Consider the following 72,089-nt stretch of genomic DNA (forward strand, 5'->3'; position numbering starts at 1 on the left):
CTCCCGTTATATTATAGATCTGACTATGCTGGACTCCACCAAGGCTTCAGATGTTGGAACCTAAATGATAATTTGCTGAAAGACTCACTCTGTGTCTCAGACCTTCTTGAGACTATAGACTCCTTCAAATATATGAGCATGATGAAAATGCCTTACCATTTAAATGGGAAGCACTCACATGTGTCCTCAGAGGTGTAATAATAAAACATAGATAAAAGCTCAAAAAAGGAGAGAACAGCTAAAGTCTCATTTGCTTGAGCGGATTGATCTCCTTGACAAACAACATAAATGATCTGCTTCCCTCCAGGTATATGCAGACCGCCTTAACGCTAGAATGGAGCTAAAGTAGTTTCATGGATGGGGTACTCGCAAATGTTGTGTAATTTCAGGGCACCTACTTATCGAAGGAACCAAGTGGAAGCTTCCATTCTCGGTACTAGATATGGGGCCTCCTCGAGAAAATGACTTAAAATGTCGTACACTAAAGTTAATATATAAGGTGTGGGATAGGGGTAAAAATATTCTGGGGATTGAAAAGTACACAAACTATACTCCTTTATGGCACAACTATAACTTACCAGAGCTATAGAAGCTAAATAATATTAGTGAGTGGGAGGATCGGGGTACTAGAATAAACGTCCTACTGATGGACATCACCCAATAGATACCATTGCTAAAGCAGTGGATACAAAAGGTCTATTAACCCTTATTTATAGGCAGTTACTGGCCTTACATTTGGATAAATATCCTTTGATAGTTAAGAGAAAATGGGAGGAGGATGTGGGTCCGTTATCTGAGGAGCAATGGGGGAAATACTGGATTTGACACCGAATCTTTCATTGTCAGAGTCACAAAGATAGTCCCGAATTCTTCTCATTCATAGAGCATATAGATCCCAAAGTATTTTATTTAAAATTGAAATAGAAACGGATGACACATGTCCTAGATGTGGTCAAAATGATGCCCACCTGATGCATATGACATGGAAATGTGTAAATATTGGCGACTACTGGAAGGGGGTGATCACTCTTGTACTATCTGTATTTGGGATACAACTTCAGTTGCAACCTAAAATCTGTATCCTAGGACTCCTGAGAGAAGATGTAGATCCAGACTCCCATATGGCAATAGCTAGCTCAGGAATATTATTCCAAGCCAGAAAGTTGTTGGAAATACATTGGAAAGACAATTCTCCTCAAATGATAACAGAACTAAAAGCCAGGATAAATGACACTCTACGCTTAAAAAGGGGATCTTATATTAAAGGAACGCTCTCAAGAAATTCATACAAATATGGGAGCAATGGTTAAATACCCCAGATATTGCTTCAAAGAACCTTCACAGAAATACTATCCTGGATCGTTTGTCCATTTCCTTACAGTAAGCCAGGAATGTATATCCTTATACCCAAGGTGTCAGCAAATAATAATTGTCTCAGTCCACACAATTGCCCCTTTTTAGATATATTCTTTTTCTTTTGATGTCTCAATAGGAAAAAAAATAAGCCGTCAGGAAGTATTCAGATATTTATGTACAAATGTAAAATTAGTATTCCAAAACCTTGTACTATACAGCGATATTGGGATTTATATCATTGTAAACCGGTTCTTGTTTTGTTTACTGGTTTTTCTTTTTTTTTGTCACAAAGTTTATTTAAAAAAAGAAATGTTGGTAATTCTTAGTTTCGTTAAATAAAAATGATCTGATTGAAAAAAATAAATGAGGGAAGGTCTTTACTAGATCAAACATATACAAAATATCAAGATCGCATGTGAAGGTACTCGTACGAATTCACAGATAAATGTGGTTGCTCATTGGCAAGGAGGTTACATCCACACGTGTAAAGGACATACGGCTCCAACATAAAAGGGGCACCTGAGCCAGAAACTCATAACCCCATTGACATAGAGGAAGCATTTAGTTGCCTTTATAGTTCGCTATGTAATATTCATGGACAATACCACGACATGCCACCTAATATTCTTGAAACTAAAAATAACAAATATATTATGGACACTGCCGTTCCTTCCTTACAGACCCCTGAGCAGGAGATACTAGACAAAGCTTTCACTGAACAAGAGATAGGAGAGGACATTAAATCATTCCCTATTGGGAAGAGCCCTGGACCAGATGGATTCAATAATAGATTTTATAAGATGTTTACACCTCTGTCATTACCATTTTTAGCCAAAGTGTTCAATGATATCTCAGAAGACTCCCCCTTTTGCCCCCTAATCGCTTAAGGCTCATATAATGGTTTCATCAAAGCCTGGAAAAGGACCAAATACCTGCCCTAATATTCATCCAATATCATTAAATAATGTAGACGTCAAAATATTCTCTAAAGTGGTTACAACACGGCTCTCCCACTATCTACCCTCAATTGTCAGCAACGATCAGGTTGCCTTCATTAAGGGTAGAGAAGCTCGTGATAATAAAAATAAAACGTTGTTAATTTCACATGCAAAAAACAGGGGCTCCCAATGTGCCTTGTTTCTGCCTACGCCAAAAAAGCGTTCTACACAGTGCATTGGTCTTTCTTGAAGAGCCCCCTACCACAAATTAGGTTGGACTCTTTCTTGTTATCTAAAATTCTATCCTTCTACACTGATCCTAAAGCGATAGGGTAAACGGCCTTCTATATGACACATTTTCTATTAAAAAGGGGACGAGACAAGGGTGTCCCTTATCACCTCTCATATACACATTGGTGATGGAACATTTAGCGGTAGCATTACATACAAATCCAGATATTAGTGGAGTTACTATAGGCTCACATCACTATAAACTAGCTCTACATGCAGACGACTTGTTGCTCTATGTTTCAAACCCAATGATCTCATTTCCCTCTATAATAAAGGAATTTGAATAACTCGGCCATGAAAGCAATTTTAAAGTCAACTACTCTAAAACAGAAGCCATGAACATAACTTTTAACCCTGAACTGACACAATAGCTCATTTCTAACTTCCCCTTTAAGTGTCAGAAAGACACAATTAAGTACCTGGGTATACAAATTCTGGGGAACTTGGATGATCTGTATCTTTTATATTATATCCCCCATCCTTGAACAAATGGTTAAAAATCAAATGAATTATAACTTGAAACCCTTGTTCTGGTTTGGTCGTATTAGTGTGATCAAAATGGACATTTTGCCAGATCTTCTTTATATATTTCAGACCGTTCCGGTCTGCGTTTCTCAGACCTTTTCCTCCCGTCTCAACAATTCTAACAGCAAGTTTGTATGGGGAACATCGAGGCCTAGGATACGTGTTAAAATATTGTGAAGAAACAGGAGGGAGGGTTAGGGAGCTGCAACGCTGAATCCAAACAGGGTGAAGATAGTCCACTGAAGGGTGCCGGTCCGGCTGGTGAGCACAGACATATGAAGAAAACGAAAAGGAGAAAATCAGCACTCCAACAGGTAAAATATGAAAAAAATGTATTGGATCATTTAAAAAAAAAAAAAAAAATGTAAAATTCTTATGTGTTTCTGGCGCTAGGGTTGTGCCCATAGTTATAGCAGATGAGAAAAGGACAATGAAGTCATATATATACAAGCACAATGGAGACACATGACATGAAATGAGAAATCAATTAGACATGCAAAAGGTGTGAAGAAAATCCAAGCCACAGTTCACATTGAAGGCAACGGGATCAAATACAGACAAGATGATCATTACAAGCGTCACACAACAAGCCAGAAATGCAAAACACCATGATGGTGAAAAATAAGATAGAATTAGACCTCATACTCTTATTCATGCATATCCGTATCCCCCTCTGTATATAAACTGTTTATTGCAGGACATTTGTGTGAAGACCACCGGTGTTAGCTGCCAGTGGATTATCCCATATAGGAACACAACACCGGGATTAAGTGTACAGGTGTGAGATCACAGGGTCAGAACATCACAAATGCCATCAACTATAGCAACGGCAGGCGGGAGGATATACTGATTATAGAGGGACAGGAACATGTATACTGTACATGAGATGGATGATAGATTCAGTATAGAGCATCGCAATAACAATGTCCAATAAACAGATAAAACGCATCAATGTCTAAATTGTGAATAGAAATATTGTTCTTATCGATCTGACACGTAAAAATATAATATAAAATAATATGCACAATAACCAATATGGAGAAACTATAAACCTATAACAATGAACAAATAAAGGGGAAAAAAATTATGCCAATTAAAACTGATTACATAGTAGAAGATTTACAAGGAAATCCACCCGCATCTGATCTGGTGCAAAGTATAATATCCTGGCAAAGGATCATAGAGCCGCAGATATACTGAGCATTATCTGTCATATCAACGAGAGGCAAATAGATGCATCATTGTAAAACAGACGAGAACAAGTACAGAACACTGGTGAGATTACTGTGGAGCATTGTAATGGCGAATCAGATTACTGTGGAGCATTGTAATGGCGAATCAGATTACTGTGGAGCATTGTAATGGCGAATCAGATTACTGTGGAGCATTGTAATGGCGAATCTGATTAGATGGAGCATTGTAATGGCGAATCTGATTACTGTGGAGCATTGTAATGGCGAATCAGATTACTGTGGAGCATTGTAATGGCGAATCAGATTAGATGGAGCGTACAAATCCATGATATCCAGGAGCTGAATGTATAACAGATCAATGGCAATGGGAGACGTCTGCATAGAGTCTGATGGAAAACCTGATCATGAGGCTATAGATAGAAATGCTTGCTCTATCTGTATCAATGAAAAACAGGTAATTACATTATAATAAAACTGACAAAAACAAATATCTGATGCAGAACTGAATCGTGAAGCTGTGGATGTAGCGGGAATTTCTATCTGTATCAATAAAAAACAAATCATTGAATTATATTGCGAAAAAACGGACAAAAATAAATATATGAGAAATGGAAGATAAATAAGCCGCAGAACATTGCAATGGAAATACTCAGTCATTGCTGAAAAATCTTTAAGATATTTGCATCATTTATGTGCGTTCTGCGAAGATGAATCAGCGATGATAGCGCAATATACAGAAAGGGAAATAAGTACGCCGGCAAATAATAACCGGAAAAACACAAAATAAATTCAGAAAATCTGGAATGTCACCATATAGATGGTCTGCTGGGAATAAACCGGTATGAATTTCATCAATAGATGTAAAACCGGTCATTGCGGAAATTCATTACCCGAAGGGTATTTAGTATTTACACGTCAGATCCAGAAGGCTTCACGCATATTAAGGGGTTTCTGTCTGTTTCCACCCCTTACCGGATAATTAACTTTTTCAAGACCAAAGAAAGAAAACTGTGTGAGATCATTATTTTGTATGGACACAATGTTTTGATGCCCCGGAGTATGTGCTATTAGAACTGTTGATATATGAAATCTGCTCCGGTGGTCTCTATGAATTCTACCAATTTGTATAAAACAATGTTGTCCACTATTCTGGAGGAAGGCATTTATATGTCGGTGTTTAATAACAAAGCTCTGGCTGTTACCTGATTATCCCATTTTTCATGGGCTCCCCAAAACACACAAGGGTATTGTTATGATCTGCTACAGAGACTAAGGAAAGGCAGGAGATCTGTCCCTACAATAGAACTAAACTAGATCCCTATGATGTAACGGGGAACCTGATCCTGCGATCAGACCCGCTAAAGTCCTCGGCTAGTCTGAACGCAGACCTATAGATGTGGGGGAGGGATCCCTACAAGATCTAAGGACTGGGATAAGTTGGACACCTCCTAGCAGAAATAGTAGCAGTCAAAGACAAACACACAACAAAAAAGCAAAGAGGTCATAAGACCTAGCAAAACTAACAGAGTACGGCAATAGAGCAACAAGCTAGCTCAACAGTAGTAAATACAAATGAAGTCCAGCAAAGCCAGGAGGGCGGAGCCGGATTAAATAGGCAAAATGGTCATGTGACCAGCAAACTAAAAAAAAACTAACAGGAGAGTTGTAACAGTACCCCCTCTTCTAAGAGGATCCTCCGGATCCCCTAGGCCCAGGCTTACCAGGAAACCTCCTGTGAAACGCTCGGACAAGTCTGGGGGCAGAAACATCATCCGCCCTCACCCATGAGTTATCCTCAGGTCCGAAACCCTTCCAAGCGACGAGATACTGCAAACTCCCTCTATACCGTCTAGAATTTAGGATGCGGGAAATTTCATATTCCCCGTCCTCCACCACCGGAGGAACAGTGGCAGAGGCGTCACCATCCGACACATCAGCTTTTTTCAACAGAGAAACATGAAACACCGGATTAATCCTCCAGGACGTAGGAACCTCCAGCCTAACAGCAGATTGGTTAACTATCTGAAGTACCTTAAAGGGCCCTACGAACTTGGGACCCAATTTTTTAGAAGGAATCCTCAATCGCAGATTCTTAGAGGACAACCAAACCATGTCACCAACAGCAAACAAAACCTCTTGCCGTTTCCTATCAAAGTACCTCTTAGATTTTTTGTTAGCCTCCTGAAGATTACCACGCACATCCGTCCAAACTCTCTCCAAATCACCGGAAAAACTCTCCTCCTCAGGCACAGCCGAAACCAATTTGGAAAATGACCCAAAAGACGGATGTCTCCCAGAACAACAAAAAAAAAGGCGAACACCCAGCAGAAGAGGATGTATGGTTGTTAAGAGCAAATTCAGCAAGTGGCAGAAACTCAGACCACCCCTCTTGATTGTCTGCCACAAAACAACGCAAGAACTGCTCAACATCCTGGTTCTTCCTTTCTGTCTGGCCATTAGACTCAGGATGATATCCGGATGAAAACGACAAATGAACTCCCAATCGGTCACAAAAGGCACGCCGGAAACGAGCCACGAACTGAGGTCCCCTATCAGAAACAATGTCAGTAGGAACACCATGTAGTCTGACAATCTCCTTGACAAAGGCCTTAGTGAGTGTCTTAGCGCAAGGCAGTTTGATGAAGGGAACCAAGTGACACATCTTGCTAAAACGGTCCACGACCACCCAGATGACCGTGAAACCTTCAGAGGGAGGAAGGTCAGTAATAAAGTCCATAGCCAGATGTGTCCAAGGTGCACTAGGAACCTCCAGAGGGCAAAGCAACCCCGCAGCAGGAGCATGCGAAGACTTGGATCTTGCACACACAGTACATTGGCGCACCCACTTAATGACTTCCTTCTGCCATCCAGGCCACCAAAAACTGCGACCCACAAGTCTCTTGGTCTCAGAAATTCCTGGATGACCTGCCAACCGAGACTCATGACACTCAACAAACAAATCTCTCCTAAAGGTCCTAGGCACAAACAACCTCCCATGGGGAGTGTTAGATGGGGCATTCTCCTGTGCTTTAAGAATCTCATCCTCCAAAACGGAGTCCAAAGCAGCAATCACAACACCTTCTTGTAAAATGGTCTCCTCCTCCTCCTCAACACCGACCATGGGAGAAAAGCTGCGAGACAAAGCATCCGCTTTAACATTCTTGGTACCCGGGATGTAAGTAACGGAAAAATTAAACCGCGAGAAAAAAAGTGCCCACCTAGCCTGATGGGCATTCAAGCGCTTGGCAGCATCAAGATAGATCAGATTTTTATGATCAGTGAAAACCTGAACGGGAAATTCAGCACCTTCCAAGAGGTGACGCCAGTGTTCAAATGCGAGTTTAATCGCCAGCAATTCCCGATTACCAATATCGTAATTAAGTTCAGTCTCGGAAAAAATTTTTTGAAAAAAAGGCACAGGGATGTACTCCATCCTTGTTTTCCTGAGACAACACCGCACCAACCCCCACCGAAGAAGCATCAACCTCAACCAAAAACGGCTTAGTCACATCAGGCTGCATAAGGATGGGAGCAGAGGTGAACCTCTCCTTTAAAAACACAAAAGCTTCAATGGCCTCAGAAGTCCACTGAACCGCATTAGCACCTTTCCTGGTGAGATCGGTCAGCGGTTTGACAATAATAGAAAATTTTTTTATGAATTTTCTGTAATAATTGGCGAAACCCAAAAACCTCTGTATCGATTTCAAACCAATAGGCCTAGGCCATTCCTGCACAGCTTGAACTTTAACCGGGTCCATCTCAAAACCTTCACTGGAGATAATGTAGCCCAAAAAACTAATTCTCTGTACAGCGAACTCACATTTCTCCAGCTTAGCAAAAAGTGAATTGTCCATTAATAACTGTAATACCTCACGTACGCTCCGCCAATGAGACTCCAGATCCGGCGAATAAATCAAAATGTCATCCAAATACACAACCACATTTTTGCCGATTAAAGGTCTAAGGATATCATTAATAAGATTCTGAAAAAATGCTGGAGCATTGGTGAGACCAAAAGGCATAACCAGATTCTCAAAATGACCCACAGGAGTGTTAAAAGCAGTCTTCCATTCATCACCCTCCTTCATGCGCAACAAATTGTATGCCCCCCGGAGATCAATTTTAGAGAACCACTTGGCCCCCACTAACTGGTTAAATAGATCGGGAATCAATGGCAGTGGGTAAGGATTGCGTACAGTAATTTTATTAATCTCACGAAAGTCCAGACAAGGACGTAAACCGCCATCTTTTTTTTTTACAAAAAAAAAAACCAACAGCCACAGGAGACTTAGAAGGCCTAATGTGACCAGCGGCCAAGCTTGTCTGTATGTATTCCTCCAAAGCCTTTCTCTCAGGAATAGTATGATTAAATAAACGACTCTTAGGAAGAGTCGCTCCAGGGACAAATTCAATGGTACAATCATAGTCTCTATGGGGAGGCAAAACTTGCGACTCCTCCTCAGAAAAAACTCTCCAAAAATCCTGAATAGGTACAGGCAATTCCCCTCTATCCACAGCAGCAATGCGCCCGTTACAACACTTGTCATAACACTTAGGGCTCCAGGACTTAATTTCATTGGTAGACCAATCCAGCACAGGATTGTGCAATTTCAACCAGGGTAACCCCAATATTACTGGAGAAGGCAAATTATTCAATACCACCAAATCCAAATTCTCTTGATGAATACCATTAATAGTGAGGGGAAATTCACAGACCTTGTGAGTAACACTCTTCAAGGGAGAGCCATCGACAGAAACCACAGCAATAGGGGATGACAAAGTTTTAGGTTCTAATTTAAGTTTTTCCAAGAATCCCCCATCAATCACATTCAGAGTAGATCCACAATCCACAAATACCCGAAATTCAATTAATTCATCCTGAGCAGCAGTAGTGGCAGATAGGAATACTCCCTTAGAATTTAAACAGGCAATACGGGCATGACTGACCATTTTTTTTTTCTTTCTTCATACGAAGCACACAGCTTTTAATAAAATGACCAGAATTTCCGCAATAGAAACACCTTCAAGAAACAGCCTTCAGAAAGTCGGCGGTCTTTTTCCTGAGAGCGGGGTGCCATCGCCCCAATTTCCATCGGCTCTCCATTGTCAGCACAGAACCTCTCATGACTCGAAGCTGACATAGCAGAGGATTTGCTCTCATTAACCCTTTCACGCAGTCTCCTGTCCACCCGTATAGCTAATTGCATTGCCTCCTGCAAGTTTCCAGGTGTGGGATAAGCAATCAGTAAATCCTTTACCCTTTCACATAGCCCTGCAAGAAACAAGCTTTTCAAAGCAGAATCGTTCCACCCCACCTGGGCAGACCACCGACGGAAGTGAGAACAATATTTTTCCACATTACCTGATCCCTGCCTCAAACGTCTTAATTCAGACTCAGCAGATGAGACACGATCAGGATCATCGTACAACAAACCCAAAGCAGAAAAAAATTATCCACTGATCTAAAGCACGGATCACTAGGTTGGAGAGAGAAGGCCCATCCCTGAGGATCTTTGCGCAAAAGTGACATTATGAACCCTATGCGCTGTGATTCATCACCAGAGGATCCGGGTCTCAAACGAAAATATAATAGACAAGCATTTTTAAAGGAAAAAAAATCTTGTTGTTCGCCAAAAAATAGATCAGGCAGACGTACCTTAGGTTCAACAAAATGCGCTCCAGAACAGCTACTCACGTGTTGTTGGAGCTTGGTCACCTCCAGAGAGAGTCCCTGCAAGCGTTGAGCCAAATCTTGCACCGAGACCATGATGGAAAACTGGAGGTCTTTCCTTAGAGAAATTTTTTTTTTTTTTTTTTTTCTGGCTGGACTTACTGTTATGATCTGCTACAGAGACTAAGGAAAGGCAGGAGATCTGTCCCTACAATAGAACTAAACTAGATCCCTACGATGTAACGGGGAACCTGATCCTGCGATCAGACCCGCTAAACTCCTCGGCTAGTCTGAACGCAGACCTATAGATGTGGGGGAGGGATCCCTACAAGATCTAAGGACTGGGATTTAGTTGGACACCTCCTAGCAGAAATAGTAGCAGTCAAAGACAAACACACAACAAAAAAGCAAAGAGGTCATAAGACCTAGCAAAACTAACAGAGTACGGCAATAGAGCAACAAGCTAGCTCAACAGTAGTAAATACAAATGAAGTCCAGCAAAGCCAGGAGGGCGGAGCCGGATTAAATAGGCAAAATGGTCATGTGACCAGCAAACTAAAAAAAAACCTAACAGGAGAGTTGTAACAGGTATCTCCCCTCCCCCACCATTCACTCTATTATCTCGGGTATGGGTTCATTGAATGAGAATTTAAGCCAATGGCTGGTGAACATTACAAGACCGAGAAAATCGTCCCCCCCCCAACCGTTCTCCCCAGCTCAACAACTTATCCATCATAATCAACGACTGCACCCTCTCACCCGTCTCCCACGCCAAGTGCCTCGGGGTAATCCTCGACTCCTCCCTCTCCTTCAAGCCCCACATCAAAGCCCTCTCCACCGCCTGCCGACTCCAACTGAGGAACATTGCCCGAATCCGCTTGTTCCTTGACCAGGACTCGGCAAAAACGCTTATCCACGCCCTCATCATCTCCTGTCTCGACTACTGCAACCCCCTGCTCACTGGCCTCCCCGATTCCTCCCTCGCACCTCTCCACACCATCCTCAATTCACTGCCCGACTCATCCACCTATCTCCCCGTTTCACCCCCGCCTCCCCCCTCTGCCAAGCCCTTCACTGGCTCCCCATTGCCCTGAGATCACGGTTCAAAACCCTAACCCTAACATACAAGGCCATACATAACCTGTCCCCTCCCTACATCTCCGACCTGGTTTCCAGATATGTCCCCCCGCGCGATCTTCGCTCCTCTCAAGAACTTCTTCTCTTCTCCCCTCTCATTTCCTCCTCCCACAACCACCTACAAGACTTCTCTCGTGCATCCGCCATACTCTGGAACTCTCTCCCCCATCACATCCGACACTCCCCTACCCTGGGAACCTTCAAGAAAAACCTAAAGACCCACCTCTTCCTTCAGGCCTACAGCCCACACTGAGACCCATCCGCTACACCATCTCACCCTGTCCTCTCCCCTTCCTCCTGTCTCCCCACCACCCCCTATAGACTGTGAGCCCTCGTGGACAGGACCCCCTGCCCTACTGTACCAGTGCGCCTCGTTTGATGTTTCATGTTCGTGTCCCTGTCTGCCCCTACACTTGTAAAGCGCCATGGAACCTAATGGCGCTATGTAAATATTTAATAATAATAATAATCCTCTGGTTATTCAAACACCAGGCTATGTGAAAGATACTACGTCTGTCCTGAGGGTTTTTGACAGGTTTGTGTGGCAGGAAGAATATAGGTTTGTCACCAGCAATGTTGTCAACCTGTATTCTTCCATCCCTCACGCATTGGCCATCATTGCCGTTCAACATCATTTAAATAAATATAGTGGATATTCTGTGAATTTAAAAAGGTTCATTATAACATAAAATATTTGTTGTCCCACAACAATTTTATGTTTGATACTAAATATTATTTACAAGTACTTGGAGCCCCCATGGGCTCCAAATTCTCATCATCTTTGGCTATTCTGTACATGTGGTGGGAAGAAATTTAAATTTTTTCTGATAATCCATTTTTTGAGCACATTTTTTGGTTTGGTAGATATGTTGATGATGTACTTTTGGTATGGAGAGGTGACCCGGTGTCACAATTTGTTTTGTAATTGAATTCCTATTCCTTAAATTTAAAATTCACTGTCAGCGAACCTTTGATTTCCATTCCATTTCTGGATATTTTTCTGACCGGGATAGTAACATCTCATAAAGCGGACACCACACTCTATAGAAAACCTTTGTCAGGCAACACATTACTGTTGTCTTCCAATTCTCAACTTACTCTATACAGTTCGCAGGGACGACTCAGTATAGGTGGAGGGAAGCACTCCGATGCCCATTCAGAGAATGTGACCCGTGCTACACAAAATATGTAACTTCCAACATAAGTGCTGATCCATCCTCCGTGGATTCTTTTATGCCTAAGTGAGACCTGCCCACATACCCCCTGTGATGACATCACGGGGGCTGGTCTCCAGCCTTCATATTTTTATTAGATATCTGGTTTTTGCAATAACTTATCGTGGGTTGATCGTAGAGGCCTGAAAGTGATACCATATTTTCCGTTATGATTTTACCTTTCTCCAGAGACCACACACGGTATAGCTGCCATCTGCTATTTTTGCGCCACAGCTCCCCAGAGGGGCTTACAGCGACGGGAAAATATCCATATTGTTCCTTAGCTGACCCTGCCACCCAAAATATAGGCTCCATTATTATCGGATGTATGGAACTTTATTTATTCCCTATTCTGTATCGGCTTCGGGCTGTCTGCAGGCCTTTGTTACATTCCCTTTGAAGCACTGGAAATACAACCTTCGCAGTTAGCTGTAAATCTATCACAAGCCTGTGTTAATTGGGTTTGGTAGCACCTTTTGGGCCAGCATTAGCTTACAAGGCCCTTCTCATGTGTGTATTAACTTGCATAGAGGCCACTGGCCAAAGTGTCAGCTCTTCTCCCGTGGACAATTACTATAGGGGAGGAGGGAAGAGGGGTCTGGGAGAGAGACTTCTTAATATCTATGACAGGGGAGAAGAAAAGATTTTCAATACTTCCATGACAATCTGTTTTTCATTGATACAGATAGAAATGCTTGCTATACCTATAGCCTCACGATCAAGTTTTGCATCAGACTCTATGCAGACGTATGCCATTGCAATTTATCTGTTATACATCCAACTCCTGGATATCATGGATTTGTACGTTCCATCTAATCTGATTCACCATTGCAATGTTCTACAGTAATCTCACCAGTGTTTTGTACATACTTGTTTTCATCTGTTTTACAATGATGCATCTATTTGCCTACCGTTGATATGATTGATAATGCTCGGTATATCTGCGGCTCTATGATCCTTTGCCAGAATATTATGCTTTGCACCAGATCAGATGCGGGTGTATTTCCTAACATCGGTGGTTTTCACACAAATTTCCTGCAATAAACTGTTTATATACAGGGTGGGATACAAATATGCATGAACAAGAGTATGAGGTTTAATTCTATGTTCCTTGTATATAGTATTACTTGTATGTAGTAATATGTGGTCTGGTCATGGTGTGGTGGTATTTCTTCCTTGTATGTAGTATTATTCGGTCACTATGTGGTGATAATATGTGGTCTAGTCATGATGTGTCAGTATTCTTTGTATGTGGTATTATTTGGTCACTATGTGGTGGTAATATGTAGTCCGGCCATGGTGTGACGGTTTTTGTCCCTTTGTATGTGATATTATTTGAAAAAATGTATGTCACACATTCCCTTATAGAAAAATAAATAAAAATATACCTAGATAGAGTACTGGATATTTTAAGAAATGTTTAATAGGTTAGAGTAGAGTAGGGCCCTGCCAGAAGAGTCTACCTTGTCGTGGCGGTGGCTTACAAAATCTTTTGGCCAAAACAAAAGCTGCTGCTATGTATGTGATATGGTGTTCTATGGGAACTGTTAGGGTATGTACACCTCGTACACACGCGGCTCCGCTCCGTACACCTCGTACACACGCGGCTCCGCTCCGTACACCTCGTACACACGCGGCTCCGCTCCGTACACCTCGTACACACGCGGCTCCGCTCCGTACTCCTCGTACACACGCGGCTCCGCTCCGTACTCCTCGTACACACGCGGCTCCGCTCCGTACTCCTCGTACACACGCGGCTCTGCTCCGTACACCTCGTACACACGCGGCTCTGCTCCGTACACCTCGTACACACGCGGCTCCGCTCCGTACACCTCGTACACACGCGGCTCCGCTCCGTACACCTCGTACACACGCGGCTCTGCTCCGTACACCTCGTACACACACGGCTCTGCTCCGTACACCTCGTACACACGCGGCTCCGCTCCGTACACCTCGTACACACGCGGCTCCGCTCCGTACAGCTCGTACACACGCGGCTCCGCTCCGTACTCCTCGTACACACGCGGCTCCGCTCCGTACACCTCGTACACACACGGCTCTGCTCCGTACACCTCGTACACGCACGGCTCTGCTCCGTACACCTCGTACACGCGCGGCTCTGCTCCGTACACCTCGTACACGCGCGGCTCTGCTCCGTACACCTCGTACACACGCGGCTCTGCTCCGTACACCTCGTACACACGCGGCTCTGTACACCTCATAGAAAGGGCTAGGCTCCGTACACCTCGTACACACGCAGCTCCGCTCCGTAAACCTCGTACACGCGCGGCTCTGCTCCATACACCTACTACACACGCGGCTCCGCTCCGTACGCCTCGTACACGCACGGCTCCGCTCCGTACGCCTCGTACACGCGCGGCTCCGCTCCGTACACGCGCGGCTCCGCTCCGTACACCTCGTACACTCGCGGCTCCGCTCCGTACACCTCGTACACGCGCGGCTCCGTTCCGTACACCTCGTACACGCGCGGCTCCGCTCCGTACGCCTCGTACACGCGCGGCTCCGCTCCGTACACCTCGAACACGCGCGGCTCCGCTCCGTACGCCTCGTACACACGCGGCTCTGCTCCGTACGCCTCGTACACACGCGGCTCTGCTACATCCACACTGTAAACCCCTCCTGACCCCACACATAAACTTCAGCTCATCCAGCACCATGACAACCAGCACAGCAGAGTCCTGCATCCACTGAGGCCCCTGATCATGTGACCCCTGACTCCTCCCCTCCTGTGACCTCATCACAGGTCCTGTGCCACAGAGCAGCCATATATGTGGTGGCGGCTCTGCAGGTGGAGGTATGTGGAGACCCCATTACTGGGCGCATGGGGCATTAACCCCTTCAGCACCGAGACTCTTTTGGGTTCTTGTGTTGCCCCTTTATAAGAATCATAAGGTTTATGTTCTGTTCCCTGTAATAGATACATACGACACAACTATGGAGACAGGAAGGGAGGAAACGTATTGTTCTCATAGTACAGGACCCCTTTACTGGCCCCACAGTGTAATGCCCCCATTATGCCCCTTATGCAGAATGTATGATGCCCCCACACAGTGTAATGCCCCCATTATGCCCCTTATGCAGGATGTATGATGCCCCCACAGTGTAATACCCCCATTATGCCCCTTATGCAGGATGTATGATGCCCCCACACAGTGTAATGCCCCCATTATGCCCCTTATGCAGGATGTATGATGTCCCCCACAGTGTAATGCCCCCATTATGCCCCTTATGCAGTATGATGCCCCCACACAGTGTAATGCCCCCATTATATCCCTTATACAGGATGTATGATGCCCCAACACAGTGTAATGCCCCCATTATGCCCCTTATGCAGTATGTAAGATGCCCCCCACACAGTGTAATGCCCCCATTATGCCCCTTATGCATGATGTATGATGCCCCCACACAGTGTAATGCCCCCATTATGCCCCTTATGCAAGATGTTTGATGCCCCCACACAGTGTAATGCCCCCATTATGCTCCTTATGCAGGATGTATGATGCCCCCACACAGTGTAATGCCCCTTATGCAGGATGTATGATGCCTCCACACAGTGTAATGCCCCCATTATGCCCCTTATGCAGGATGTATGATGACCCCACACAGTGTAATGCCCCCATTATGCCCCTTATGCAGGATGTATGATGCCCCCCACAGTGTAATGCCCCTTATGCAGGATGTATGATGCCCCCACACAGTGTAATGCCCCCATTATGCCCCTTATGCAGTATGAATGATGCCCCCACACAGTCTAATGCCCCCATTGTGCCCCTTATTATTATTATTTATTATTATAGCACCATTTATTCCATGGCGCTTTTACATGTGATGGGGATATACATAGCAAAAACATTTACATAATCTTAACAAAACGAGTCAGCGACTGGTACAGGAGGAGAGAGGACCCTGCCCGCGAGGGCTCACAGTCTACAAGGGATGGGTGGGGGTAGAGGATGTCATGCAGTAATGTGGTGGGGCGGTGGTTACTGCAGGTTGTAGGCTTGTCGGAAGAGGTAGGTCTTCAGGTTTCTTTTGAAGGCTTCCATGGTAGGCGAGAGTGTGATATGTTGGGGTAGAGAGTTCCAGAGTAGGGGGGATGCACGGGAGAAATCTTGTATGCGATTGTGGGAAGAGGAGATAAGAGGGGAGTAGAGAAGGAGATCTTGTGAGGATTGGAGGTTGCATGCAGGTAAGTACCGGGAAACTAAATCACAGATGTATGGAGGAGACAGGTTGTGGATGGCTTTGTATGCCATGGTTAGGGTTTTGAACTTGAGTCTCTGGCAATGGGGAACCAGTGAAGGGATTGACAGAGGGGAGAGGCCGAGGAATAGCGGGGGGACAGGTGGATTAACCGAGCAGTAGATTTTAGAATAGATTGGAGGGGTGCAAGAGTGTTGGAAGGGAGGCCACAGAACAGGAGGTTGCAGTAGTCTAGGCGGGAGATGATGAGGGCATGCAGTAGTGTTTTTGCAGAGTCTTTGCTGAGGAATGCACGGATCCGGGAGATATTTTTGAGTTGGAGTCGGCAGGAAGTGGAAAGGGCTTGGATATGTGGTTTGAAGGAGAGATCAGGGTCCAGGGTTACCCCAAGGCAGCGAGCTTGTGGGACTGGGGAGAGTGAACAGCCATTGACGTTGAGGGATAGGTCAGACGGGGGATATGAATGAGAGGGTGGAAAGATGATGAACTCTGATGTATGCATGTTAAGTTTTAGAAATCTGGCAGAGAAGAAGGATGAGATGGCGGACAGACATTGTGGGATTTTGGTTAGTAGGGAGGAGATATCGGGTCCAGAGAAGTATATCTGTGTGTCATTTTCATAGTGGGGATACTGAAAGCCGTGAGACTCTATGAGCTGTCCCAGGCTGAGGCTGTAGATGGAGAAGAGCAGAGGTCCTAGAACTGAACCTTGGGGAACACCGACAGATAGGGGGCGAGATGAGGAGGTGGTGCGTGAGTGGGAGACGCTGAATGTCCTGTCTGTTAGTTATGAGGAGATCCAAGATAGGGCCAAGTCCGTGATGCCAAGAGATGAGAGAATCTGTAGTAAGAGGGAATGGTTGACTGTGTCGAAGGCAGATGACAGGTCCAGAAGGAGGAGGATGGAGTAGTGTCGCTTGGATTTGGCGGTTAGTAGGTCTTTGGTGACTTTGGTCAGGGCAGTTTCAGTCCAGTGATGCGGTCGGAAGCCAGGTTGTAGGCGGTCGAAGAGAGAGCAGGAAGAGAGGTGGGAGGACAGTTCAAGGTGGACATGTTGTTCTAGTAGTTTTGAGGCATAGGGGAGAAGTGATATGGGGCGGTAGCTAGTCAGAGAGGATTGGTCAAGGGAGGGCTTTTTGAGGATGGGTGTGATTAAGGCGTGTTTGAGACATGAGGGGAAGACACCGGTTGTTAGTGACAGGTTGAAGAGGTGGATTAGGGTTGGGATGAAGACTGTGGTAAGGTTAGAGATGAGGTGGGATGGGATTGGGTGAAGTTCGCAGGTGGTGAGGTGTGATTTGGAAAGTAAAGAGGAGACTAGACCTTCTGTAATGGTGGAGAAGTGGGGTTTGGAGGAGGAAGGTTGAGTAGATATGAGGAGGGGTTGTGCGGACTTAGGCAAAAGTCTGATGGTGTCAATCTTCTGCTTGAAGAATGGGGCAAAGTCTTCGGCTGAGATGAGAGAAGAGGGAGGAGGCGTTGGGGGATGAAGGAGAGAATTGAGAGTGTTAAATAGCTGTTTAGGGTTGTGGAACGGGGAAGATATGAGAGATGAGAAGTATGTTTGTTTTGCTGCAGTGAGTGTGGACTTGAAAATGGTTAGGGATTGTTTGAATGCGATGAAGTGCTCGATGGAGTGAGACCTTTTCCATCTGCGCTCCGCAACCCTGGAGGCCCGTCGCAGTTCTTTAGTAAGTTTGGTGTGCCAGGGTTGTCTGTTGATTCTGCGAGCTTTGGTATGTGTGAGAGGGGCGATCGAGTCGAGAGCTGCAGCTATTGTGGTGTTATATAAAGCGGCAGCAACATCTGCATTGTATAAGGAATTTATGTCTGTAAGAGGGAGGAGGGATTCAGAGAGTGAGTGTAGGTCAAGGTGTTTGAGGTTTCTGCGAGGGTGTGTAAGTTCGTGGAGTGGGGATTGTGCACCTGGAGAGGAGAGGGTAGAGAATGTGAGGAGGTTATGGTCAGAGAGAGGGAGAGGTGAGTTAGAGAGGTTAGATAGGGAACAGAGGCGGATGAAGATGAGGTCCAGTGTGTGGCCATCTGTAAAGAGCTGAATCATATATCTGTTCTGTCCAGTTTGTGCCCTTATCCAAGATGGAGCCGAATGTATTTGTATTGCCCTTATCCAAGATGGAGTTGCATGTACCTGTTCTGTTGGTTCTGCCCTTATCCAAAATGGAGTTGACAGCCTCGGGGGCCATCTTGTTTCCTGTCTGATATCTCCTGTTTCCTGTTTGCTATATATATAAAGAGACTATGGCCAACTATACTTTGCTTGTGTATTTTGTATCTTACCTGCTGCCAAGCTTGAAGGACTTGCATCGTGCCTGTTGCTTCTCTACACTGGGATTCCCCACCTGTTACCTGCCTGCCGTTTACCTGGACTCTCACCTGTGTGCAAAGACCCGCTCTGCATCCACCTGCAGTTCAGCCTGCTCTCTGAAAGGAGCCTGGTCCGGGCTCGGGACCCTGTGGACTGTGCGTTTCTGGACCTGGGACATCTATCGGTTTGTACTGACATCACAACCGTTTCCAGAGACTGTTTACTTATCGCTTATTGCCTATACCCGCCTGCTATAATATATACCTTCCTGCTATAATATATACTTGCCTGCTTCAATATATCCTGTTACTACGATATATCGTGTTTGTCTTCACTCCGACCCACGCTATCGATCTCCATAAGTATAAAGTATATATTTGACAGAATCTTTATGAGTAGCTGCAGAAGACCATTGAGCATGGCCGAAGGAGTAAGTGAGGGATAAGAACTTAGAGACAGACGAGTGGGAAGTGTCAATGGGGATGTTGAAGTCACCCATTATGATAGTGGGGATGTCAGCGGAAAAGAAGTCAAGCAGCCAGGTGGTGAAGTGGTCTAAGAAAGTGGTGGCTAGCCCTGGAGGTTGGTAAATGACGGCCAGTTGGAGGTCAGAGGGGGAATAGATGTGCACACAGTGCACCTCAAAAGAGGGGAGTGAAAGCGCAGGTAGCTGACAGGAGAAAACCTACGCCTCCACCATGTTTGCCGTTGGGGCGGGGAGTGTGGGAAAGGTGGAATCCGCCATATGAAATTATGGAGGATGTATGATGCCCCCATTATGCCCGTTATGCAGTATGAATGTCCCCACACAGCTTAATGCCCCTTATGCAGTATGTATGATGCCCCCACATACAGTATAATGTTCTCATAGTACCGCCTGCTGTTCTGCAGTTAGAATAAGTCCTGAGGTTTTATAGTTGGAATAATCCCTCTGGAAAATGGTTTTGCCTTTGCCTGCTCCCCTCCATGTATACTCCTATTTACTAATAGCATGTGACCCAGCTTTTCCGTCTTGACTCCCATGCAGATTTCTCTATACTTCTCTACTCCTATTTACTAATGGTATGTCCTCCAAGTTACACCAGCTAGCCCCCACTTTCATTTATGACCTTGTTTACTTAGTCTTTGACTATCCAGCATCTGTTTCAGCCCTAATCAGCTGATCGAGATGAGCACAGACCACTCCCGTCTGGTTCACAGCTGAATGCATTCTGCTACAAATATATTGTGGGCCAGGAGCCTGTGTCAGACTTTAGTCTGTGGCCATTACCTTAAGTATGGCCATTAGCTGAAGTATGAGAAATAAGAATTAATCCTGAAGGGAACTGAAGGTAACTGGATACTAAGTCCCAGTAAACAATGTTTGTCTTTGTTTTCACTCTCACCCCCTTAATCCTTCACTTCTTACAACCACCCCTAATCCCTACACCTAGTAAGGAACTCTTCATCTCTCCCTCCATTCTCCCCATCCATCTCACCTCCTCCTCAGAGCTATTCCTCAACATACAGTACAGACCAAAAGTTTGAACACACCTTATCATTTAAAGATTTTTCTGTATTTTCCTGACTATGAAAATTGTACATTCACACTGAATGCATCAAAACTATGAATTAACACATGTGGAATTATATACTTAACAAAAAAGTGTGAAACAACTGAAAATATGTCTTATATTCTAGGTTCTTCAAAGTAGCCACCTTTTGCTTTGATGACTGCTTTGCACACTCTTAGCATTCTCTTGATGAGCTTCAAGAGGTAGTCACCGGAAATGGTGTTCACTTCACAGGTGTGCCCTGTCAGGTTTAATAAGCGGGATTTCTTGCCTTATAAATGGGGTTGGGACCATCAGTTGTGTTGTGCAGAAGTCTGGTGGATACACAGCTGATAGTCCTACTGAATAGACTGTTAGAATTTGTATTATGGCAAGAAAAAAGCAGCTAAGTAAAGAAAAACGAGTGGCCATCATTACTTTAAGAAATGAAGGTCAGTCAGTGCGAAAAATCGGGCAAACTTTGAAAGTGTCCCCCAGTGCAGTTGCAAAAACCGTCAAGCGCTACAAAGAAACTGGTTCACATGAGGACCGCCCCAGGAAAGGAAGACCAAGAGTCACCTCTGCTTCTGAGGATAAGTTTATCCGAGTCACCAGCCTCAGAAATCGCAGGTTAACAGCAGCTCAGATTAGAGACCAGGTCAATGCCACACAGAGTTTTCCCCTCCCCCATGACAGCACACCTTGAGAGAGGATCCGCCCCACCAAGGACAGGAAACCGTCTGAAATAAAAGGGCGGTACCTCTCCCTCGCTTCAGTTGGTTTCCTGTCCTTGATGGGGAATCTGTCTGGAAAGAAGACTTACCTGGGGCTGTCCCGGTGTGGAAGAGCGGGCACTGGCCTGTGCACCGGGTTCAGTATCCCAGAAGCGCCGTCCGCAGCTTCCCCTGGGGTCTCTGCGCCGAGCGGGGCGCACGCGGTGAGGCAGGCTCTGTCCTCCCGGAGACCGCGGCGCCGTCCTCCCCCTGCAGTGTGGAACGCTTCCGGGTGTGACGCGCCTGACGTCACGGCGCAGGGCACGCTGGGAGCGGCGCGCTGGGTGACGTCAGGAGGCGGCGCCGATCAAAGATGGCGGCACCCATCGGAGCGTCCCAGGCCGGTTTTTTTTCAATGGAGCTCCGGCCTGAGGAAGGGGGAGGGCCCACAGACCGGAGGAGGCTGGATGGCCCTATATTTAAGGGGGGGAGCTATCCTGGAAGCGTGGTGAGCTTCTGAGACATGGCTGATCCAGATAGCCAGGAGCAGCAGCTTACCCCCCCACCTCAGCAACAGAAGCAGAGGGATGCATCATGTTTGCGGGCTTGGGAGAGAGGAAGAGACGCTCATTTCCGGTGAACAGTAAGATTCAGGGCCTCATTGACCGGGAGTGGAGGAGACCTGAGAGATCAGGGGCTTTACCCTCCTTCTCCAAAAGAAGGTACCCCTTCGAAGAGAAGGATGCGGAACCTTGGGATAAGATCCCCAAGGTGGACGGGACTGTGGCAAGGTCATCAAAGAGATCTTCCCTGCCCTTGGAGGACTCGGCGTCCTAAAAGATGCCCTGGATAAAAGAGCTGACTCCTTCCTGCGCCACACGTGGGAGGCGGCAGCAGGTGGCCTAAAACCAGCGGTGGCTAGCACCTGTGTGGCGAGGTCCTTGATGGTGTGGCTCCAACAGCTGGAAGACAGCTTAAAGATAAAAAGGTCTCCAGACAGGCAATACTTGCAGAGCTACCTTTAATTCAAACAGCATCGGCCTTCCTGGCCGACTCTTCAGCTGACTCGGTCAGACTGTCAGCTAGGGCAGCAGGACTATCCAACGCAGCCAGGCGGGCCTTGTGGCTCAAGGGTTGCCCAGGCGACCTACCTTCGAAACAGAAACTGTGCTCCCTCCCGTGTGACGGTAGACTCCTGTTTGGCCAAAAGTTAGAGGACCTGTTAGAAAAAGCAGACGATAAAACCAAAGGGTTCCCGGGATTTTCGGGGGAACCAAGAAGATTTAGTTTTCGGAGGAGAAAATTTAACCGGGGTCGTCCTCCGGGAGACAAAAAGAAATGAGAAGCCAAGTCCAAAAAAGAATCGGGCTACATGTTTGGAGGACCATCCTCGAGTTCGAAGAGATCCTCCCAATGACGCCAGGCTGGAAGTGGGTGGAAGGCTTTCCCACTTTTTTCCAGCTTGGGACGCGATAACAACAAACCCATGGATTCTGAAAATTATCAGTGGGGGCCTGAAGATCCGGTTCAGCCAGACCACCCTGGCGGACCTTTGTGGTTACCCCCCTACGAAAGGTCCAGGAAGAACAATTAGCCCTGGAAACAGAAGTGTTAGTTAGTAGGAAAGCAGGTCCTTCTCGAAGTACCAGCAACACAGAGAGGGAGGGGGTTCTATTCCCCACTATTCATGATAAAAAAAACAAACGGGTCCTTAAGGACCATCATCAACCTCAGGAGTCTGAACCAAGTAGTAGAAAACCAGACTTTCAAGATGGAGTCAGTAAGCTCGGCAGTGAAGCTCTTACATCGCAACTGCTTTATGGCTGTAATAGACTTGAAGGACGCATATTATCACGTCCCAATCCATCCGGAGTATCAGAAGTATCTGAGAGTAGCCCTGTTTATTCAGGGGAAGCTGAGGCATTTTCAGTTTGCTGCCCTACCCTTTGGCCTCTCCATTGCCCCGAGAATATTTACGAAACTAATAGCAGAAAACCGATTACAACTAAGATTTATAGCAGGGTTTGGGGTAAATTCCTAGAGTTTATAGATATTCCGCTATCGAGCAAACCTCCGATCAGAGGGATCATGGAATTTCTGCAAAAGGGGCGGGACCTGGGTCTAGCTACAGGGACCCTTAAGGTTCAAGTTTCAGCTTTGGGAGCACTCTACAATTGTAATCTGGCTGGGAATAGGTGGATCTCGAGGTTTATCAAGTCCTGTGCCAGAGCTGGACTGGTTAGTTCCATGGGTGTTCCTCCTTGGGACCTGAATTTAGTCTTGAACGCTCTTACTAGTGAACCATTCGAACCCCTACACAAGGTTTCTCCAAAAATTCTCACCCTTAAGACCATCCTTCTAGTGGCCTTAACATCAGCCCGTAGGGTGGGGGATCTGCAGGCCCTCTCGGTTAATCCTCCTTACACACAAATCTTTGAGGATAGGGTCACCTTGCGGCCAGATCCAGCATACCTTCCCAAGGTGGTATCTAGATTTCACCGTAGTCAGGAGATTGTGCTACCCTCGTTCTGCAGCAATCCCAAGAACCCAGGGGAAGTCAGGTTCCATAGCCTAGATGTTAGGAGGTCCCTGCTACAGTACATTCACATGACTAGTCTGTGGAGGAAAGACTGTTCTCTGTTCCTGGCCTTTCAAGGGTGTAGGAAAGGTCATGGGGTGTCCAAGGGTACCATCTCTAGGTGGCTCAGGGAGGCCATTTGCTTAGCCTATACGTCCACAGGGGTTCCAGCCCCGGACAATGTGAGGGCTCATTCCACCAGAGCCGTTGCAACCTCCTGGGCAGAGAGAGCAGACGTCTCGATCGAGCAGATATGTAGGGCTGCTACTTGGTCTACACCATCCACCTTCTTTAAGCACTATCGGTTGGATCTATCCTCTTCTGATCTCACCTTTGGGAGAAGGGTACTTCAGGCGGTGGTCCCTCCCTAGGGTGCTCATAAATTCTCCAAAATTCTCTCAAGGTGTGCTGTCATGGGGGAGGGGAAAACACCAAGGTTACTTACCGGTAGCCGGTTTTTCCTGAGCCCATGACAGCACCCGTAGTTTCCCCCCCTTATTTTTTCTATGTTTCTCACACCCTGGTGTGCACTGTGTGGGGTGGTGTGTATATGTATATTGTGGTGTTGGTTATGTGCCTAACCTGTTTAGGGAGGTCCTCTCAATGCTCTGTAAACAACTGAAGCGAGGGAGAGGTACCGCCCTTTTATTTCAGACGGTTTCCTGTCCTTGGTGGGGCGGATCCTCTCTCAAGGTGTGCTGTCATGGGCTCAGGAAAAACCGGCTACCGGTAAGTAACCTTGGTGTTTTAGCAGCAGACACATCTCTTCAACAACTGTTAAGAGGAGACTTTGTGCAGCAGGCCTTCATGGTAAAATAGCTGCTAGGAAACCACTGCTAAGGACAGGCAACAAGCAGAAGAGACTTGTTTGGGCTAAAGAACACAAGGAATGGACATTAGACCATCTTTAAATGATAAGGTGTGTCCAAACTTTTGGTCTGTACTGTACAATTCTTTGTCTCCAAACACAGACAGCCACCTCATGCCCTCTCCAGCTCCCACCTACTAATGCTTTCTCTGCTCCTCCTCACTGCTGGCGACATCTCTCCACATCCCGGCCCTCCTCACCACATCCCTACTATCACTTCCACCTCCTTCCCCCAATCTATCCCAAACTCTCGTAACTCTTCTAACCTTATGCCCATCCGCCCTGACCCTGCTTCCCCAGTCCCCCTAACAGGAGCTCTATGGAACTTTCGCTCCGTCTGCAATAAACTTTCCTACATTCACGACCTCTTCATCACTAACAAGCTTTCCTTCCTCGGCATCACTGAAACCTGGCTCAACCCCTCTGACACAGCCTCGTACAGCGGATTCCACCTCTCCCATATCCCCCGCCCCACCGGCAAGCACGGTGGAGGAATAGGTTTCCTCCTCTCAGATAACTGCTTCTTCACCTATATCCCACTGCCGCCCTCAATTACTCTCCCTCTTTTGAAGTGCACTGTGTGCGCATCTACTCCCCCTCCAGCCTCCAACTGGCTGTCATCTACCGCCCCCCAGGATCAACCACCACTTTCTTTGACCACTTCACCACTTGGCTACTTAATTTCCTCTCCGTTGACATCCCCACTATCCTCATGGGTGACTTTAACATACCCATTGACACTTCCCTCTCAGCGGCCTCTAAGCTTCTATCCCTCACTTCCTCCTTCGGTCTAACTCACTGGTCTTCCACACCCACCCACAAAGACGCCCACACGCTGGACCTCATCTTCACCCGCCTCTGTTCCCTATCTAACCTCTCTAACTCACCTCTCCCTCTCTCTGACCACAACCTACCAACCTACTTACATTCTCTACCCTCTCCTATCCAGGTCAACAATCCCCACTCCACAAACTTGCACACCCTTGCAGAAATCTCAGACACCTTGACCTACACTCACTCTCTGAATCCCTCCTCCCTCTTACAGACATTAGTTCCTTACATGATGCAGTTGTTGCTGCCACTTTATACAACGCCACAACCGCTGCAGCTCTCGATTCGGTCGCCCCCCCTCACACATACCAAAGCTTGCACAATCAATAGACAACCCTGGCACACCAGCCTAACTAAAGAACTGCGACGGGCCTCCAGGGTTGCCGAGGGCAGATGGAAAAAGTCCCACTCCAATGAGCACTTCATTGCATTCAAACAATCCCGCACTATCTTCAAGTCCACACTCACTGCAGCAAAATAAACATACTTCGCATCCCTCATATCCTCCCTGTCTCACAACCCCAAACCACTATTCAACACCTTCAATTCTCTCCTCCGTCCCCCAGTGCCTCCTCCCTCTCCTCTTATTTCAGCAGAAGATTGACACCATCAGACAAAGCTTTTGCCTAAAGCCCCCACAGCCCCTCCCCAAACCTACTCAACCCTCCTCCTCCAAAACCACCTTCTCCGCCATTACGGAAGATCAGCTATCCTCTTTACTTGCCAAATCACACCTCACCACCTGTGAACTTGACCCAATCCCGTCCCACCTCATCCCAAACCTTACCACTATCTTCATCCCGACCCTAGCCAACCTCTTTAACCTGTCACTAACAACTGGTGTCTTCCCCTCATGCTTCAAACATGCCTCAATCACACCCATCCTCAAAAAACCCTCCCTTGACCCATCCTCTCTGACTAGCTATCGCCCCATATCACTTCTCCCCTATGCCTCAAAACTACTGGAACAACACATCCATTCTGAACTGTCCTCCCACCTCTCCTCCTCTTCGACCGCCTACAATCTGGTTTCCGACCGCACCATTCTACTGAAGCTGCACTGACTAAAGTCACCAACGACCTACTAACCGCCAAATCTAAGCGACACTACTCCGTCCTCCTCCTCCTAAACCTGTCACCTGCCTTCGACACAGTGGACCATTCCCTCTTACTACAAACTCTCTCATCTCTCGGCATCACAGACTTAGCCCTATCCTGGATCTCCTCATACCTAACAAACAGGATATTCAGTGTCTACCTCTCTGGCCCCGATATCTCCTCCCTACTAACCAAAATCCCACAATGTCTGTCCGCTATTTCATCCTTCTTCTCTGCTAGATTTCTAAAACTTAACATGGACAAAACAGAATTCATCATCTTTCCGCCATCCCATTCACCCCCCCAAATGACCTATCTATCAATGTCAATGGCTGTCCACTCTCCCCAGTCCCTCAAGCTCGCTGCCTTGGGGTAACCCTGGACTCTGAACTCTCCTTCAAACCACATATCCAAGCCCTTTCCACTTCCTGCCAACTCCAACTCAAAAATATCTCCAGGATCCGCACATTCCTCAACCATGAATCTGCAAAAACACTAGTGCACGCCCTCATCATCTCCCGCCTTGACTACTGCAACCTCCTGCTCTGTGGCCTCCCTTCTTGCACCCCTCCAATCTTTCCTAAACTCTGCTGCCTGACTAATCCACCTGTCCCCCCGCTATTCCCCGGCCTCTCCTCTCTGTCAATCTCTTCACTGGCTCCCCATTGCTCAGAGAATCCAGTTCAAAACCCTAACCATGGCATACAAAGCCATTCACAACCTGTCTCCTCCATATATCTCTGACCTAGTCTCCTGTTACATACCCACACGCAACCTCCGATCCTCACAAGATCTCCTTCTCTACTCCCCTCTTATCTCCTCCTCCCACAATCGCATACAAGATTTCTCCCGTGCTTCCCCCCTACTCTGGAACTCTCTACCCCAACACATCAGACTCTCGTTGACCGTGGAAACCTTCAAAAGGAGCCTGAAGACCCACCTCTTCCGACAAGCCTACAACCTGCAGTAACCACCGCTGCATGACCAGCTCTACCCTCACCTAATGTATCCTCACCCATCCCTTGTAGATTGTGAGCCTTCGCGGGCAGGGTCCTCGCTCCTCCTGTACCAGTCGCTGGCACATTGTGTTCAAGATTATTGTACTTGTTTTTGCTATGTATACCCCTTTTCACATGTAAAGCGCCATGGAATAAATGGCGCTATAATAATAAATAATAATAATAATGTATACATGCATGTAGGGGAGCAGGCCTAACTAGATGTCTAGTCTTTGTACAGTATTATACCGCATGAGGATGGTATCAGAGGAGTAAGACGTTTCTTGAAATCGAGATCAGTAGAGTGTAGCAGACATAATCACTTCATGGAGGATCTTCTAAAATTCACTCTTACTCATAATAACTTCTTTCTTTTTGACAGGAAGTACTTCCACCAGCTCAGGGGTACTGCGATGGGGAGCCGCTGTGCCCCCTCGTATGCGAACCTATTTCTGGGCTGGTGGGAGGAAAACACAATATTCATAGATGATCATAAGTGGTGGCAACCATATCTTGGGGCTTAGTATAGATATATTGACGACATTTTTATCATCTGGTCAGGAACGAGTGAAAAGTTTCTTGAATTTGTCAGGGAACTCAATATCCGTAGAGTGGGCCTGAGATTTATATCAGAGTTTAAACACTTTACCCCCCGAAGGTGGTTTGCACGTTAATGACCGGGCCAATTTTTACAATTCTGACCACTGTCACTTTATGAGGTAATTACTCTACAACTCTTCAACGGATCCCCCTGATTCTGAGATTGTTTTTTTGTGACATATTGTACTTCATGATAATGGTAAAATTTCTTCGATATCACTTGCATTTATTTGTGAAAAAAAAAACGGAAATTTGGCGAAAATTTAGAAAATTTTGCAATTTTCAAAATTAAATTTTTTATGCCCTTAAATCAGAGATATATGTCACACAAAATAATTAATAAATAACATTTCCCACATGTCTACTTTACATCAGCACAGTTTTGGAACCAAATTTTTTTTCATTAGGGAGCTATAAGGGTTAAAAGATGACCATTGATTTCTCATTTTTCCAACAAAATTTACAAAATCATTTTTTTAGGGACCACATCACATTTGAAGTCATTTTGAGCGGTCTTTATGACAGAAAATACCCAAAAGTGACACCATTCTAAAAACTACACCCCTCAAGGTGCTCAAAACCACATTCAAGAACTTTATTAACCCTTCAGGTGCTTCACAGGAATTTTTGGAATGTGGAAGAAAAAAATGAACATTTAACTTTTTACACAAAAATGTTACTTTAGACCCATTTTTTTTCATTTTTGCAGAGGTAACCGGAAAAGATGGACCACAAAATATGTTGTGCAATTTGCCCTGAGCACGCAGATACCCCATATGTGGGGAAAAACCACTGTTTGGGCGCACAGCAGAGCTCGGAAGAGAAGGAGCGCCATTTGACTTTTTGAATGTAAAATTTGCTTGAATAATTAGCAGACGCCATGTTGCGTTTGGAGAGCCCCTGATGTGCCTAAACAGTGGAAACCCCCCACAAGTGACACCATTTTGGAAACTAGACCCCTCAGGGAACTTATGTAGCTGTGTGGTGAGCACCAAGAACACCCAGGTGCTTCACAAAAGTTTAGAACATTGAGCCGTAAAAATAAAATTTTCACATTTTTCCCACAAAAATGTTTTTCAGCCTCCAATTTTGCATTTTCATGAGGGTAAGAGGAGAAATTGCACCATGCAATTTGTTGTACAATTCCTCCTGAGCACGCAGATAACCCATATGTCGAGGAAAACCACTGTTTGAGCGCATGGCAGGGTTCCGAAGGGAAGGAGCGCCATCTGACTTTTTGAATGTAAAATTTACTTGAATACTTAGCGGATGTGCCCCTGATATGCCTAAACAATGGAAAAAACCCACAAGTGACACCATTTTGGAAACTAGACCCCTCAGGGAACTTATCTAGATGTGTGGTGAGCACCCTGAACCCCCAAGTGCTTTGGAGAAGTTTATAACATGAAGCTGTGAAAATAAAAAAAATCTAACTTTTTCCGCAAAAATGTTTTAGCCCCAATTTTTTTATTTTCACAAGGGTAAGAGGAGAAAATGGACCCCAAAAAGTGTTGTGCAATTTCTCCTGAGTATGCCAATACTCCATAGGTGGGGAAAATACAGCTTTTGGGCGCACGGCAGAGTTCAGAAGGGAAGGAGCATTTTGTGACTTTTTGAGCGCAAAATTGGCTGGAATTGAGAGCGGACGCCATGTCACATTTGGAGAGCCCCTGATGTGCCTAAACAGTGGAAACCCCCCCCCCACACGTGACCCCATTTTGGAAACTACACCCCTCAAGGATTTTATCAAGGGGTATAGTGAGCATTTTGAACCCAGAGGTACGACACAGAATTTGATAACATTAGGTCATCATATTGAATAAGTTGTCATTAGTCTTGAGCGCAAGTGCTCGCTACTTGAGTCTACATCAGGTACACGGGTATGCACCATGTATCGTGCGTGCTCGAGTGACATGCTCGAGTCCCCGCTCGCATGTTTCATGGTTATTAGACACCCCAAAAAAACCATGCGGGGATCGCTCGTGCATAGCAGGCAATCCCCGCAAGGTTTTTTGGCCACGAAGCATATGGGGCAGAGACTCGAGCATGTCACTTGAGCACTCGCGATACTCAGTGCATACCCGAGCACCCGATGCAAACTCAAGTAGCGAGCACTTGTGCTCAACACTAGTCGCCATATCGTCATCTTTTTTTTTTACTTTGAAAAAAATCCCTAGCCCAACCCTAACCCTAACCCTAGAGTTTATTTTTTACTCCGTTCCTCGTGCAGTATAAGTGATTAGACGACTTTATTCTTCGGGTCAGTGCGATTACAAAGATACCAGAATCATATCGGGTTTTTATGATTGACAGCTGTCACACACTAAAAGACTCATTTTTTTGTAAAAATCTAGTTTTTGCATCGCCATATTTTGAGAGCTATAATTTTTCCATATTTTTCCGACAGAGTCATATGATGGCTTGTTTTTTGCGGGATGATTTGACGTTTTTATTGGTACCATTTTCAGGTACTTGACAATTTTTGATCGCTTTCTATTCCGATTTTTGGGAGGCAGAATAAACAAAACACAGCAATTCCAGAATTTTTTTTATGTTTTTTTTTTATGCTGTTCTGCAGGGGGTAAAATTGATAAGGTAGCTTTATTCTTCGGGTCAGTACATTTACAGCGGTACCACATTTATATTGTTTTTCTATGTTTTGGCGCTTTTATGCAATAAAAGCTATTTTATAGAAAAAAATATTTTTTTTCCATCGCTTTATTCTGAGAGCTATAACTTTTTTATTTTTTGGCTGATGGAGCTGTATGGCAGCTTGTTTTTTGCGGGAAAAGATGACTTTTTCAGCTGTACCATTTTTATTTATATTCGTCTTTTTGATTGCGTGTTATTTCATTTTTTGTTTGGCGGTATGATGATAAAGCATTGTTTTCTGCTTCTTTTTTTTCTTTCTATTTTTTTACCGTGCACACTGAAGGGGTTAACTAGTGGGACAGTTTTATACGTCAGGTCGTTCCGGACGCGGCGATACCAAATATGTGTACTTTTATTGTTTTGTTTTTTTTTCCATAATATTTATTGATGGGTACATTATATTTTTGTTTTTGGTGGATTATTTTTTTTATAATATTTTTACAATTTTTTTTTTTTTTTTTCTTCATTTTTTAACACTTTGTGGACTTTTATTCTGTCCCACTCTGGGACTTTCACTTTTTTTATTCTGATTGCCTGTATAGCACAGGAATGCAGCACCATTCCTGTGTTATACAGGCTGTCAGTGCTGCACAGGGAGAACATTCATGCTGTCTGGTGACCCGGATGTTGTCATGACGACATCGGGTTGTCATGGCAACATCCGGGAAGCCGCAGCAGACAGCGCTGGAGGCAGGAAGAGGAGGTGAGTATCCCGATCACCTCCCCTTGCCACCGCAATGCTGCGATCGACTTCGATCGCAGCATTGAGGGGGTTAATGTGCCGGGAACGGTGCGGACCGCTCCCTGCTCATAGTACCGGGTGTCAGCTGTGACAATCAGCTGACACCCGGCGGCGATCACCCCGCACCGCTTGTGTGCGGGCGCGATTGCCGTATGACCTAATAGTACGTCATTGGTCTAATAGGCCCAGGTCACCAAGATGTACTATTAGGTCATACGTCAGAAAGGTGTTAAATATTACCAGTTGCCTTTCCTGGTTGTACTAATCAAGAATGAAGGGGATGGGACCCTAGGGACACTCATCTACCATAAACCTAGAAGCACTAATAAACTATTGAAGTGGGATAGTCACCACCCCATCCTTCTTAAAAAAAAAAAAAAAGCCATATCCAAGGGCCAATTTTTACCGTTGAGAAGAGACTGCTCTAATGTCACAGATATGAATATACAGGCAATAGACATGAACACCAAATTCATGGAAAAAGGTACCCACAGTACATTTTGGATTTCACACGATTATTTGCAGAAAATCGGGAAAGACAGACACTCCTCCATACCTAACCAAGAGAGCAAGAAAAAGATGGGATAACACGAGTAATAGGAACTTACGAGAATCAGAGTGACCATATCTTTAATATCCTGAGAAAACCCTGGACCTGAGGGTGCTGTGGGATCTACTCCCACAATAACTTTCAGAAAGGGTCGGTCAATTAGGGACCGTTTAGTGCATAGTTTGTATAAAAACCTGCACCCAAGTGGACTTAGCTGGATTGAAGAGTCTGCTGTTTCTTTAGATGTGGATAATGTTGTACATGTAATTGGATGAGACCATGTAAATCTTTCTCGAGTTCCTCTACAGTTAAAATCTTTTTTCAGAGGGATTATTCCAACTGTAAAACCTCAGGACTTGTATATATGGCCACATGCACCTGCCCCCTAGATTATGTATGCACGACCAAGAGGGGAGTATAGGAGGAGGGGGCATTTGGGTGATATATGCCATGGTCGGGAGACCCCAATTAGTGAGACACATGAACTGTGCACATCGAGGTGAAACCGGAGACATCTTCTTTTGTATCATTGAGATGGTTAAATCCAATGTGAGAGGAGGTGATCACAATAGATGTATCCTCAAAAAGGAAAGCGAGTGGATTTCCAGACTGGATTCACAAGCCCCTAAGGGACTCGATGAGCAAATTCCCTATGCCTGTTTTGTGTGAATACATCCATATTCTGAATTACATTTTTGGATTTTATACTCTACCCATTTCTACTCAGTTCCCTGTGAATCTGGTTCACATATTGTTGTACTTCATCAAGAGATCTGAGCTCCTATATCAGAATTATTACTTATCAGTTATATCCCACACATACTACTTAGTAATTAACAAGTGCGGTGATCATTGTATATCTCCAGTTATGTAATAATGGTCAAATTTGGCCATTTAGGAATATACTGTGGGCTCTCATCCCATATTTTATGTAGTGATAAAGTAGATCTACATGCCTATTGCAATACTTGTTTTTAGTCTCCCATGACGATCTCAGAGACAGGACTTTTCTATATGGGAGGAATGCAATCCAGATTCAGTATGCACTCCGGCACGTCCGGACATGCACAATCGCCAAAAATTACCCTAGATGCTCTCCGGCGTGGAATGCATAACTATGGTCATGCGCAGTGAAGGGTACGAGTAGCGTGGCAGCAATCAGTTTATCTGCCGTTAAACTTTATAGCACGTCACTTCCGGATATGCACACTAGGTGATGGACATTATCGTACCTCTAGCGCATGAGAAGTAGCGTAGGCGCAGTACATTATTATAGACAGACTCCATTCTATATATCCTATGACAATTCACTTCTAGGAAAGGGAATGGTTCTCCTAGTCTGGGGAGGGGTTTTGGATGAAGTGGGATATTTAAACATGGACACCTGGCTATTAGGCACACTATACTGAACATCATGAATTATCATCCCTCTATCAAGCCTCCTAATGAACCTGTTGGGGAAACGCGTTGAGGCGGATTATTGAAACATTCTCTGAAGAGTACCATACCCTTTCCTTTACATATACCTTGAGACATACGTGGTCCTATTTAATGTATCAGTGTATTTTTTGAGATAGAGAGATATATATATATATATATATATAATACTAATCAGGGTTATCTAGGGCTTCTGAGGGACAGCCACCGGTGAGTGGGGATGCCATTGTCGTCTCTTAGGGTGCCAAACTCCGCACTTAGGCTGTAACAGCTTTGTTTAGGTACAGGATAGGGTAAGCCATTCAGCTTGTAGTTTTAAGTATATATATGTTGTTAGTCCAGTTTTTAGTGCATATATTTTAATTTGGGGGGCGGAGGGTTTCCCACAGTACTACCCATTAGACACACAATTTTGTACCACCCATCTCACCGACTACCCCACGGCAATTAATAAAAACTCAGCACCATTCTTGGTGCAGATACTAATGAACCCAGAACCTATAAGATATTTACCACACAATAGTTGGATAGGCAGGGGCATATCATCCATAATGGCAGCCCATGTGGCCACTATAATGCCTGTGAATTGAGAGGGCTCGGTGTGGGTCAGCAACGGGCACCCTGTCCTTCCCAATCATCAAAATTTCAGCTACATCCACATTCCTGTGACGGTAATACCATTGAATAGGATAATGAATCAGGAAGTCGAAAGCTCACTGATCCATCATTCAGCATTCGCCTGTGAATCTGAGTCTCTGTGCACTGCAGGCACAATGATGTCACTACATTACACCTGTAGTATGGAGCCTCAGTACTCACACTGCACAGACCGGAGCAGTGCACCCAGGAACGGGATTGGTTGAGTAGTGTGTGTGTGTTTTTTTTTCTTAATATCAGGAATTATGGTGGCATCATATTAAGTGAAGGGCTGTTGGGGCTCTCATACAGAGTGGGCGGCTGCTGGTGGCCATTAAACTGTGCTGGGTGCTTTGATGGACTTTAATGGCCTCCATATTGAGTGCGTGTCCTCATTTTGTTTAGCAGGCTATTGTGGCCATGATACTCTATGAGGGGCTGTGGGGGCCATCATACTGTGTGGGGGCCATTATACTGTGTAGGAGCCTCATTCTGAGCTACATGGGCATACAGGAGAACAATTTCCTGGTGATGAGTCAGATAGGGAAAATTAAGTGAGAAATACAAATTTTTGGTCTACCTGGTGACTTGAATTGATATGGTGTTGTGTGCCCAAAGGAAGACATCAGATGGTACTTTCTGAAGGAAAACAAAGATATAATAGCAGTGGGAATCCGGATTCCAAGGCGAGAGCAAAACAGAGACAAAGAGCATAGAGTGGAGTAGAGAAGGAGATCTTGTGAGGATCGAAGGTTGTGTGTAGGTAAGTACCAGGAGACTAGGTCACAGATGTATGGAGGAGACAGGTTGTGGATGGCTTTGTATGTCATGGGTAGGGCTTTGTGCTGGAGTATCTAGGTAATGGGGAACCAGTGAAGGGATTGACAGAGGGGAGAGGCTAGCGAATAGCGAAGGAACAGGTGGATTTGTCAGGCAGCAGAGTTTAGTATAAATTGGAGAGGCCACACAGAGCAGGAGGTTGCAGTGGTCGAGGCGGGAGATGATGAGGGCATGGACTATGGTTTTTGCAGATTATTAAGTAAGGAATGTACTGATCCGGGAAATATTTTTGAGTTGGAGTCGGCAGGAAGTGGAAAGGGTTTGGATATGTGGTTTGAAGAAGAGATCAGAGTCCAAGGTTACCCCGGGGCAGCAAGCTTGTGGGACTATGGAGAATGAGCAGTCATTGTGGTGAGATATGATCTTGAGAGTAGAGCGGAAAGTTGATCTTCCGTGATGGCGGAGAAGCTGGTTTTGGAGGAGGAGGACTGAGTAGATATGAGCAGGGGCTGTGGGGGTTGTTGGCCAAAGCTTTCTCTGATGTTATCAATCTTCTGCTTGAAAAATGAGGCAAAGTCTTCAGCTGAGATGATTGGAGAGGGAGGATGTGCTGGGGATGGAGGAGAGAATTGAAAGTATTGAATAGCTTTTTAGGGTTGTGAGACAGGGAAGCTATGAGAGATGAGAAGTATGTTTGCTTTGCTGCAGTGAGTGTGGACTTGAAAGTAGTGCCACGAAGTGCTCTTCGGAGTGGGATCTTTTCCATCTCTGCTCAGTAACTCTGGAAACCCGCCTCAGTTCTTTAGTCAGGCTGGTGTGCCAGGGTTGCCTGTTAATTTTGTGAGCTTTGGTATGTCTGAGAGGGGAAGCCGATTTGGGAGATGCAAATATAGTGGTGTTATATAAAGTGGCAGCATCTGCATTGTGTAAGGAACTTATGTTTGCAAGAGGGAGAAGAGACTCAGAAAGTGAATGTAGATCAAGGTGTTTAAGATTTCTGCGAGGGCCTGCAGGTTTGTGGAGTGGGGATTGAGCACCTCGAGAGGAGAGGGAAGAGAATGTAAGTAGGTTGTGGTCAGAAAGAAGGAGAGGTGAGTTAGAGAGGTTAGATAGGGAACAGAGGCGGGTGAAGATGAGGTCCAGAGTGTGGACATCTTTGTGCGTGTCTGTGGAGGACCATTGAGCGAGGCCGAAAGAGGAAGTGAGAGATAGAAGCTTAGAGGCAGCTGAGAGGGAAGTGTCAATGGGGATGTTGAAGTGACCCATGATGATAGTGGGGATGTCAGCGGAAGGGAAATGATATGGACGATTCCTTATCTTAGACTAACAGAGTTTAAGCAAACAATTGTCTGGAGAGGAAGCTACAGTGTCGCCAAACTGGGACATGAGTTCTCCTACGAAGAACTGAAGATGAAATGCCACAGCAATATTCATTCTCTTTAATAGTGAGCACACGTGACCGCCGAGCCGCAGCTGTAGCCGTGCTAAGCAACATTGTGAGAGCTATTAAGGAGAATGAATATTCACGGCTCCCCACATCCATGGGCATGGGAAGCAGCGAATATTCATTTTCTTTAGCAGCGAGCACAGTGTAGTCTGCAGCAGATGGCTCTTGCCTCCTGTGCCCCGCTACTTTGCTGCTCCCCCACCAGCCACAGTGTATGTGCGTGTGTGTGTGTATATATATATTTATATTTATGTCCCACAGGGGATGTTTGGCCTACTTATAATGATTTGCTGGACTGTTGTAGCTTATAGCAAAATTTAAGTACCGACACGTGTAACCGGTTCTTGACTCTGCATAATACAGAAGAAGCATCCATGAAGTGTTGTGCCTGCTATCTGATGTATATCAAGTTCTTGTAAAGTAAAGTTTATTCTTGGACTTTGGTCTCCCTCATTCATCTCCATATCATCTGGTCTGGGTTATATATATATGGTTATATTTATGTTTTATATTGGGATCTGTGATTTCAGTCTACTCCACTGTGTATAGGATGTCTATAGGATAATAGAGTATAGTAAAGTTTTTATGGACGTGACTCAACCAATATTGTGCAGTGACTCTGTTGTTCCTATAGTGACCGATTTTTCTTGTTGCTAAAACTGATCTATTTTTTTTCATGTTAAACTTTTTTTAAACAACTCTCATTAGTGCGATCATACAACATACAAGCATCTGATTGTTCAGGTGATGCACTGTACTACTGTGTATTATCCCTGCCTGTCAGTGTAATATGAATGGCCCCATACACATGAGATAAGTGTTGGCTGAACGGTCATTTGGCAGATGGCTATCTCTCCTGACTCCCCCATACACACAAATATTCCAGCTTACCTGTGGTCTGTATGAGAGTCACCTCCAGACTCCTCTAGTGGAGGATTTTCTACAGGAAGAACAAACGGATTAGCCTCTGAAATTCAGGATGCCAGATCCGTCTCTGCCCTGGCATCATCTGTCGGGAGGCCCCCAAATACATTATATAGTCGACCAAACCCCCGAAATCAGTGCTTTCATGCAACTTTAGTCTGTGTATGGGGGCGTTAAAAGTGTAAAGGACATATTGATACTCATGCTAGAGCAACTCCATTTTGTCTGCTTGCTTTAAAATCATGTTATTATCAGTCCTTGCATAACATACATTCTTTCTTTCTCTTCCCATGGAACTTCTCTCACACTAACTTTTTCTCAAGAGAACATTTTGTCAGACACTCTGTTATCTAACTTGTTTAGTCCAGGTTTGACCTTGTAAAAGGCCCGACCTAATAGACTTTTGTACATTGCAGGCCCAGACACCATTATTAGGCATTTAAGTATTATAGTAACTAAGTAGCCCCAAACAATCGAGTACTTGGGGAAGGAAGGGCATTTAGCCCAACTCTGTCAAACCTTATTAGATGCCATGTTTGCTTTTGACCGTAGCAAGTGGTTAAACTACCATGGTATCGTTGCAACTAGACGGCCCCATATGATCAAGACCTTGGGGGAGAAGGGGCTTTCAGCAAAACTCTACCAAACCTTCTTAGATGCCATGTTTGTTTTTGTCAGCAGCAAGTGGGTAAACTGCCAGGGTTTTTGTTGCAGCCGCATCTGTGCCATCCCTGCTGTGTACATCTATGTTCTGATGCCCAAAAGAGGTTTTTTGTTTATCTTAAATGTTTAACGTATTAAAAAATAAGAAAATTTATTTTTGCATGTTTTTTTCTTTTTACAAGAATTGTTGATACCAATTTTCTTTTGAAACATTTTAATATCTGTTTTTTTTCTGGTGTATTTCTTGTAATATAGGAAAGCCTAAGGCCAGAAATAAACTCCATAAAACACTGTACATGGAGACTTTGGTATCTAATAATTTCTGTCCGAGGTGTTTGTGAAAACAAAAAAGGTTTTCTAAATGCCTCAAACTTCTATGTGTGAATCAGACATGAGATCTAACGAGATAGACGATTACAGTCCGGGGAAGACGGGAAACATTCATATAGACGGCCGGTGGAGATGTAGTCAGTGACGGACTCTGGCCAAATATGTTTGTAGAGCCGTAGTAGAAGATGAAGATGTCGTCCTCATCATGAAGTAGTTATTTCTCATGTCACGTGTAATGAATATCTCCTGCAGTATTGATAATACCGATTCCAGTGTCGGTAAATGAGATGAGAATTAGCTTTATGGAAGATGAGTCTATGAGAAAGGTATTCAGCAACAGACTCCGAGAAAGAAACTGCTTGTTGTCTGTGGCCTAAAATATATAGGTTTTATTACTAGATGTAAAGCAGAAAACTAGATACTGTAAAATAAAAAATATCCTCATATGTTTCCCTTATTATCTCCAGTAATTGTATTATTACACAGGATATTTATGATGTTACATAGGCTCATCTTCTTCTCATTCAGGTCTCTACAATTTTGGATCCTCTCAGTTCTTTTATAGAAGAGAATTTTCCTGATTTTACCCATCAAAGATGGATATGGACAGACACAAGATGGCGGAGAGGATATTACATCTCACCCTAGAGATCCTCTTCCGGCTTACTGGAGAGGTGAGAGATTCTGATGATGTCACATTACATTATTCTTATCTATGGGAATAACAGATGGACAGAACTGGAGAGGTGAGGACTCTGGAAATGTCTGTACAGAGATTTATTAAGGTGTTTCTCCATTATCAGGATTACACAGTAGTGAAGAAGACCTCTAGTGAGCGCTAAGTCTATCAAAAAACCCGGCACTCAAAGAGATAAGTGAAGTTTATGGAGTTTTTAATAAGGTGAGTACAATATTATAAACAGACGTTTCGGTCCCTCAGGACCTTCATCACCTTTTATCTCCAGAAACAAGGTACCGCGATGGGCTCAAATGTAGCACCCCCATACGCGAACTGCTACATGGCGGAATTTGAGCAGAAGGTCATCTATTCTAACGATCTGTACAAAAAACATGCGATGGTATGGAAAAGATATATAGATGATATATTCTGCTTATGGGGAGGCTCCATGGAATCTCTTGACATCTTTTTCAATACCATCAACACGGCTTGGGAGGGCCTCAATTTCACCATTTCATCCAGCCTTGAATCCATTAATTTTCTAGACACTAAGGTCATAAAAGATGGAGAAGGTTTCTTATCCACAGATCTATTCGTCAAACCGACAGACAGAAATGGCCTACTCCGCTTTGACAGTCTACATCCTAAATCCACTATTTCATCCATACCCAAATCCCAGTTCCAGAGGGTTAGATTCATAGTTAGTGATACCACCACCAGGGACACCCGACTCAGGGAAATGCAACACAAGTTTGTGGAACGGGGATACCCCCCTGCCCTTTTACAAAAATCTCTCGATTCTGACACCCAAAACCGTCAAACCATCTCTGATCGTCTACCTTTTGTCCACACTTATCATCCAGCAGTACGTATCCTTCATAAAAAAATTCACCAGCATTGGAAAATCCTACATACAGCGTATCCTTCTGTCCCTGAATTTAAGAACCCTTTCCTCCCATGTTTCAAAAGGGCTCCTAACATCAAAGACCACCTCATTCGAGCTGACCTTCCTACCAACACCCCCAGATTGAGACAAAGATTCCTCTCAAACCCAAAAACTGGTACTTTCCCTTGTCTCCATTGTTTCCAATGCAACAATGTCACCAGAGGTAGTACCTTCTACCATCCACAATCAGGCAAACAATATCACATCAGGGACTACTTCACATGCAATTCTTCTTTTGTAATTTACCTTATCAAATGCCCATGTGGCCTTATCTACATTGGAGAAACCACTCAACCAGTAAAAGATCGCATATCTAAACATAAGTCCACCATCCGCTGTAAAAATTTGTTACTACCATTGCCACAACATTTCTCATCCGCTGGCCACACTGTCTCACAACTAAAATTCCAGGTCATAGACCATGTACCTATACCACACAGAGGCGGCGACCGAATTCGGATGCTTAAACGTAGGGAATCATTTTGGATTCACGAATTACAATCTTTAACCCCCAAAGGTCTTAATCGAGATTATGATTTGCTTTCCTTCATATAACAGGTGAACCACGGCAATACTGCACAGCTCATTTTGATGCATAATAGAAATAATTAGGAATTGATACAAGTATTGTCCCCACTATTTATGATTATATCCAGACAGACAAGTATGTGGGGTGTACATTGACTACTTTTCTATGTTATTGCATATCTTGCTAATTGTGTTTTCCTTTATTCCTAGCATCCCACCTAGACCTCTGCCTCCTCTCCTGCTCCCCTTGGATGTTCCCGTTTTTGGCTCCCTTTCCTCCAATAGCCTGCTCCTCTCCAACAACTCGCAGTGGAACGCATATCCCCCTGCTGGAACGCAAACAGTGGCACTTCCGCTCACGTGACCGGCACCTGACTATGTACCCTATGACACGCACTCCGCGTCACTTCCGGTTTCGGGTCCTCACTCATTCGCGCGCTCCTGCGGCGTCCTACAGCCATCACTTCCTCATATATAAATTCGGGTGGACACACCGGGGACACTACATTTCCTCCTGACAAGCGGTGGATTCCGCGTCTCTAGAGGACTTTCCACAGGACAGGAGACTACAGGTACACGCTACCCACTACATATTTCCTTTTACGAGGGAGTTATTGAATGTGCCTCTCTCACTTCAGCCCTCTTTCTCTTCTTTCAGTCTCCATTACAAGATTTTCCATATCTTTTGGATATTACAGCTTCTTGATTCCAGCTTCTATTTCAGGTTTGCTCTAGTTCATTTGATCTTCACCTCAGTTATATACATAGGCCATAACTTATTTAGCCACTTTTTCCCTTACAGTCACCATAGTGGAATCTGTCCACCTACATGACCTCCACTCTGGTATGTTACTCCTTCCCTTTTTTTTCCTCTCTCACGGGACATCCAACCAAATTCCTCCCAAATCCCTCCCTCCTCCTTTGTCATCTCCCAGGAAGGTAGATTTGCAGCTCGGACGAACTGCACTTATTTATATAATTTTTGTTCCTGTATATTTAATACTGTAATTTGACCACTGTCTGTATTTAATTTCTTCTTGTCTGTTATTTTTATTTTGTAGTACACTGATGAAGGTCCTGAGGGACCGAAACGTCTGTTTATAATATTGTACTCACCTTATTAAAAACTCCATAAACTTCACTTATCTCTTTGAGTGCCGGGTTTTTTGATAGACTTGATTCTGGTTTGGTACCTTACCCGGGCACCAAAAAAACAATCAGGAGGTGCGATAGTTCTTGTATATTCTCTAGTGAGCGCTGTCAGGACCCTATGTCTGAGGAATGGAGAATGCCCCTGAGCCCAATCGCGGGGCCTCCACCTCACCCCTTCATACATGAGGACATCAATGACCAGAAGATCCTAGAACTCGCCTACAAGATGATTGAGCTGCTGACTGGAGAGGTGACACTGCTGGGAATGCTGGGACATTATACAGTAATGGTATTAAGGGATTGGGGGATGACGATATCATTGTATGTGTCAGGTTCCTATAAGGTGTCGAGATGTCGCCATCTATTTCTCCATGGAGGAGTGGGAGTATTTAGAAGGACACAAAGATCTGTACAAGGACGTCATGATGGAGGTTCCCCAGCCCCTCACATCACCAGGTAATAGACAGGACTAAATACACACGGCCTATAATTATCTGTATGTAAAGAATGAATTCAGCCCCTTATGTGTTTCCTCCAGATCTATCCAGTAAGAGGACAACACCAGACAGATGTCCCCGTCCTCTTCTTCCACAGGACTGTAAACAAGAAGATCCCAATGTTCCTCAGGATCATCAGGTAGATGGAGAGAAGGTGTCATGAGATCTCCCCTATGATGTGTAGACGGCTGTGAAGGTCTTGTGCTCAGTCTTGTTTTATCCACCAGTATTATGTGTTTTATATTTGTGTAATGAGAACGGTGGAGATGGCAGGATTAGAGCTGATCATAGATGTGACTTCTCCATCTGTCTGTGACTTTTACAATATTTGTTTCAGGGTGAAGATCTGACCCATATTAATACTACAGAGACATATGTGAGGGGTGATGAGCGGTGTAAAGAGGAGATTCCTACATATGACTACCCAGGTGAGTAGTAAACACTAAATGCAGAGAGGTCATATAGTCTTCTCAGACACCGGCTGTGGCTGCTTTATTGGTAGTGTAGTCCGGCCGTATCACAATCGTGTGATCAGCATTTTGCTGCTAGAGCATAACATTCTCCTCCATCTGAAAATGTTCAAATGACTTTGTGAATTGTGAAAGCCCTTTTCTGTAGAACCTACAACCTGGAGGATCCACCTGCCCCCTGGGATTAGAAGACGCTGACCTTTACCTGCCCAGATCTGTAAACCACAAAGCCAAATGGCAGCGTATGTAGAATGTGCTGACTAGTGAGAAAATCACTTAAAGAAAAATATTATGATGGGTCTGTAAGAGAAAGCGAAGGGTAATGATGCAATAACAACAGAGTTTCCTTTTATCTAAACTTTAAAATTTATTTTAAATCTAACTTCAAACAGGATTGTGATAAACTATACAGAAAACATTACACCTGTGCCATGATATATCTCTAAGCTGTGCGTGGCTGATGGCTGTAATATTCATTTATTCACGTCTGCAGGAGATGTGTTGGCTCGAGCCCTGGTTTCATGGATTCACTCCACGTCATAAATTCCATTATGTTTTCAATCCTAAGGAATTCAGATTACTGCACAATCTCTCCTGAAATGGGGGCGATAATACTTTCTCTAAACTCCAGTTTATTGTTGGAGGTCTCTCCCCAAATATACATTGTTGTTGGGGATCTAACATAGAATAAAAAAAATTCTTTTTTTTTACAGGTTGTGGTGGGATCGGCCGGCCTCACTTATGTGAGACTCTAACTCCCTGGTAGTCTTTGAAAAAAGATCTCCATTGCTTTTTCCAAATGTCCGAGATCTAAATTTAAGACACCTCATCTCTGCACTATTATAAAAAGTTCTCTTTGAACGTCTAATATTTCTTCTTGAAACTCATCTGATAGAAAATATTGTCCCTTACGATAGTTTAGATTCCCAAGAGCCACCGAGTCCCAGACTCTAATTACCCCAGAGAGGTTTCACCACTAGTTACTCACTATTTACTAATGGAGACTGCTGAGTTTGATAATTTCAGTAGATGTTATTGTCTATACTTACAGTTTTTGACTATAGTAGTTGGTGCCTAAAATACTCTGATTTAACCCCTTCCCGCAGCCAGTTTTGCTTTTTAATCAGGTCCCATTTTTCTAATCTAACGTGTCACTTTATGTGGTGATAACTTTGAGATTCTTCACAAAGGATAATAGGAAACAAATGGACCTTACAAATTATTTTCTAACTTCTCTTGAATCTGACAATCCCCTATATATGGTTGTACACTACTGTCTGGGCACATGGCAGGTTAAGAAGAGAAGAAGCGCCATTTAGCTATTTGAATGCAGATTTTGCTGGAATAGTTTGCAGACACAATGTATTGGGGAAACTGTTCATGGTCACCTGGCAGCTCAAAAGATGACTACCACAAACAGGCTTGGCGCTATCTACTTCATTTTCTAGATCCCAGGGATCGTCTTGCTCATCACTTATTTAACTCCACTACATGGATCTGTTCTTACACAGAAATCCTTAGGCTTGGGCCACGGTGTTACCTGCTGTTCTGTGGAGTGAGATGGCAGGAAGAATATTCAGGTAGTTGGGTCAGAACCATGAGGGAAGAGAAAATACAAAATCAGAAGACACCAGAGTAGTCAGTAAACGGGCCGAGGTCACAACAGAAACAAATACACAAGCCGGGAGTTGAGCACAGAGGACTGAACCGGAGGAGAACAAGGCTGTATCTGGCAGCTTCCAGCAATATGCTTCCAGCTTTAGTAGGGTGCGGTGCTTTCCAAATGGCTGAAGCAGGGAGCAGATTACTCCAGCTGGACAGCACACACCCATACTGCCAGACTGGATAGTACTACAGGTCCCAGCAACCCTAATCTTAGTGGCTGGACAGAGTCTGCGCCGCCCAGAGCTTCTGGTTCTGACGTCTCCTCCATCACCAGCGCCGTCTGCAGAATGAGTGTGCGGTAAAAATTTCTCTACTGGTGACAGAAGCAGACGTCGCAGGAGCAGATCCCAGAGGAGATGGGACCCACCATTTGCAGAAGCCCTAATATGACAAAATGTCAGAAAACCCGGAAAGTAAAAATCCCCATAAAGTGAATTCATTTTGGAAATTATAACCCTCAGTGAATTAATCTATAAAAGTTTTGATTATTTTGACTACATAGGCACTTTCTGAAAATTAGCACGCAGTGGATGTTGGAGAGTAATAATTGCACATTGGCCATTTTTTTTTACCAAACACATAGTGCCCAGATTGAGCTCCAGGAGACACACACCATAAATTAAGTGAGTTATTCTCACTATAGTAATGCCAAATACATGGATGCTAAATGTTGTTTGGGCACACTGCAAGGCTCAGAAGCGAGGGGGGATTTGACTTAGAAAGAGCGGATTTTGCTGGGTTGGTTTATGGAAGCCATGTTGATTCTAAAGAGCCTTTGAGAATCTAATAATGTGGAATCCTCTGTTTGACTTGAGTGGGGACTTGTTTTTTGTGAGATGAGTAGAAGTTTTTATTGATATTATTTTTGCCTACATAACATTGTTTGGTGGCTTCTTATTCCATATTTAGAAGGTAGAATGAACAAACAGTTGGACACCACGATCCACTGGTTCATCCTATGAGGTTTTCTATTAGACTGTGAACTGTCATTCGGTCAATAACTTGCCATTTCTACAGACATTTTAAGTACAATTAACACAAGAATCCCACTGAAAAAGAAATAAAGATTGCATACCACTTCTAAATCAATCTAAACAAACACATCCTTGGGCTAAATGCTAATCCAGGGAAATGAAGGGATATATGCTCAAGTTTAAAAATCAATTTTATTAGACACAAATCTAAAAAATAGAGGAATATTTAAAATCCTCTATTTTTTAGATTTGTGTCTAATAAAATAGATTTTTAAGCTTGAGCATATATTTTTTCATTTTCCTGGACTAGCATGTAGCCCAGGGATCTGTTTGTTTAGACATTTTAAGTAGAAATGTTAAAAAATATAAATTTCAAGGATATTTTATTAAAAATTAATAATTTTTTTTTTTCTTGGCAGATGACTGTACCAGAAGATCAGATGGACAGAAGATTTTTAAATTGGATGATGTTGAGATCCCACAGGATACAATTGAAGTGAATGCCATTACTCCAGATATACCATCATCCCTTCACAGCAAAGATCTATCATCTAATTCTATGAAACATGTCCTGTCTGCTGATTCATTACCGACTACTAAGGAAAATCAAAATAAAATAAGCATTACAATACAAACTGCTCCTAATGCAAAGAAATCATTTTCACATTCAGAAAATGGAAACAGTTTTACCCTCAAAAAGCATATTCTTAAACATCAAAAAATACACACAATGGAGAATAGATTTTTTTATTCCAAATGTGGAAAATGTTTTAACCAGAAATCAGTTTTTGTTAATCACCAGAGAATCCACGCAGTGGAGAATTCATTTTCATGTTCAGAATGTGGGAAATGTTGTAACCAGAAATCAGCTCTTGTTCGTCACCAGAGAACTCACACAGGGGAGAAGCCTTTTTCATGTTCAGAATGTGGGAAATGTTTTAACCAGAAAGTGCATCTTGATAGACACCAGATAACTCACACAGGAGAGAAGCCCTTTTCCTGTTCAGAATGTGGGAAATGTTTTAACCAGAAATCAGATCTTGTTACTCACCAAAGAACTCACACAGGAGAGAAGCCTTTTTCATGTTCAGAATGTGGGAAATGTTTTAATCGTAAAATGGTTCTTGATTGCCACAAGAGAACCCACACAGGGGAGAAGCCTTTTTCTTGTTCAGAATGTGGGAAATGTTTTAACCAAAAATCAGTTTTGATTAGGCACCAGAGAACCCACACAGGGGAGAAGCCTTTTTCATGTCCAGAATGTGGGAAATGTTTTAACCTTAAATCAGCTTTGGTTAAACACCAGAGAACTCACACAGGGGAGAAGCCTTTTTCATGTTCAGAATGTGGGAAATGTTTTAATCGTAAAATGATTCTTGATAGTCACAAGAGAACCCACACAGTGGAGAACCTTTTTTCGTGATCTTTTTTTTTTTAATCCAATACACTTTTGAGATTTTTTTCACTATTTTTTTTTTTGGATAAAACAAGAAATCAGTACATACAATAGTGAAATAAAATAACATATCATAGGGATGACATACATGCATCTCTCCTATATATCCTTTCAGCTTGCCCATTACCATCTGATAACTTGCAGTTACTATATCTTACAATTAACATTCCACATTCTTGAAATCTCTTATATAACTATAATATTGTAATAAACATTATAATCCCATATACATATAGGTGTGCTATATTACCCATACCACATGTTAGGGAATTCCAATACACATTACAATGAAACATTAGACCTCGCCAATACCCCCCCCCCCCCATCCCATCAGTTAAATTGTCTCTCCAGCAATAACCCCCTTGATGGCATTCCTGGTGTATCCAACCATAAGCCCTATATTTTCTCTAATTTATTCATTGAGTTTTGTTTTTTACATACCCCTTTTTCTAATCTGATAATATTATTTATCCTATTTTTGAGTTCACTCATTTCTGGAGGTGAGGGGTTAATCCATTTGGATGCAATATGTTTCCTAGCTTGAAATAAAATATGTGAAATCCCTATTGAAATTGGGTCAAATTCCATATCATCCTCTAATATACCTAATAGGCATTTTTTGGGGTCTGGTTGAATATCTATTTTATATACCCTCTTTATAATAGACAGAACTCCTTTCCAGTATTTACCTAACTCCCGGCATTCCCATAGCGTATGTAATAGGCCCGCAGCATCCATGTTACATCTTGGACATTCAGCGGCAGTCCGGTATCCTATGTTACATAGGAATCTAGGCGTCTTATATTTCCTATGTATTAATATGATCTGGGGAAATCTCAGCCTCATTTACAGATAATTGGGGTACCAGTTCTAATACCGCTCTCCATTGATCCTCAGAAATTGGACCTATATCTCCATCCATTTTTGTCTAGCTGGAGAAGGAAATATTTTTAAATAATTATCAAGAAGGACTCAGTAAATATCAGAAATACGACCCTTAGTATTTCCCTTCTCTAATACCAACTTAACAAAAGTATTATTTTCTACCCAAAAGGGCGTCCATCTTGATTGTGCATTAAATGAATGCCGAAACTGTAGATATTTCTAGAATTGTTTATTTGTCAACCCAAATCCCCCCTTTAATTCATTAAAGGACTTAAGTATCCCTTCAGACAATATGTTTTATATCGTATATATGTTTTATATCGTATATATTCCTTTATCCACCCAACTCCGGAATCCCTCTAATTTATAGACCTCTGCATATTCATTATTAAACCATATAGGTGTAGATTCATTGCAGTCTCCTATTTCCATTATATCTTTACCCCTATCCCAGACCTTGTAGAGTAGAGCAAGTGTAGGGTATATTGATTTCTTGTGTGCGAGGTCATTCAGTTACATAGTTAGTAAAGCCGAATAAAGACTTGCGTCCATCAAGTTCGACCTGTTAGTTCTGTAATTGCTAAAGTTGATCCAGAGGAGGGCAAAAACCCCAAATGATTTAGCCAATCTTCACCTGAGGAAAAATTCCCTCCCGACTCTGAAACCAGCAGTCAGAATAAATCCCTGTATCAACCTACTATTTTATTCTATTTTTAAGTATATGCAGAAATCTGCCTGGTATCTAGAAAAGCATCCAGTCCCCGCTTGAACTGGTTTAGTGAATCCGACATTACCGTCTCCTCACTCAGTGAATTCCATATTCTCACTGCTCTTACCGTAAAGAACCCCTTCCTATGCTGGTGCTGAAACCTTTTCTCTTCCAGTCTTAGTGAATGCCCTCTTGTTACCGTAATATCCCTCCTTTTGAACAAATCCCAGGCAAGGTCTCTATACTGTCCCCTAACATATTTGTACACATTTATTATGTCCCCCCTCAACCTTCTCTTTTCCAGGCTGAATAGTCCTAGTTTTGCCAACCTCTCTGGGTATTGCAGTCCCTCCATTCCCCTTATTAATTTTGTTGCCCTCCTTTGTACCTTTTCAAGCTCATTTATATCCTTTCTATATATTGGGGCCCATAACTGAGCACAGTATTCCAAGTGTGGTCTGACCAGTGCTTTGTACAGTGGAAGAACAATGTTCTCATCCTTTGCAGCTATACCTCTTCTGATACATCCCATTACCCTGTTTGCCCTTACAGCAGCGGCCTGACTTTGGGCACTCCAATTTAGTTTGCTATCAATCAAGATGCCCAAGTCCTTCTCCATCTCTGAATTCCCCAATGATTTCCCATTCAGTGAGTACTGGTGACTTCCATTTTTCCTTCCCATATGTATGACCTTACATTTCTCCTCGTTAAACCTCATTTGCCATTTAATGCTCCACCTACCCAGCTTATCCAAATCCCTCTGTAGGTCTTCACTATCCTCTTTTGTATTAATTGTTTTACATAACTTTGTGTCATCTGCAAATATTGATATTTTACTATTTATCCCGTTGACTATGTCGTTAATAAAGATATTAAATAACATTGGGCCTAGTACAGACCCCTGTGGTACCCCACTAGTGACGCTTACCCAATCTGAGTATATTCCATTTATAACCACCCTCTGCCTTCTATCCTTTAGCCAGTTAGCTACCCACTTGCAGACATTTTCCCCCAGCCCCATCATTCTCATTTTGTATACCAACCTATTATGTGGCACGCTATCGAACGCTTTTGAGAAGTCGAGATACACGACATCCACTGGTTCCCCCTGATCTACTCGAGAGCTAACCTCCTCGTAGAAGTCAATCAGGTTTGTTTGGCAGGAACGATTCCTCATGAATCCATGTTGGTTCGGGGTTAATAGATTATTAGCATCAAGATGCTCCATGATTGCCTCATTAATAAAGCCTTCAAAAATTTTGCCCACAACGGACGTCAGACTCACCGGCCGATAGTTTCCGGTGTTACTTTTTGCTCCGTTTTTGAATATTGGCACTACATTCGCCTGTCGCCAATCAAGTGGTACAGACCCAGTCTCAACAGAGTCCTTAAATATAAGATATAACGGTCTGTCTATCACATTACTTAGTTCCCTTAGTACCCGTGGGTGTATGCCATCAGGTCCTGGTGATTTGTTTATTTTAATGTTACTGAGGCGTTTCTGTACCCCAGCTTGGGTTAGATTTGTCATACTTAGTGGAGGATTAAGCTTGTCACTTCTCATTTCTCCTGTTAGTTCTTTTTCCTTTGTGAAAGTTGACGAAAAAAATTTATTTAATAGATTAGCTTTATCCTCATCTTTCTCTATGATTTTGCCTTCATCACTTTTTATCGGTCCAATATTATTCGATTTAATCCTTTTACTATTTATATACGTAAAGAACAGTTTGGGATTTGATCTACTTTCCCTAGCAATACGTCTCTCTGTTTCCTCCTTTGCTATTTTTATTTGTTTTTTGCAGGTTCTCGTTTTTTCCTTGTAACACATTAGTGCCTCCTTGCTGTTTTCCTGTTTTAATCTCTTGAATGCCTCTTTTTTGCTATTTAATGCCCCTTTTACGTTCTTATTCAACCATATTGGTTTCCTCTTATTTCTGGCCCTTTTATTCCCATACGGTATATACCTCTCGCACTGAGTATTCAGAATTCTTTTGAAGGTTTCCCATTTACTATTCGTATTTCCTTGATTAAGAACTTTGTCCCAGTCTATAAGTTGAAGGTTTTCTTTCAGCTGATCAAACTTCGCCCTCCTAAAGTTTAATGTTTTAGTTGTTCCCTTATTGATAACCCTACTGAAGGGCATTTTGAAATTGATAATATTATGATCGCTATTACCTAGGTGCCCCCCTATCTGTACCTCAGTTATTCTATCAGGCCTATTAGTCAATATTAAGTCCAACACGGCCTTCCCTCTCGTTGGTTCCTGCACTAGTTGGGAGAGATAATTATCCTTGATATTTGTCAAGAACCTTTTTCCTTTCTGAGATCTACAGGTTTCTGTTTCCCAGTCAATATCCGGGTAGTTGAAGTCCCCCATTACAATCACCTCATTATGTTTTGCTACTTTGTCTATTTGTCCTAATAGCAGTTTCTCATTCTCCTCTGTTATATTGGGTGGCTTATAGCAGACCCCCAGTAATATTTTATTATTATTTTTTGCCCCCTCTATCTCTACCCACATGGACTCGACCCCCTCTTCTCCCTCTCCTATATCTTCCCTTAGTCTGGGCTTTAGACGTGACTTTACATATAAGCAGACTCCTCCGCCCTTCCCCTGTTTCCGGTCCCTTCTAAATAAACTATAATCTGTTAAATTTACCGCCCAGTCGTAGCTATCGTCTAGCCAAGTCTCTGTTATACCTACGATGTCATACCTCTCTTCCGATGTAAGCGCCCGCAGCTCATCCGCCTTATTGGTCAGGCTTCTTGCGTTGGTCAGCATGCAAGATAAAACTTTGGGGTTATTTAGCATCCTATTCTTCTCTAACGATCTAACTGTACTATCCCCACCCCCCTCTCCACCCTCATTATATTCACTTCTCCCCTTCCCCCTTGCTTGCCTCACATCCCACCTATTTCCTTGGTTTCCCCCCCCCCCGTCTCTAGTTTAAAAACTCCTCCAACCTATTAGCCATCTTCTTCCCCAGCACCGCTGCACCCTCCCCATTGAGGTGCAGCCCGTCCCTACGGTAGAGCCTGTAGCCGACAGCGAAGTCGGCCCAGTTCTCCATGAACCCAAACCCTTCTGCCTTGCACCAACTCTTTAGCCACTTATTCACCTCCCTAACCTCCCGTTGGCGCTCCTGTGTGGCTCGCGGGATTGGTAGTATTTCTGAGAAAAGTACCTTGGAGGTCCTTGCCCTAAGCTTCCTACCTAGATCCCTGAAATCATTTTTAAGGACCCTCCATCTACCACTCACTTTGTCATTGGTGCCAATGTGGACCATGACCGCTGGGTCTTCGCCAGCCCCACCCAGTAACCTGTCAACCCGATCCGCGATGTGCCGGACTCGAGCGCCAGGGAGGCAGCACACCGTTCGGCGATCCCGGTCTTTGTGACAGATTGCCCTGTCTGTCCCCCTAATAATAGAGTCACCCACTACCAGGACCTGTCTAGCCTGCCCTACACTTCCCCCCTCCCCCTCATTACTGGAGCATACACTCCCCCGGCGGTTAGAGGATCTGTCGTGCTCCAATAATGCCGGTTCTGAACCAGCCTTCCTATACTTCTTCCCTCTATCCCTTCTAACTGTTACCCAGCTCCCTGCCTGTTCAGCCTGCGCTTCCCCACTAAGCTCCACCCCCAGTGTTGACCCATTGAGTGTCTGCTCGGTGAGCAGCAAACTCCGTTCCATGTTGTCGATGCTCCTCAGTACCGCTATCTGAGCACTTAGATCCAGGATTTGGGCTTCCAAGTGCACGATATGCTCACATCTCTCGCAGCAGTATGGATCCCTGAGCGGTAGCTCAGGGAATGCATACATTGCGCAAGATGTACACTGCACGGCTCCGGCCAACATGGACGTCATTCTAAATATGGGGATACAGTCAGTATATATGTACAAGTACAAAACACAATTATTTATATATAGGTGTATGGACGGGGATCAATTAGGGATGTGCAAGTGTATCGATTAGATATCGGCGCGGGATCAGTTAAGTATGGACGGGGGATCAATTAAGTATCAATTAAGTATGGACGGGGGATCAGCTGAGTGGGTCAGGTGGATTAATTAAGTATGGACGGTGTGTCAATTAACTATGGACTGGGATCAATAAGTATGAACTGGGGAAATAATTAATTGTGGACTAGGGAATCAATCAATTAATTATGGACAGGGGGTTTAATTAAATAGGATGGGGGGTAAAGCAAATAAATAGGTATGGACGGTGGGTCAATTAACTAAGGACTGGGGATCAATAAGTATCAATAATATCAATAAATATGGACTGGGGAAATAATTAATTGTGGTCTGGGGAATCAATCAATTAATTATGGACAGGGGTTAATAAAATATGGTGGGGGATAAGGCAAATAGATAGGGACTGGGGATGAGTAAAAGTGGACAAGGGGAATCTATTAAATAGGACAAGGGGGATCAATCATTTAAATGTGGTCAGGGGGATCACTTTAATATGGATGGGGGGTGGTCGGGGATCAATTAAATGAGGACGGGGGGTCAATTTAATGTGGTCAGAGGGATCAGTTAAATATGGACAGGGGTGTTCAGGGGAATCAATTTAAATATGGACGGGGGTGATCAATTAAATATGGACTAGGGAATACAATACAATTACAATACAGATACAAATACAATACAGTACAGTACACACTTGGGTTCAGTAGGGCCGCTTATCGCGGCCTCCTGCCCCTCACTCACCTCCTCTAGGGACGCTGCACGCTATCACAGCGCGCTTGTCCCTCCGGTCGCCTCTTACCGGTCCTCCTGATCACCTCCTGGTCACCACCACCTGGCACCCTCCGCTGGCCGGCACTGCACGCTGCCACAGCGCTCTCTTGCGCTCGTCCCTCCGGTCGCCTCCTACTGGTCCTCCCGGTCCGCTCGGTCACCTCCGCCTGGCTCTCCTCCCTTCCCAGGAGCTCTCTCCACACACAGCACAACTCTTGCAGCACACTGCAGGCTCCGCATCCACCACTTCCTGTCAGGCCTCCTCCCACTTCCTCCACTATATGAATAGGAATATTCCACCGTGTTCTTGAGGTAATTAACCCCTTAATACTATTTGGGTTTGCAGCGCTATGCTTCCCACCCAAATGTTGCAATATAATATATTAGTGCATTAGGAATCGCCAATCCACCAGATTCCTTGTCACTTTGTAGATATTCACATTTTATCCTAGCCGATTTCTTTTTCCATATAAGAGAATGAAACTTGCTATGAATTTTCTGAAAATGGGAATTATGGATCCAAATAGGGGCATTATGCAGAATGTATAAGAGTTGGGGCATCAATGTCATTTGTAATAAGTTCCCTCTTCCTACAGCTGATAATGGTAATTTCCACCACGCATCGATTTTCTTTTAATACTTTTCCAGAAGAAGATATAGATTCAGTACAATGTAATCCGGAGATCTTATCGTTATACTTATACTCGGTATTAGAATTTCTCAACCGTTTGTATTCGTGTATGTTCTAATATGCTCGAATCAGGGATATCATCAAATGGTAGAATAACCGACTTATCCCGATTAATGGACAGGCCTGACCATTCACCAAACTCTCCAATAATGTTCAGAATAGGATCAATAGACTTCTGGATATCACCTACAGTAGAAACCAGAACTTTACATACAATACATAAAAAGACACATCTGCATGTTTTTTTCAATATCTGACATGAAATCAGAATAAACCTTTCCCGTTTTAGGTCAATTAGGATTACCATCATTTATAATATTTGCCAAATGCCAGAATAATGAGAGAGAGAATATTTTAAGGAATTTTTATAACTTACTGCAAAGTCAAAAGTTTACATACATTTCAATAGCATTTGGTACCATTGCCCTTAAACTGAAAGACTTGGATCAAACGTTTGGGATATCCTTCCTCAAGCTTCTCACAATAGTTGGTCGGAATTTGGGCCCATTCCTCCTGACAAAACTGGTGTGACTGATCCAGGTTTGTAGGTCGCCTTGCTCGTCTCTGCCTTTTCAGCTTTGCCCATAAATTTTCAATAAGATTGAGATCAGGGCTTTATGATGGTCACTCTAAAACATTGACTTTGTTATCCTTAAGCCACTTTGTTACCATTTTGGCAGTATACTTCATGTCATTGTCCATTTGGAAGACCCATTTCCGCCCAAGCTTTAACTTCCTGGCTGATGTCTTGAGATGTTGCTTTAGTATTGCCACATGATCTTCTTTTACCAGTACGTCCATCATAATTGCACGACAGGAGTTAAGTCCTCTGTTCCTCTAGGGACAGGAAACACATGAGAGGTTAAAAGCCCCACCCCCCCATCACACCCTCAGTGTTTTTCTTGTCCCTAGCAGGACAGGACGCTATGGGAGGTTTCCGAAGATAAAGCGTTACCTGAGAGCTAGGGGGATTGGGGGGTCTCAGAACTCCCCCCTTCCTTCAGTCCAGAGGCTCCATGCTGATGCCCCTTTGCGGGGTCCCTCAGCCAGAAGACCGCCACTTACCGCTGTATCCCCCGGGGGCTCTGAGCGTTGCGCTGTGCCGGCGTGTGCTCCACAGAGGAGCGCGGTGTATGGCTTCCGGCGGGAGGCGGAGTCATCCAGGAACATCCGCTTTGGGGCCGGCGTGCACTCCAGGGTGGAACGCACGCTGCACGCTGTGCGAGACTTCCGGTGGGCGGAGTCAGAAGAGCGGACGTCCGCTTTGGCCTTCTTGCGTTCCAGGGTGGAACGCACGCCGCTTCTTCTATATGAGAGGGGCTTCAACGCAGGTGCCCGGAGGCAGTGATGAACCTCCAGGGCATTGAGAAAGCCACGCCCCAGCGATAAGCCATCACCTGGATCAGGTAAGACCCTATTAAAGGGTGCACCTCTGCCACACACACACTGACACCATGGAAGCTAATCCTTCACGGTCAGAAGCCCCCTCAGAGTCCCTGGGCAGTGTGAGTACAGGCTTAAAACCCTTCTCTGGATAGATCAGAGTATTCTAGGACAGGGTTTTATAGTAAATCTCCGGTGTCCTTTTATATGTTTTTATGGATTAGGAGAGGGGAACCCAGAGGTCTGGATCTTCTTCCAAAAAGTCAAGACGATGTGTAGACTGCAACACAAAGCTTCAGGACTCGTATAAAAAGCGGCTGTGTAAATAATGTATAGCCGAGGTCCTAAAGGAAGAAAAAACTTCTTTTTTGACGGATATAAAATCTATGATACGTGAGGAGGTCCAGAGTACAGTCTCGACCCTCATGTCTTCCCATACACAACCGTCACCCCAGATAGTACAGCCTTCTCCTCATCAGAAAAGACCTAGGTGGGAGATGGAAGAGGTGTCTGAGGAAGGAGAATATTCAGACTCAGCATCAGAGCACAGTTTAGAAGAGGATGAGGATCGCTTCTCTCAGTTACCCTCACAAGAGAGAAAGAAATATATCTTCTCTACAGAACATACGGACGAACTGTTAAAGTCCGTCAGGCATACTATGAACTTGGAGGACACTCGGGTCTCCCATTCCAGACAAGATGAAATGTTCGCAGGTCTGAGAACTCGGAGAAATAGAGTGTTCCCTGTAAATGAGCATTTAAAATCAATGATTATGGAGGAATGGGAAGAAGTGGAGAAAAGACTCATTGTGCCAAGAGACTTTAAATCCCGTCTTCCTTTCAATCCGGAGGATATCAAACTCTGGGAGGAGATCCCTAAAGTAGATGTTCCAATAGCGAAAGTGGCTAAAAAAACATCCATCCCCTTTGAAGACTCGTCTTGCCTCAAGGACTCAATGGATAGGAAGGCTGAGAGTATGCTCAAGAGGAGCTGGGAAGCTTCAGCAGCCATAATTAAATCAAATATCGCAGCCACTTCAGTAGCAAGATCCATGTGCCTTTGGTTGGACGAGCTGTCAGATCAAATTAGGTCAGACTCCCCTGTAGAGATGCCATCAGACTCTCTTCCCATGTTAAAGCTGGCAACGCAATTCATGGCTGATGCCTCGGCCGAATTGGTCAGATTCGCAGCTAGATGTAGCGTATTATCTAATACAGCTAGACGGGCATGATGGCTAAAGACGTGGTCGGGGGATAGCCACTCAAAGAATAAATTGTGCTCAATTCCCTTTTCGGGTGCTCGGGTCTTTGGTCCAGCGTTGGACGAGATCCTAGAAAGAGCATCCGACAAGAAAAAAGGATTTCCCGAAGATAGGGTTAAAAGATACCGGCCCTTTCGTGGACCCCGTCGATCCCCTAAACGTGATTACAAGGGTAAGGGTAAGATGGGGAGATGGTCTTACAGGAAAGGAGGAAAGGACAGAGCAGATCAGGAGTAGGGGGCAGGCTTCTTTTCTTTCAGGACAAGTGGGCATCCGTTACAAAAAATCAATGGATCCTACATTCCTTAGGGGAAGGTTTCAAAATAGACTTCTCCCATACTCCCCCTCGTCGTTTCCAAATCACTCGTCCTCGCTCCCCCGTAGATCTCAAGAGTCTATGGCAGGATACATTAGTCCTTCAATCCCTACACGTGGTGAGACAGGTTCCCCCTTCAGAGCAAGGTTTAGGCCATTACTCCTCCCTCTTCTCGGTGTTAAAACCCTCGGGCAAACGCCGTACGGTTATAAACCTCAAGCCCTTAAACCAGTGGGTGGAATACAAAAGATTCAAAATGGAAACTATAAAAACCAGCATTCCATTGATAGAGAAGGGATCGGTAATGTGCACCCTAGACCTCAAGGATGCATATTACCATGTTCCAATTCACCCAAGTCACCAGCAATACCTAAGGTTCGCTCTAGAACAGGAGGGCACAGTACACCACTTTCAATTCACTTGCCTACCCTTCGGTCTATCCTCGGCCCCTCGAATATTCACAAAGGTTATGACAGAAGTAGCGGCCTTCTTAAGAACACAGGGGATTATAATCATCCCTTACCTGGACGATATATTGTTGGTGGCAGAGTCAGAGTCTCCTCTTCTTATTCAACAAGAGCATACGATCGAAACCCTGGAATACTTGGGATGGAAAATCAATTGGGAAAAATCAAACCTCCATCCAAGTACTACAAAAGTATTTCTAGGGGTACTCTTAGACTCCAGTCTTCAGAAGTCCTCCTTGCACCAGGAGAAAAGACAAAAAATAAAACTGGAAATTTACAGCTTCAAGAAACGGAAGACCACCTCAATCAGATACGCCATGCGGGTCTGAGAACTGATGACCTCATGCATTCCAAGCGTGAAATGGGCACAGGCCCGTTCAAGGCCATTACAGAAGTCGATCCTGTCAGTTTGGAACAGACGACCATCGGGGTTAGACAAGAAAATGAGGCTGTCAAGAGAGCTAAAAAACTCCCTTTCCTGGTGGACAGACCTTTCAAACTTGGAAAACGCGGTAGACTGGATCCTTCTTCCTTCAATCCAGATCCATATGGATGCCAGCCAAAGAGGCTGGGGAGCAAGCATAGGAAACAGATATCTACAAGGGACGTGGCCCAAAGAGATGCAACACAGGTCGTCAAATTTCAGAGAGCTAAAGGCGGTCTGGGAGACTCTTCAAAGATGTCAGCATTTGCTCAGAGGAAATCATCTAAGAATTTTCTCAGACAACAGCACCACCATCGCTTTTCTTCGTCGACAAGGAGGTCCAAAAGGAAAATGGTTACAATCCTTGGCGGCAAGAATTTTCTACTGGGCGGAGAGAAATGTCCTTTCAATATCGGCTATTTATCTAAGGGGGTCCGAAAATGTGGTAGCAGACTTTCTCAGCAGGGCAAGAGTTGGTCCCTCAGATTGGGAGCTGAATCCGGAGGTGTTTCATCAAATCATTCAATGATGGGGCACCCCGTTTATAGACCTGTTCGCAACAAGGAAAAACAGAAAGCTGCAGCGCTTTTTTTCCTTGGACCCAGCCGACAGTCCAGAAGGAATAGATGCCCTTTCTCAGTCGTGGGGGACAAAACTGGTGTACGCCTTTCCTCCAGTCCCTCTCATCTCAAGAGTACTAAGGAAAATCCAACAGGAGAGGGGAGCTCTTATTCTGATAGCGCCCTACTGGCCCAAAAAGAGCTGGTTCCCTCTGCTATACCGGATGGCGGTGGATCTCCCATTCAGACTCCCAGCCAGGAGAGATCTTCTATTGCAGGGTCCCTTGTTACATCCGAACATCCAATTCCTCCAATTGACAGCATGGAACCTGAGAGGCGGATCCTAGCCTCTAAGGGCCTTTCCCATCGGGTAATTACGACTCTACAGGCCTGTAGGAAACCAGTAACGTCAGCCATCTATGCTAGGATTTGGAAACAGTTCTGTAACTTTGCAGGTCAGTCTGTGGGAAATTCGACTCACCCGAATATCCCAGCGATATTGGATTTCCACCAAGAGGGATTTGATAAGGGTCTGAGGCCAAATACGTTAAAAGTTCATATCTCGGCCCTGAGTGCTTTTTTGGACTACTCCTTAATAGACCACCCATGGATATCAAGGTTCATAAAAGCAACCGCTCGTTTAAAACCCACGATAAGGAGTCTAGTACCGCCGTGGGATCTGAACCTTGTGTTGAGGGCTTTATGTAAGTCTCCCTTTGAACCACTAGAAGAAACATCAATAGACCTGCTTTTTATGAAATCAGCCTTTCTTGTTGCAGTTACTACAGTGAAACGGGTAGGCAAGATCCAGGCTCTCTCAGTTCTGGACCCATACCTTAAGATTCTGGAAGACAGATTGGTTCTTAAACTGGACCCCTCCTTTCTCCCTAAGGTGGTGTCCAGCTCAAACCTGAATCAGGAGATAATACTGCCGTCTTTCTGCCAGTCCCCCAAAAATGAAAAGGAAAAATCCTTCCATACCTTGGACGTCAGGAGGGCAATTGTTCGTTATATAGAAGTCACAGCCCCCTGGAGGAGAGACTCAAACCTTTTTTTGCAATTTTCGGGTGTGAATAAGGGCAAGAAAGCTTCTAAGCCGACTCTAGCAAGGTGGTTGACAAAGACTATCGCCCTCACATATGAATCTGAGGGGAAGGATCCACCAATTTCGCTTAAAGCTCATTCTACTCGGGCAATCTCCGCTTCTTGGGCAGAGAGAGCTGGAGCGTCAGTGGGCCAAATTTGCCAGGCAGCAACCTGGGCCAATATATCCACATTTAGTAAACATTATAAATTGGATGTGTTGTCCGGTCAACATTTAGCCTATGGCCTTAAAGTCCTTCAGGCAGTGGTCCCGCCCTAAATGTTCTGTCGGGGTCGTAGCGACATTCCACTCGTCCTCCAGTCACTCCAAATTAAGGCTATGAGCATGGGTCAACCATTCAAAGAATGAGTCAGACAACAAGCTGGTTCAAACTCAGAGCATGCTCAGAAGGCTACTAGCAAGCCACGATCTCAGCAATGTTCCTCTTTATTTCCGCATGCACAAACTTAAATACACTACATAATGGGGAGGGGAAAGGGGTTGTTCGGGGCGGGGTAAGCCATAAATGGATTGTTCGGGGCGGGGTAAGCCATAAATGTCTAGTATCCGGCCACTCCTGATTGGTCCACGTCTCCTTAACTCAGTCTCTGGGCAGACAACAGTCAGTTGATGTTTTGGTTTCGTTTCTCTGAAACAGGTGCTTGGCTGATACTGGCACCATCTTAGCATAAATTTCAATCTAAGTAACACGTAGCAAGGAAAGCTTATTGTTATAAGACACAAAATGGTGGTTAGTACATAAGCAAAGCGTATAAAAGTATAAAAGTAGAGAAATATATATTCTTTTTTACCCTGACATTCCCCCCTAAACACTAAGCTTTCCCTTGCTTCGGGGCCTTTGAGACTGTCCATGTGTGGGGAGAGGGGAGGTGGATTTCTTCACCCAATTATCTTAGAAGCTGCCCCCTTATGGGACGCCCCCAAACAATTGAGCCCTACCCTAAGTGACACATGGAGTTCTCCCAACTGACCCTAAACTAGATCTCTCAATTGGAATCTGTCATGGGGGGTTGGAACAGCATTGTTTATAGCTTTCCTGTATAAGGGGACTATGCAGCATACCATGTCATTCCTGCGCAATTCCCTATGTCACAGTAATCAAATCGATACGTCTGGATTTTTGCGTATCTACCCAAAATGTGGTAGCTGTCCACCCTGGGACAGACAGTAAGCATATGGAAAGGATATAGAAGAAGGTAGTCATCTTTTATAGGCTCGTTTTGTCTGTCTTGCAGTGGGAGGCGTGAATCCAGGTGCTCTTGCCCTCAAGCTTCAGAGCTGTAGGAGTAGTCAGGATCACAGTGTAGGGGCCCTCAAATCTGGGTTGGAGACAGTCTTTCTGGACAAACTTCTTTACGTACACCAGGTCGCCTGGGGTGAAATCATGTACCGCATCACCTGTGGATTCTGGGAGAGAAGCAGATACTGTAGAGCGGGTGTTAGTCAATTCTTTAGACAGAGCAATCACAAATTTTACTACTCTATCATGTGTTTCAGACAACTCTTGGGGCCTAATTTTTCCTATTTTAGGTGGGGTCCCGAACAAAATTTCATAGGGAGTTAGCCCATGTTTAGCTTGTGGGGTGTGTCTGATATGATACAATACTATAGGGAGTAGGTCGGGCCAGGGGAGGGGATGATCTTGGGTCATTTTCAAGAGCTGGGTCTTGAGTGTGGAATTCATCCTTTCCACTTTGCCTGAACTGGCAGGATGGTATGGAGTGTGGAGGCTCAAATCTGTTCCCAACATGTTCCAAAGTTCTTTGTAGATATTTGCTGTGAAAGCTGGTCCTTGATCCGATTCTATGACTTGGGGAACTCCAAATCTGCAGGCAACTTCAGTGATCAGTTTCTTGGCTGTGACTTTAGCAGTCATGTTGACAAGCGGGTAGGCCTCGGGCCAGGCTGAGAACATATCCACGGCTACCAAAACGTACTCATATTTTCCTGCTTTAGGCATTTGGATATGGTCGACTTGTATTCTTTGCCAAGTATAGTCTGGTTTAGCCAGGTGTTGGAGAGGGACCCGTGCCGCACACGTTGGGTTGCAGGTAGCGCAGACAGAGCAAGATTTTGAGTATGCAGTCACAGTGGAAGAGATTCCGGGTGCAAAGTACAGTTTCTTGATACATGCCAAGGCTTGATTCTTTCCTCTGTGTGTAGGCCCGTGAGCCCATGCTGCCACGGCTGAGTACATGCGCCTAGGCAAGCAAGGTTTTCCGTCCACTTGGTAAAGAGCTGAGTCGACCTTTAAATCTTTACGACCTGCCAGCACGGCTCCCGCCGCTTTCCATTGCTTGACTTCTTCAGTGGGGGTCTTCCTTTGCTCTTCACACAATTTTTCTTCAGGCATCCTGACCCCCCTGGATTCCACTCGTGTCTCCGCTGGACTTGTATGGTCTTCCGCCGGCTGTTCTTTGGCCCTTGCTCTAGTGAGCGCCACAGCTACGGTTTGGAGGGTCTCCCCCATCTCTTCTTACTTTTCCTGCCACTTTGATGACACATTCTCCACTGCTGCAGTCTTGGCTGCTTGGTCAGCTAGGTGGTTGCCCCTGGCTTCCCTGGAATCTAGTCTTCCATGAGCCTTGACCTTGATAACAGCAACCTGAATGGGTAGTTCCAGGGCCTACATTAGGGCCTTAATCCATGAGGCATGTTTCACTGGTGTACCTGCAGCTGTGATGAATCCTCTAGACTTCCACAAGAGTCCAAAATCATTGCAAATTCCATGTCCATACCTAGAATCGGTATATATGTTTGCCGTTGTTCCAGGTGGCAGGCTTCTGTGAGAGCTACAAGTTCAGCTTCTTGTGCAGACATGTATGGTGGTAGAGCTTCAGCCTTGAGGACTGTTAGGTCTGTTGTGACAGCATATCCCGTGTGGAACTTCCCTTGAGGGTCTGCGAAACGGGATCTATCAGTCCATAGGTGAAAGGCAGGGTGTGCGAGCGGATGTGCCACCATATTCTCTGGAGCAGAAGTCTCTTCCTGCAAAAATTTTTATACAATCATGAGGTTCCACCAATGGACCTTCACCCTGTTCGTCTTCCCCCCTAGAAGGTGGAAGCAAAGTGGCAGGGTTGGACAGTCTCTGAGCAGGTGATTAGGGCTACCACATTCCCAACACAGTATGCGTCCTTCAGAATCACGAGATTGTCTCTTGTCTCTAGGTGGCCCCTTGTCATTTCTTCTGTCTTGTTTTCTATATGTGGGAGGAGTATCATCACCTGTGCCTTTAACCATTACCCACTTGATTCCATGTTGGTTGCCGGGGGGTGGGTAGCTTTCTTGAGCTTGATATACCATGGCAGGAGCGGCTTTCTTCTTTGGCTTAGTATCCTTTTCCATTTTTAGCATGGCTTTTTGGAAAGCTTTGACAATGTCCACCGCGTCGTTAAAAGAAGAAGAACGAATCTCGGGGCGTACCCTCAGAACGTCATCTCTGAGAGCGTCTTGTAGGCCATCTACTAGGGCCTGAACCAACAGGGCGGCCTGCGTCTTGACGTGAGGACTGTATCCGAGATCCTCAAAATGCATGCTGAGTCTTGCAGCATATCTTTCCACAGATTCATCAGGGTCTTGTTGAACATCTTGTACAGACCCAGCTTGATCTGACAAGCGATTCTGAGCCCAGGCTTTTAACTGTTTCATGTATTCTAGGCCGGATTCATACGTACTAAGGGATCCTGCATTTGTGGAATCCATGGCCTTTTGAAAGCTCTCCGTTTTCGGCTAAGTGAGCCTGGCATTCTGCAGCCAGAGTGGAACCAGCAGCAAGGGCAATTTTACGAGCCAATCCTCCAGCATGGCTCATACGGGTGTTTGCAGGGTTGACTATGGTCCCCAGGGTTATGGGCGACCCCCATGGGGAACAGAGGGAGCGCCTCAGCATCGTGGACTGGAGCAGAGGGTATCACATTAGTTTCAGATGGGTGCTCTGGGACTGCGGGCTTTTCCACCCGTGCTGGCGGCTGGTAATAAGCACCGGACGGATCTAATAGTGGATATAGGCCGGATTGGGGCTTTCCGGGCCTCCCACAACAAGTAAAAGGTGTAGTAAGATGGCCGTTGGAGGGAGGAGTAGGAGTGGGAGTGGGATTGTTCTTGGAGGCAGGCTGGGCATCGTGCCATGGGCGGCCCGCCCGACAGACACAGCAGAACTTCGCCCAGGGCGGGTTCTGCTCTTCGCACATACGACACGTCCATCCTTCCGATGATTTAGCGTCGGCGCCATTATAGGGTGGTGGCTGAGGGCTCGGTGTAGTGACAGGCATCAACGGGGTTACGGCCAATTTAGGGTCACATAACAAATCACATTCTGCAGCTTTCATGTATCCGAACAAAGGCTCGGCATTCTCTGTTCCCCCCTGCACCATCTACTCTAAGATGTGTCTGAGCCTGGTGCAGGTGTCCTTCATCACTCAACTTCCCTTATTTTGTATAACGCATTCCTTCTACACTGAAGGCTGAAGTCTGCCCGTACTGGGTAGTCTTATCATTTAATACAGATTCCTAACATTCTTAACAGCCTCCTTGCTTTCCCGTGACTCTAGTAGCTGGATAACTCCCACAGCACCATCCGGCAACTTGCCAGGTCTTTCAGATTTGAACATACGCAACATTTTCTTATAGAATGCAATGATCTGTCGCGACTCAGATCACTGATGCAGTCCACAGGTCGCCACCGGTCAGTGTAGAGCACTCCTCAATACACTGGTGAGATAGAGAGACACCTCAATCTATCCCCTTCCCTAACCTTGAATGGCGACTTTACAGTGCGACTCACCACGGCACCCTGATTACAGGTCACCACCCGTCAGTGTAGAGCACTCCTCAATACACTGGTGAAATAGAGAGACACCTCAATCTATCTCCTTTCCTAACCTTGACTTTACAGCAGTCTCTGTGGTAGACGAAGAGCACTCCTCAATTCGTCACAGATTCTTTCTTCCTTACACTACAATCTAGGGATGGCTTGGAATCGACTATCAGTCACGGGAGGCAGCTATCTAAGAAAAGTACAGTGACCGGGGGAGGAGGAGGTGGTGTTCACACGAGCACGCGCAGGCATGCGACGTCACTCGGTCTCACAGTTGCTGGTACGGGACGTGGCGCGGGACGCCTGAGGTCTCACCACTCGACCGGTCACCCACCCAGATCCAAACTGACAATCCCACAGGAACCGCTGCGGCTGACACACAGGCAAGTGAGACATATAAAATACATCTCGACTTACCGTGTTCGATGGAGGTTGATCAGGCCTCAAATTCAGCCGCCGCAGTCACCACCAGGGAAGTCAGCAATATGGGTCCGAGAGGGCGGCGTACCGCTAGCCACGCCCCACGTTGGGCGCCATTTTTCGGGGTCGTTGCGACATTCCACTCGTCCTCCAGTCACTCCAAATTAAGGCTATGAGCATGGGTCAACCATTCAAAGAATGAGTCAGACAACAAGCTGGTTCAAACTCAGAGCATGCTCAGAAGGCTACTGGCAAGCCACGATCTCAGCAATGTTCCTCTTTATTTCCGCATGCACAAACTTAAATACACTACATAATGGGGAGGGGAAAGGGGTTGTTCGGGGCGGGGTAAGCCATAAATGGATTGTTCGGGGCGGGGTAAGCCATAAATGTCTAGTATCCGGCCACTCCTGATTGGTCCACGTCTCCTTAACTCAGTCTCTGGGCAGACAACAGTCAGTTGATGTTTTGGTTTCGTTTCTCTGAAACAGGTGCTTGGCTGATACTGGCACCATCTTAGCATAAATTTCAATCTATGTAACACGTAGCAAGGAAAGCTTATTGTTATAAGACACAAAATGGTGGTTAGTACATAAGCAAAGCGTATAAAAGTAGAGAAATATATATTCTTTTTTACCCTGACAGTTCCATTTCTTTGATTTGGTATGTCTCCTGTCGTGCCGTTATGATGGACGTACTGGTAAAATAGGAATTATTCCTACCGTTAATTACGTTTCCAGGAGTCCATCATAACGGCACCATATTTCCCGCCCCGCTCTTGACACTAATGTGAATGTAACATTGGTATATGTATATAATAAAATAGAGTTGCATCCATCCTGGTTTGGTGATTAGTACTAACACTGAGGGTGTGATGGGGAGTGGGGCTTTTAACCTCTCATGTGTTTCCTGTCCCTAGAGGAACAGAGGACTTAACTCCTGTCGTGCCGTTATGATGGACTCCTGGAAACGTAATTAACGGTAGGAATAATTCCTATTTTCTCATGATGCCATCTATTTTGTGAAGTGCACCAGTCCCTCCTGCAGCAAAACAACACCACAACATGATGCTCCCACCCCGTGTTTCACAGTTGGGATGGTGTTCTTAGGCTTTCAAGCTTCTTCCTTTTTCTTCCAAGCATAATGATGGTCATTGTCAGAGACGTCAGTGACGACACCAGGGAGATCACTGTCACTTTGTCAGGATTGAGCAGGGATTCGCTCACACACGATCCCGATTACTCACTATGTAGCTATCGGCAATCGAGCAGAAAGCGTATGGCGTACACACCTCTGGATTCCAACGCATGGAATATGTGTATACACCCCCGTACGGTTACTGACAGCTTCACCCTAGCCCAATTATTATTATTCGCTGCCACGCCGACCCAATTTGAAATATAATACAGGCCGGGTCGGACGCCTGCATTCTGGTAGCGCATGGCTTCGGGGGAGGGAACGATTGATTACAGGGCAAAAGAAACGGAACTATTAAATTTTATATTTTTAATCCAAAAGGGAGGCAGTGTTTATGAAAACTATACAAAGATTTTACAAATGGACATTTACAGTACAGAATATACAGTTACAATGAATAAACAGGATTAAAGAAGACTTGCGTACTAGACAGATCACAGAGACGATTCAGTATAGCTGGAGGGGGGATGCTCCACTTGATTTGACCGTTATAGAATCTATACCCCTGGCAATGAACACTGACCCCCCCTTCGGCTGTGTATTTTATGCGGAAGGGGGAGTCATGCCCACTCACCCCCTGTGATGACCTCACGTGGGCTGGGCTCCAGCCTTCATTTTTTTTATTATCATCTCTATCTTCTGGGCTAGCTTATCGTTGGTTGATCACAGAAGCTTGTAAGCGACGCCATATTTTCCATTATGAATTTACTTTTCTGTAGAGACCACACATGGTGTAGCTGCAGTCCTTTATTCTGGTACTTTTGCACTACAGCTCCCCGGAGGGGCATACAGCTATGGAAAAGATGTGTATTGGTCCTTGGCCGACCCTGCCACTAAAACTATGGGCCCCATTATTATCGGACATATGGAACTGCAGATATTCCATATTTCATGTCGGTGCTGAAAATCCTGGAGATTGCAGCTGGGAATTGTCCTGGTTATTGTGAGTAGTGTTTGAACTTAACAAGCTGTGTCTTCCTCTTCCAGGTGTGAATTTATCTCAGGTCTGTATCACTGGAAAACACACTCTCATGTTAATTGGGTTTGCCACCTCTCTTTTTACTGTCATCTGCCTCTTAGCCACTTCTCATGTGTGTGCTAATTTGCATAGAAGCTACTGGCCAAAGTGTCATCTCTTCTCCTTTGACAAATACTATAGGGGAGGGGAGGATGAAGAGGGGTCTGGGAGTGCGAAATTATTAATATTTTCTTAATATTTTTATGACAGTCATTATGACCCAAAAGTTAAATTTTAGTTTTATCAGACTACAGGACATGTCTCCAAAAATAAAGGTCTTTGTTCCTGTGTGCATTTGCAAACATTAATCTTACTTTTTATGTTTCTTTTGGAGTAATAGCTTCTTCCTGGCAGAGTGGCCTTTCAGCCCATGTTGATACAGTACTCGTTTCACTGTGGATATTGACACAATCTTACCAGCTTCCGCCATCATCTTCACAAGGTCTTTTGCGTTTGTCCTTGGGTTGATATGCACATGTTGGACCAAAGCACGTTCATCTCTAGGACACAGAACCCGTCTCCTTCCTGAGATACCGCTGGACATTCCCATCTTGTTTGTACTTGTGTATAAGTGTTTGTACAGATGAACGAGGTACCTTCAGGTATCTTGTAATTGTACCCAAGGATAAGCCACACTTGTGCAAGTCCACAATTCTCTTCCTGATATCTTGGCTGATTTCTTTAGACTTTCCCATGATGCTACACAAAGAATCAGTGTGTTTCAGGTGTACATGAAAATACATTTATAGGTGTGTCTCTAATTAACTGAAATGTTGTCAGACAATCAGAAACTTCCAAACACATGACATCATATGGGCAGTCCAGAATTGTTTAAAGGCATAGTAATTGTAGTGTATGTAAACTTTTGACTTTGCAGTAAGTAATAAAAATGCCTTAAAACATTCTCTATCTCTCATTATTCTGGCATTTGGTAAATATTAAAAATTATGATAATCCTAATTGACTTAAAGCGGGAAAAGTTTATTTTGATTTCATGTCAGATACTGATGAGCGAGCTAACAAACAGGCAATCCCTGCATGTGTCACAGCTGTGTAACAGCCACGACACATGCAGCCGTGGTGGCTGCAACGGAAACGCCGAGCACGCCAAAACTACTCAGCAAGTACCCAAGCGTGCTCATTTAAAGGGTTAAACGAGCCCCCTCGCTCATCATTAATGTCAGATATTGAGAAAAACATGCATATGTGTCTTTTTATATAGTGTATGTAAACTTCTTTTTTTAACTGTATATATATCAGTAAATCGTCAGCATAGAGTGAAACTCGTTCATCTAAGATACCATATTTAAAGCCTACACTATCCGGACTAGCACTCAACATACAGGCCAAAGGTTCAATGGCTATCGCGGAAAGGAGGGGAGACGGGGCATCCCTGCCGTGTGCCTCTCCCCAACGTGATTGAAGCAGATAAGAGACTGTTCTTATTTTAGCCTGAGGTCCCGAGTACAAAACCTGTATGTATAATAGGAATTTGGGACCCACCCCAAACCTTGTAAGAACCTCCCACAGGTATTTCCATTCTACGCCATCGAATGCTTTAGCCGCATAGAGAGAGAAAGAAAGAATAGCTTTATGTCCTATTATTACATCTGATTTCTGAATATTCAAAAAAAGTCTTATAATAAATTCATTGCTGTGGACAAGTTTGGAATAAAGCCTGATTGATCCTGATGAATAATCTCTGTAATAATGTAAAATAATCTATTTGCCAGGGCCTTTGCAATAATTTTAGTGTCTACCGATAGAAGAAAAATGGGACGATATAACAGCATAGATTTTGGTGTGTGACCTGATTCCAATGCTTCATTAAAAGTATCTAATACTTTCTAATCCAATGGCTGGATGTCCTTAAGGACAAAAATGTCCAGGAAGGATGGGAAATTTTTAAAAATGAGATTCTCAAAGCACAATCGTTAACAATCCCGAAAAGTAGGAAGAATGGGAAGCATTTAAGGAAACCAGGATGGATGAACACAGAACTTAAACACATGCTAAAAAGAAAGAAAGAAATGTTTATTAAATGGAAAGAGGGAGGCATATCTAAAGAAGATTATAATGCAGTCTGCAGATCCTGCAGGGCACGTATCAGGTTAGCTAAAGCTGACAATGAATTAAGGCTTGCAAGAGATGTCAAAAGCAATAAAAAAGGATTTTGGGGGTATGTCAAAAGTAAAAGAAAAGTCAAAGATGCTATAGGATTTTTACAGGATGAAAATGGAGAAATGGTAAGAGAGGATGTTGAGAAGGCCGAACTTTTTAATTCCTATTTTGCATCTGTTTTCTCTCAGAAAGAAAATGTAACATCAACTGATCTTCACTGTCCTTTTAAAGGAATAGAGGAATCCAAGTTATCTGTAAACAGAAAGATTGTGAGGGAATATTTAGCTAACATGAATGAGTTCAAGTCTCCAGGTCCAGATGAATTACACCCCAGAGTACTGAAGGAGATCGTAGAAGAAATTTTAGAACCACTCTCCATAATCTTTGAAAATTCTTGGAGAACAGGAGAAGTCCCAGAAGACTGGAGAAGAGCAAATGTTGTTCCTATCTTCAAAAAGGGGAAGAAGGTGGACCCAGGGAACTATAGGCCGGTGAGTCTGACTTCTATACCAGGAAAGATCTTTGAACAAATTATTAAACAACATGTATGTAAGTACATTGATAAGAATGAAGTGATTAACCAGAGTCAGCATGGGTTTGTAACTAACAAGTCATGTCAGACTAACTTAATTTCCTTCTATGACAGAATCACTGACTGGGTGGATCAGGGAAATGCTGTAGATATAGTATATCTTGACTTCAGCAAAGCATTTGACAAAGTATCTCACACCATCCTTATTGAAAAAATGACCAAGTATGCAATGGACCAGGCAACTGTTAGGTGGATTCATAACTGGCTTAGTGATCAGACTCAAAGGGTGGTTGTAAATGGCTTCACATCCAGCTGGATGAATGTCTCAAGTGGGGTACCACAGGGCTCCGTCCTGGGACCTGTATTGTTCAACATCTTTATCAATGATTTAGATGAAGGAATTGAGGGTAAACTGATTAAATTTGCTGATGACACAAAGCTAGGAGGGATAGCTAATACTAGAGAAGAGAGAGAGAGGATTCAAAAAGACCTAAATAAACTGGAGCAGTGGGCAGCAACCAACAGAATGGTTTTTAACAGGGAAAAATGCAAAGTACTACATCTGGGCAATAAAAATGAAAAAAGCATATACAGAATGGGAGGAATAGAGCTAAGCAACAGTACATGTGAAAAAGACTTAGGTATACTAATAGATCATAGACTGAACATGAGTCAACAGTGTGATGCAGCAGCAAAAAAGGCAAATACAATTCTGGGATGTATTAACAGAAGCATACAGTCTAGATCACGTGAAGTCATTATCGGTCTTTACTCCTCTTTGGTCAGACCTCATCTGGAATACTGTGTACAGTTTTGGGCACCACATTTTAAAAAAGACATAGACAAACTGGAGCAAGTTCAGAGAAGAGCGACCAGAATGGTGACTAGTCTGCAAACCATGTCCTATGAGGAACGGTTGCAGGATTTGGGAATGTTTAGCTTGCAAAAAAGAAGACTGAGAGGAGACTTAATAGCGGTCTACAAATATGTCAAGGGCTGTCACATTGTAGAAGGATCATCTTTATTCTCATTTGCACAAGGAAAGACTAGAAGCAATGGGATGAAACTAAATGGGAGGAGACACAGATTAGATATTAGAAAAAACTTTTTGACAGGGTGATTAATGAGTGGAACAGGCTGCCACGAGAGGTGGTGAGTTCCCCTTCAATGGACGTCTTCAAACAGAGGCTGGACAGACATCTGTCTGAGATGATTTAGTGAATCCTGCTTTGAGCAGGGGGTTGGACCAGATGACCCAGGAGGTCCCTTCCAACTCTACCATTCTATGATTCTATGATTCTATGATTCTTAATAGTTTAGGGATTAGGAGATCCTTATATTTTTAAAAAACTTCACATAGCAGTCGATCAGAGCCGGTGCCTTTTCATTAGTAGTGGACTGTAATTCATCCTCAAGTTCAGACATTGTCAGTGGGTTTTCTAGGAGCTACTTTCCTCTTTAAACTTTAGGTAATTTTATATCATCAAGAAACAATCCAAGTTCGTCCTCATTACCTCTAAATCTTAATTCATAAATATTAGAATAGTAAGTATGAAAGGCATTTAGCACATTATTGTTTTCCGTTATGGTGTCTCCATTTTCTGTAATCAGCTGAGTGACATCAGATGGACCCTCTTTTATTTATTTTTATTTATTATTTATTTCTTGTGATTTATCTACGGTAGAAAGAAGATGCCCCACATTTCCCCCTGTTCAAAATATTTTTGCTTTGTAAAGAACTGCTTGTTTTCCGCCTTAGAGATAAGATGATCATGAAATAATCTCTGAGCTGCCTCTTACTCCCGGCCATTACCAGCTGACGGGTTTAGGATGTATTGCACCTCAGCCTGTTGCACCCCATTTTGGAGATCTTGTGTGAATTCTTTAGTTTTATCTTTGTATCTAATAATATCTCTTATAAGTGTTCCTCTAACATTGGCCTTCATGGCCTCCCATAGTTTTATTATTTTTTTTTTTTTTGTTAACGTTTTATTGGTTTTATTGTAAAGATAATACAAAACACATCCAAACATAAACACAAGAAATAATCAATCCAAATGGGTCTTGCTGTTGATTCTTGAGCTTTCAGCCATACCTTGTGACATAGACCAATCCTTCCTTTCTAATTTGTTCTTATTCTCCTCCTCCTTCCTTTCCCTGATCTACATGCTATTGATTATTAATCTTTGTCTAACCATTTCACACCTTTATGCAAGTTGGTTTCTCATTATGTGTTCTAATTAGGGTTGAGCGAGTATGTTCTGTTCCGAGTATGCTCGGGCCGAGCTCCGAGTATTTATAGCTGCTCGGTGATATGGTTGAATCGCTCCCGTGTGCATGATTTGCAACTGTTTGACAGTTTTATTACATGTGAGGAATGTGTAAGAAATAGACATTCCTCACATGTAATAAAACTGTCAAACAGTCACAAATCATACACACGGGAGCGATTCAACCATATCACCAAGCAGCTATAAATACTCGGAGCTCGGCCCGAGCGTACTCGGCGAAAGGGTTAATAGAACATACTCACTCAACACTAGTTCTAATATCTATTACTTTTCCCAATAGATTCTTATGTATCAAACAATATTTGCAGAATCATCTGTTGGGTCTTGTAGGAGTTTTCTTAGGGACCCTCTCAATCTCTCAGCATGACACCAAACAGAGTTAACACACGACGTTACAATATGTGATTTCTTCTTGATTACAGTGTTTTCCAATAAAAGTTTTCCATTTAACAAAGTATTTGCTCATGAGTTTATTTTTTTCTGCTTCTATTCTTTCTAGATATAATAGATTTTTTAA

General features: G+C 44.2%; 1 protein-coding gene across 3 annotated transcripts; it reads left to right on the forward strand.

Moving 5' to 3' along the window:
- The first annotated feature begins 15,076 nt into the window (after nucleotides 1-15,076).
- Nucleotides 15,077-48,130, forward strand: LOC141192435 (uncharacterized). 3 transcript variants are annotated; one of them, XM_073661962.1, is made up of 10 exons: nucleotides 18,663-19,059; nucleotides 38,783-38,928; nucleotides 39,058-39,155; nucleotides 40,618-41,131; nucleotides 41,210-41,251; nucleotides 41,469-41,809; nucleotides 41,892-42,015; nucleotides 42,098-42,195; nucleotides 42,394-42,484; nucleotides 45,585-48,130. In XM_073661962.1, the coding sequence occupies exons 6-10, from the start codon at nucleotides 41,678-41,680 to the stop codon at nucleotides 46,586-46,588; spliced, it is 1,449 nt and encodes a 482-aa protein (XP_073518063.1). In that variant the 5' UTR covers nucleotides 18,663-19,059; nucleotides 38,783-38,928; nucleotides 39,058-39,155; nucleotides 40,618-41,131; nucleotides 41,210-41,251; nucleotides 41,469-41,677; the 3' UTR covers nucleotides 46,589-48,130. The 3 variants fall into 3 exon arrangements, with proteins under 3 accessions (XP_073518060.1, XP_073518063.1, XP_073518062.1); XM_073661961.1 differs by having other exon boundaries at nucleotides 40,618-40,979; nucleotides 41,066-41,131; nucleotides 41,210-41,809; XM_073661959.1 differs by adding an exon at nucleotides 15,077-15,140 and having other exon boundaries at nucleotides 18,859-19,059; nucleotides 40,618-41,809.
- Nucleotides 48,131-72,089: the final 23,959 nt, after the last annotated feature.

The sequence above is a fragment of the Phyllobates terribilis genome, unplaced genomic scaffold (assembly GCF_046119375.1).
Source record: "Phyllobates terribilis strain yellow unplaced genomic scaffold, ASM4611937v1 Scaffold_61__1_contigs__length_8056638, whole genome shotgun sequence".
Classification (NCBI taxonomy): domain Eukaryota; kingdom Metazoa; phylum Chordata; class Amphibia; order Anura; family Dendrobatidae; genus Phyllobates; species Phyllobates terribilis.

Bases quoted from the DNA above. Each gene is read 5' to 3' on its own strand.
- LOC141192435 (XM_073661959.1), top strand. From the start codon at position 41,678: ATGTCTGAGGAATGGAGAATGCCCCTGAGCCCAATCGCGGGGCCTCCA. The intron at 41,810-41,891 runs GTGACACTGCTG...TGTATGTGTCAG, and splicing joins TTGAGCTGCTGACTGGAGAG to GTTCCTATAAGGTGTCGAGA. The intron at 42,485-45,584 runs GTGAGTAGTAAA...TTTTCTTGGCAG, and splicing joins TCCTACATATGACTACCCAG to ATGACTGTACCAGAAGATCA.